Genomic DNA, 72,089 nt, shown 5'->3' with positions numbered 1-72,089 from the left:
CCTCCATATAGTCCAAATTTCAAGATAAGTCATGATGAAGAGTAAAGAAATTTCACCCAATTAAGCGAAGTTGGCCCAAATCTCCACCTTCATTTTCTTTTGGATTTTTTCTTCCTTTGTTGTTTTTGGACTCTTATTCATGGACTTCTCCCATTTTTTTTTAATTGAACCATGCTCATTCTTCCTTTATTGGACCATGTCCATTTTTCCTTTATTGGACCATGTCCATTTTTCTTGCTTGTTGGGCCATGCCCATTTTCCTTTCTTGTTTTTTTCTTTTCTTTTCTTTCTTTCTTTCTTCCACCATCTAGCAGCCCTTGTTATCTTTCTTTTTCTTCTCTTCACATGCTCAACCCGTCCCACTCTCTTCCTCTCTCTCCCTCTCACCACCGTCCACACTTTCTTCCCTTTTGTCCTTCAATTTTTCAGCAGCTGAAGCTGCTTATTTTGGCTCCAAAATCAGCAGCTATGCTGCTTTGTTTTTCCTCAAAAATTCAACAGCTCAGCTGCACTTTTCTCTCCAAAAATTTGCAACCAAAACAACAACAATTAAACACTAAAACAGCACCTTACAACCTTCAATTTTCTACTGCAAAATTTTGCACTTTTTGGCCTCCAAAACCAGCAGCAAGGCTGCACGTTTTGACCTCCAAAATCAACAGAAAAATGGCACTTTTAAGCCTCCAAAACCAGCCTTTAAATGGCTCTCTTTTCCTTCTTGAATGGTAGCAAAAACAGCCCCTCAACTCAGCTTTCTTTTCATTTTGTTTTTCTTTCTCACGCACGGTTTTCTTTTTGTTTTTCTTTCTCTCCGTTTCTTCTTTGTTTCTCTTTTACTCTCCCTCAACCGACCTCTCTTCTTCTTTGTCTTCTTTACTTAGCTTACTCAATTACATATATATATATATATATATATATATTATTCTTTCTTGAATGTTCCACAAACTTCCACATTGTTCCAACATGGCCAGCCACATCACAAATTTTTTTTCTTCCTTCACTTTTTGCTCCACATGGTTGGCCCCCCCTTTTTATTTTACTAAGTAAAGAGTCTTTGACTCTTTTATTGACCACATGGGCGGCTACCCATGTTGGTCTTCTAATATATATATATATTTATACTATCATTACTTTACTATATGTTCATTTTATTTCTCTCATTAATTCCACTACATATCCTTTAATCTTTATACTTCAATTTCGATCCTTTTTGATGCGTCTAAAAATTTTAATTTTCATCTAACTTTCTTTCTCGGTGCGTGTACCACTGAAATATAAAATTTGCATCTCAACGCGGTATTACTACAATATTTAAATATTTACTTATCCATATTGGTTCGACTTAACAAAACACGCGTATTTCACTTTTGTCGCTCATTTCTCTAAAAATTCACTTGTATTTCTTTTCTCCCACTTGGATCAACCATATGATCTTTTTTCATGACTAATTTCGACACCTGGTTAAATATTAATATTTTAATATTATTTTATTAATAAAATATTATTTTACTCTAAAAATTTTATCTTGTCTCCTTGGTTGCCAAAGTTCCTTATTATACCTCAATTGACCTCCGAATTACCCTTTTATCTCTCAAATTCTCCTCCGATAAAATATTATTATTTACTCGCATGTGAAATATTTTATCATAAACTATTCCTTTTATCTTTTATCACTTTTAAACATTTTAATTGACCTCAATTTGTATCCGATCAACTTCATTAATCACTATATCAAAGTATGGGGTATTTCAACTTCAAAGGTCTTGACGACTTAATATTGAACGAACAATTTGAAGACTTTGCTTCATGGGTTTTGACGACTTGATCTTGAATGAACGATGTAGACTTCACTTCAAAGGTCCTACAACTTGATCTTGAACGAATGATTTGGAGACTTCACTTCAAAGGTCTTAACAACTTGATTTTGAACAAACGATTTAGAGACTTCGTTTCAAAGGTCTTATGACTCAATCTTGAATGAATGATTTGAAGACTTCGCTTTAAGGGTCTTGCGACTTGATCTTGAACAAATGATTTAGAGACCTAGACTTGTAGGTTGGAACCTTGGAGAAGCTTTTGTTCTTCAGATCTTCCTTATTGGACTTAGTTGGAAATCTAGAAAAGCTTTGGTGCTTCAATCTTCCTTCTTGGATTTATGGAACTTTGGAGGCTTTGATCTTCAGATCTTGGACTTGGTTGAACTTTTGATGCTTTGATCTTCAAAATGTTCCTTCAAGGCTTTGATTTTCATAATCTTCTTCTTAGATTGGGTTGAACTCTTGAGGCTTTGATCTTCAGAATCTTCCTCTTTCTCCCAGTTGTCTTGTTTTTCCCTTGATTTCCTTTCTCTCTTGTTCTCCTTTCTTTATCGTTCCTTTCCTCCGTGGTTCATCAAATGGCTTGGAGGCACATTGTATTTATAATGCTAGATAAGAGACTTTCATGACAATTTAGTCTTTTTGAATTATCTCTAAATTATTTTCATTTAATTAAAGATAAATCATGATGACTTATAGATAATTTTTTGATTGGCCAAATTTTGAGTCTTTGAGTTTTGATTGGTCGAATTGGAGTATTATCTATAAATTATCTTGATTTATTTAGAGATAAATTGGATGATCAAATTTGGATTTTATCCCTAAATTATCTTGATTTATTTAAAGATAAATTAAATGACCAATAAGTAAATTTTAATTGGTCAAATTTAAATATTATCTCTAAATTATCTTGATTTCTTTATAGATAAATTGGATGACCAATAGTTGAATTTTTATTGGTCCAAAATAGATATTATCTTAAGTGATAAATATATGACTCGTGAATTTTAATTGATTCAAGTATGTGTCTTTGAGATAATTCAACCAATAAATTAATTAGTTTATGATTAATTATATGGCTATCTACATTGATGTCTTCAAGTTCACATGGTAATACATGATTTGTCGTCGACAAATTTCTTCAATTTACTAATTTCGAACATGTGGTATATTTTAATTGGATAACAATTTTTCTCCTTCTACAAATGCCCCTTCAAAACTTGTTCACACATGATTTTGAATGTGACAAGTGGACAAGTCTTGAAATTTAATCTTCGTTATCCAATTACAATGTGACAAGTGGACAAGTGTTCGAAATATAATTTTTTTTGAAACCAACATTTGCTTAAATTCTTCACTTGAGGAGAATTCTTACATGTGTACAAGCCATGTTACCGATATACTTAAAAAGATTCATTACCAGCTAAAAATCTTTTCTTGTTTATGCTTTCATTCTTCAAATTCTTTAGTGCAAGATTGGATCAAAGAAAATTTTCAAAATTGTCTTATTTCTGAACAACTTTTGTCTTGATTTAATTCTCTACCTTATCTTACTCATTTGATTATCATATTTTTCAACAGGATGTATAACCATGTTGGCTAGACATAGTAAAAATTTGAGACTAATTGAAGTTGATTTGATGGGCAAAACATAGAGTCGAAATTGAAGAGGTGAGGTACAAAAAATTATTCTCGACAGTCTAATAGCTTCTATTTTGATTTAATTCACCAACTTATCTTGCTCATTTGATCCTCATAATTTTTATACATGATGTATAACTATGTTGGATAGACTTCGTAAAAATTTGAGACTTGTCAAAGCTAATTTAACTGGCTAAACATGATGCCAAAATTAAGGAGGTGAACTGCAGAAAATCATTCTTAGCATTCTAGCAGCTTATGTTTTGATTTAATTCAACAATTTATCTTTGTCAACTTGATAACTTCATCATTGTAAAAAAGTAGAATCATTATCAATCTAAGAGACATTTTTTTGGGTTGATTAAACTTGGCAATGTGACCAAGTTGCCTAAGTATCTCCCAATATAAAGGATCAAGTCACAACATAGTTCTTTTTTTTTTATGCCCTAGCTTTTGCCTAATTCATCCTCTTAAGGATTTTCAACTTAGCAGGCTTTTTTTTTTTTTGCTTTTTTTAAGGTAGTTTAGGCTCTTGTCAAGGAGCAACTGATCTTTAAGCATAATAGCACTTCAAAAAAGAAATTGTCTTTGCATTGTCTTTTGCATCAGCTTTTTGATGAGTAGCTACGATCCATCTTTCATCGTCTTAACGCTCATTTGTGTAGTCATAGTTATTGCCTCCATTTTCTTGAAAATTGGTTACTTTTTTTTAGATTTAGGATTGATGTTATGGAGTTGAAAGATCCAAATTTTATAGTTGTACTCAACACATTATGTTGAGAAACCATTACTGATGTCAAATTTAATGACATAGTTTCTTCCTCAAATTCACTTTTCCCATCATAGTAAAGCCACATGATTTGCCTTTCAAAATAAAATATTTTTTTATAGGGTGGCCAATCAAGCGATGGTACTTGCAATAGTTGGGGTTAGTCACTCTATTAGCTTCTTGAGGTGGCTTCATACTTGGCAACTAAACGAGCTTAGCCTTCAAGAGGTTTTCCAACGTGTTTAAAATATCTAAATTAAGGAAAGGATATTACTTATCTAGTCTTTCCTTCAAATTGGTTTTATTTTTACCTTTACTTTGAAAAGGACACTTTGTTTTTTGATAATTCTTTGAATTGGTCAACATCTTGAGGGCCTTGGTGTTTACTATCATAGACTGTTCGTTTTCACACATATCGAACGTGTTTTGCCCTTTTTATGAATGTCTTGATTTTCTTTGTCGTCATTTTGGCTCTTGAAAAAGAGGTCTTTGATTTCCAGCAATAAACATGTTTATCTCCATGTCATGTGAACAAGTAGCTAACTCTTCAAAGGTTTTAGGCTTAATGCCTTGAAAAATGTAGCGTAATCCCCAATTCATCTCTTGGATACACATATCGAGGGTTGATGACTCAAATAATCGCTTTTTGCAATTAAGATTTAGATTTCTCCACTTGTGGATGTAATCAATCACAAGCTCACCCTTCCATTAGCGTGAAGTTATGAGTTCAATCATGCTAACAACACGTTGAGTGCTATAAAAGTGATTAAGGAACTCATGCTCTAGTTGTTCCAAACAATCAATTATTTCGAGCTCCAAATTAGTGTACTAGTTGAAGGGATTGCTTTTTATAGAACAAACGAATTGTTTCACCATAACATCTCCATAGGTGTCAACATTGTTACAAGTTTCCACAAAGTGCACAACATGTTGGTGAGGATTCCTTTACCATCGAATTGTTGAAACTTTGGTGGTTGATAATTCTCTAGCATTCTCATGTGATCAATCCTTTGGGAGTATGGTTTTGCATAAGTGTAGGAAGGCTGAGTTGTTGAAACTTTGGTGGTTGATAATTCTCTAGCGTTCTCATGTGATCAATCCTTTAGGAGTATGGTTTTGCATAAGTGTAGGAAGGCTGAGTGACGCTTTCCACTTATTCCTTGATGAATTCTTTCAATTGGTTAGGAGTGACCACTTTACTGGCTTTTCCTAGATATTGTTTTCCACTTCCATAGGGGAATTCTCATAATTTTCTTGAAGATTTTGACACTGATTTTGGCCAAGATTAATTGGATCCTTTCTAGTAAGGCTATTGTCATAGCCCAAATCCCAGGCCATGACCGGCGATGGGCCCAATAGGCATAGCCCACTAGACCTAAACAAGCCTCTCTGTGTAAACCTGTTCAGTAGTCCATCTATCACTTCTCTTTCTTTAAGATCTAAACCTCATAATTTCTACTAATAACTTCTTCAAAGTTAAATCGTGGAAACCAAGTATATATCATTCTCAAAATAGAGTTATCATTGTCAACCCTAAACAGCATTGTTAATCAAACAAAACATACAAAGTTCACAACAAATCTCACAGTTTACATTAAACCGTCATATATAAACATACAACAGACCCTTAACTACCAGCGAAGTGACTGTGGGTGTGGGTACTATCATCGAGTGACATAGTAAACTTATCGAAGGATGAATATAAGAAAGCCCCTCGACCTAGGAATCCAACTACCTTCAGACCTGAAAACTAAAACATGAAGTTGAAAAAAATGAGTATAAACCCAATGAGTGAACATAGGAAGGGAACAAGCAAACGATACGAAAGATTTTTAGGAAACACGATGCACTTGTATTAAAACAATGCAATTTGTATATCATAAACAAACTTGATGCCATGTTGACTTTTAACTTATTTTAAAAATATTTAAGAATATCAACTTTCAATATTCAATTCAATCACATTTCATCTTCCAAACATCTTTACTCTACAATATAGGTCCCCATGTGTATAAGAATTTATGTATATATACATTATGCATATATATATATATATATATATATAGACATTTTCAAACATACATCAAATACATCAAGGTCAATCCCAAACTAGTCAACATGGCTCAACTCACACAACCACCATCCTCGACTCAGCTCATGTGCACTCCCATATCGCACATAGCTAATATCCTCATGTGCACTCCTACACCGCACATGGCAAATATCATCATGTGCACTCCCACACCGCACATGGCATATAACATCATGTGCACTCCCACACCACACATGGCATATATCATCAGCGTGTGCACTCACACACCGCACACCACCATCACCGTCATGTGCACTCCCACACCTTACACGCATGGTTATAGTTATCATTCAATATTACCTTTCAAGGCATAGCACACATAACAATATGCAACAAGAGTCTTTGCATAATAATACATTCCACATAATTCATTATTTTATTAATCATAGACATGGTTGCATAGTCCAGACATTCAAGGAAAATAATATTAATCGTATTGCCACTAGTTTAGAACATCTCAAGATTTCCAATGCATCACACACCACAATTCAATTGACAATTCAACATAATATTTCAAACACGTAATTCATCACATTCTACGTTTAACAACATAGAAGAATCACTTGTGAAAGGCTTGTTCCCGCGCATAATTTTCTTAAAAGAGTTAACCAAGAATTTTCAAAAACTTTATTCAAACGCATGCACATTTGTTCAAAACATTTTAAATGCAAGTTTACTCACTTGTCTTTGTTGATTCTTTTGATCGACTCCAACTTCAACTAATGCTCCAAGTGGAGATGTGGGGTCTCGTTGGAACCTTGGTGGACTCGTAGTTAATTTTCCTTAATGAGAATTAAAATGGGAAGAATTCCTTCAAGAGCTTTCAAGCTAGTTTGAAGAGTTTCTCTCTCCTAGGGTTTGGTTGTGCTGAAAAATGGGGTTGAAAGTTGTGAGTTTGGTGCACAAGGAGATAAGAGAAGGAAGAAGTAAGAAAAGAAAGGAATGGAAAAGAAAATGAAAAATTTTGATTTTCATGGTGAAGAGAGGAGAATGGCTTTGGAGGAAGAAGATGAAGAAGAAAAAGGCCTTTTGGGGAGATAAGGATCAGCCATGGAAAAAGAAGAAAATAGTTAAAGCTTCCTTTGGAAGCTTTGACCAAGTTAATAGAAAAATTACCATTTAGCCCTCCATGTTTCTCCCTTTTTAATTTAGTCCTCCCAACAATCTTTTAATTTTAATTTCTTCTATTTTTCTTCTTTTACACTTGTACAAATAAAATATGAAGTTTGCACTTCAACACGATATCATCATAATATACTTGTGCTAGCTTTATTTAATAAAGAAACGCTGGCCCCACTAACATCGTTTTTCTCTGAATTTCCCTCGTTCTTCTTCTCACCCACTTAGATTGACCATATACTCCTCCTTCATGACTAATTTCGATATCAAATAAAATATTAATATTTTAATATTATTTTATTAACAAAATATTATTTTATTTTAAGATTTTCCACTTGTCTCCTTGGAACCCAAAATGTCTTATTATGTCCCGATTCACTTTCAAATCACTTTTTATCTCGCTAATTCATCCTTAATAAAAATATTATTATTTAATTGTTATTTCCTCTTGTGCAGAATATTTTACTCTAGGATATTCCTTTCACCCATCATTGCTCTTTGACACTTAAATGCACGTCAATTAGTCCTTCGTCTTATCAATACAGTTATGTTGATTACTATATGGGGGTACGGGGTGTTACAGCTATTAATTTTTGCCATCATTGAGGCAATTTGATCATCATTTTCTCTTATGCTTGTTGTCAAAGATTGCACAGTCTTCGCCAAAAGCACAACTTATTCTTCTAAAGATGTCGTGCTAGTCGTCATGACAGCTATCACTTTAGAATTTACGTTTAAAGAGTGAATGTGGCAAGGGGATAAGGGAACAAAGCTACTTCTTGAATAGCCATCTTGTTCATTGAATGAGAGTTGGAGGTTTGTACTTGATTCTTTAAAGGAAGCAACTTTCCATGCAAAAACTTCTTCTAAATTTAGGGAAGAAGGATCATACAAAGGATATAGGTTGAATACTAGAAAAGTCTGCTCATACAATTCATTATAAGCTTTTGTCCTTTGCCTAATGCCATACGGATAAGTTGGAACATTCATGCTTGATGATGAATTTGAAAAGAGTGCAAGATTCACTCCTGTAGGCTTAAAAGTTAATTTGTCAGCGTAGGTCTTAGGTAATATTACAATTTCAAGATTTGCTTGAAGAAAAGATATAAGAGGCAGAAATTGTCCCACTAGATGTGCAAGAAATTTGTACACACAAATTTTGCGTCAAAATTTTAAACTTGAAAAATTTTGTAGATAAATGTAAAATTTATTTATTTATTTATTTATCAAACATGAGTTTACACTTTCTAGTATTCTTTTAAAATAAAGAATGTCTTTTGATTAATTTCTTCAATCTTTGTTTCAAGGGTCACAATGACTTGATCTTGAACTTATTACTTCGCTTCAAGGGCTTTGACTTAATCTTGAATTCGCTTTAAGGGTCTTATGACTTGATCTTGAAGGAACAATTTAGAGACTTTATTTCAGGGTCTTAACGACTTGATCTTGAATGAATGATTTAAAGACTTTGTTTCAAGGGTCTTGACGACTTGATCTTGAAAAAATGATTTGGAGATTTGGCTTCAAGGGTCTTGACGACTTGATCTTGAAGAAAAATTTGGAGACTTCGCATCAAAGGTCTTGACGACTTGATCTTGAATGAACAATTTAAAGACTTCTCTTTAAAGGACTTGACAACTTGATCTTTAACGAACAATTTGGAGACTTTGGTTCAAGAGTCTTGACAACTTGATCTTGATTGAACGATTTGGAGACTTCACTTCAAGGGTCTCGCAACTTGATTTTGAACGAATGATTTGGAAACTTCGCTTCAATGGTCTTCACGACTTGATTTTGAACAAGTGATTTGGAAACTTTGCTTCAAGAGTCTTACGACTTGATCTTGAAAGAATGATTAGGAGACTTTACTTCAAGGGTCTTGCAACTTGACTTTGAACGAATGATTTGGAGACTTCGACTTGTAGGTTGGAACTTTAGAGAAGCTTTGATTCCTCTTCTTTCTTAGACTTATTCGAAAATCTGGAGAGATTTTGATGCTTCAAATCTTCCTTTTTGGATTTATGGAACTTTGGAGGCTTTGATCTTCAAAATCTTCCTTCAAGGCTTTAATCTTCAAAATATACTTTCTTGGATTTTGTTGAACTTTGAAGGCTTTGATCTTTTGAATCTCTCTCTTTCTCCTAATTGTTTTCGTTTTCCCTTGTTCTCCTTTCCCCGTTGTTTCCTTCCTTCGTGGTTCATCAAATGGCTTGGAGGAGTGCTGTATTTATAGCGTTAGATGAGAGACTTTCATGAGAATTTAATCTCTTCGAATTATCTTTAAATTATTTTAATACAATAAAGATAAATCATGATGACTCATAAATGATTTTTTAATTGATCAAATTTTGTGTCTTTAAGTTTTGATTGGTCGAATTTAAGTATTATCTCTAAATTATATTGGTCTATTTAGAGATAAATTGGATGACCAAATTTAAATTTTATCTCTAAATTACTTTGATTTATTTAGAGATAAATTGGGTAACGAATAAGTAAATTTAAATTGGTAAAATTTAAATATTATTTCTAAATTATCTTGATTTATTTAAAGATAAATTGGATGACTAATTGTTAAATTTTTATTGGTCCAAATTAGATATTATCTCAAGAGATAAATATATGATTTTTAATTGGTCCAACTATGTGTCTTTGATATCATTTTGATAATAAGTTAATTATTTTATGATTAATTATATGTCTATCTTCATTGATGTCTTCAAGTCCACATGGTAATACATGCTTCGTCTTTGAAAAATTTCTTCAATTTATTAATTTCGAACATGTTGCATCTTGTAATTGGAAAACAATTTTTCTCCTTCTATAATATATTATAGATCAGCCTCTGCCAATGCACTACTTGTAAGGGTAGATCCTTTGGGGGCTATGGCCCTTCTAGAATTTTTTAAAATTTTTATATATCATATAAAATTTTTAAAATCTTTTATATATTCTCTTAATAGCTCCCTCAAAATAATTTTTTTATTTAATAATTAATATAAATAAAGAATAACAAAATGACTCCACATGCCTCACTTAACTTTACCCTCTTAAGTCTTAAAACTTTATCAATGTATCATTTTTTTATTAATCTTGATTATAAAAGAGAAAATTATCTTGAGTATATCTTTTTTATTTGCTTTACATTTTATATTTGGTTGAAAGGAAATTATCTTAAGTGTATAAAAGGAAATTATCTTCAGTATGTAATCTTTAAAAAATCCTGATTATATAAGAGGAAACTATTAATCTTGTATATTGAATTTAACTATTTATATTTTATGTTTTATAGTTTTATATTTAGTATTATAAGTTTAAATAAAAATAAAATAAGAATATTAGATGTTGATTATATTAATTTTTTTAAGTTTGATTAAAATATGAGTAAGTTGAAAACAATTAATAAATTTTTTAAAAGAAAATATGCAAATTGTCCAAATGATTTTCTTACACTTAAACCACCAAACCTCAATGTTTTAACTAATGAACAAAATCAATGTAAATCAAAACGTCCCAAACTTAATCATGAAAAAATAGATGTTTTTCAATATAGAATTAATAATTGATGAATTTGAATTCAGAAAATATCATCGATCAAAATTTTACTAAAAACCTATCGTAAGTCTTTGCCATACGTTAGATGACATGCGGCATTCCAAAAAAATAATTAATATACTAATTTTTAAAATTTTTAATTTTATTCTTCTGACCCCCAGCAAAAGTTGACAAAATCCACGGAATACTTGCTTTACATAATAAAGTTCTTTATTTGGTGGAAGAAAGAACTCAACCAGCTAGCACCCAGCAGACAGCAAAAGCATGTACCAGAGAAGAGGAGACTCTCGCTAGATATCAATCACACAACGAGAGAAGAAAGAGAGAAGGATTTTCATTTTTTTTTGTTTCGTTTATTCATTGTTTGTGGTTGTACAATGTAAACCGTGCCGATTGACGCTTTCTTCTCCTCTTCATTTGCGGCCTTTTACTGTAGCTCTGGGCTGATTAAAGGAACATTGAAAACACTAAACAGGGCTAGGCAGTACACACAGTACAGCATAGCCCAAATGTTATCGAGAAAGGTCTGAGTCTGATAGAAAAGGAAAAAGAAAGAACTAGCTCAATTGTTTTGGGAAACACGCACATAAAAACGCCCCCAGAAAAAATGAATTGGGAATAAGATTTTCAAAATATAACTCAATGTGACAATAAGTAGATGTTATAACACGAATATACGGATACCCAATATCATACTGCGTGTGGATATCATCAACTTAATTCTTCAATTACATGCTACTCCCTTTTCAACTCAAATAGCAGAGGGAATCTAGTACCTACCTTTGGGTCGTTTTTCTGATTATATATGAACATTATGCTCTCATTTCCTTGTGTTGTACCCCAAAAGCCTCAAAACATGGGATCCCAAATAACTTCCCTGGCAAGGACTCTGCAACCATGACAATATTCGCCAGTCCTTCCCTAGACAATGTGCTACAAGCCGTAGATACCGTGGGGATTGCGCTGGAAAGATCAGAAATAGGTAACAAACAATTGGCAAGTAATGCACTGCGGGTTGCGGTGAAAAAAGCTTCCCAGTAATGGGGAGGGGGGATACTGTTAACTGCCTCAAGATTGATCTCGAAGAGCTCTTCTTCCTCGTCTTCCATCTCTGCTAGACTCTGGGTCTGGCTGCTGCTTCCTCCATGTTTTGAAATTTCTTCTTTGACAGCAGAAGCCATTGCTGTACCTCAGGTTGCTTTTGTTCTGTGGAAGTTTTCACGAGTCTTGATTTGTTTAAATAAGGGGTGGTTTTTGTGCAGTGGAGTGGAGGGAAGGTGGTAAGTAGAACGCTCTTCAACAAATTTACAACAAATTTTGGTCAAAAAGAAACAATCCAAATCAATCGGATTCGGAGGTTGCTTTTCAAATGCCATTATCATACATAATCTTCCTTTAACAATTCCGGAATACAATCTCAACGTATTCATGAACATAACGAACCCTCTTGCTTCTCATTATTATTATCCAAACCTAAATATATAATTTAATCAGCTATACAACAAGAGAGAAGGCCAATAAATGCTTGGCCCATTACTACTAGTATATACAAATCGTGGAAGGTTCAAGTCAACACCAACCATTTGAAAGGTTTTTCTTTTTCAATTAATATTTTTTATTTAGTGAAATTTAATTTCTGAAAAGATCGTAGAAGAAAATCTTAAGGTCAATTAATTGTTATCAAAACTGCTCATCTTGCTGTAATAGATTTTTTTAAAAAATTATAGACAAATAAATTTATATTGATATAATACCTAAAAGAGTTTTTAAATTATTTAAAAAATTTGAAATAAATTCTTATTTTTTTATTATATTCAATCAAATTTATATATTTTTATTTTGAACTAAATAAGTTCTTATAACTAATGAATGATTAATTATTATTAATCAAAATATCTATTGTCATTCTATACCATATGATCACGATGTAACATACTAACATAACAAATAGATGATGATATGACATTTTAATGTAAAATGATAATATGATCATAATCCTCCACGTCAGAATTATGTTAATACAATGTGGATATAAAATAACAAGTGATATTTTGATTAAGGACAAGTAATTGAATCGTTAGTCATCAAGACTTATTTAATCCAAAATAAAAATATAATAACTTAATTGAACGTAATAGAATAATAAGAACTTATTTAAATTTTTTTTAAATAGTTTAAGAGCTTATTTAAGTATTATGTAATTTATATTCTAATAAAAAAATAATTTTGATTTTTTTTACCTTTTACTTTTGAATAAATTACATCTTCACTTATCCTAAGGAAATGAGAGAGCAAAGAGAAGTTTGTCCCATTCCTAAATACTAGGCTAAACATTCCTTGTGCTGAAAGAATGTTGGAATTTAGAAGTTTGAAAAAGTCAATCGTATGATCTTATCGTAGTCGAACGCTATGGATTATGTAACAAAGTACACTAGACTAGACATTCGTTACTTCGCTTTGATGAGAAGCCGTTTCTTAACAGAAACCAAACCTCCAAAACTGTAGTTTACATTGAGAGGAACTGGTACTTAATTCTCAGACGAAATCTTTTCACTGTAAAGTTATTAGAAGTAGAGCTAACCACCCCAACGCAACACAAGATATTGCACGTTTTCTGGAAAAATAAAACAACCAGGGAGCAGCCTTTGAAGAGTCTCATTTTCTCAACAACCATTCCAAAACAATATTTCCATGTATATTTTTTCCATGGTGGTTGTATCTTAGAAGAACATCTTCAAGTATAATTATCGTACAGAAATTAAAAAAAAAAATTCTTTTCGTTGACCAGATTCAGTCATAAAATATTAGACTTAATGGTTCCTGGTCTTATAGGCCAACTAACCAAATGATAGCGGTGAAGATTCGGTGACTCATACTTAATTTTTTGTATCGTTTCTAGCAGCATCGTCCCTGTTTCTTGAAGATTGTTAGTACTAATATACTTGCAATATGGTAAAACAGGGCCAATCCCGGAGCCAGATGTCCAGGGAGAGGCCTTTTCTGTAGGGAATGATTTCAACCAAAGATTAATGTAGATAGTCATAGCTTAACAGCAAAAGGAGTAGGACCTATTAAGGGAACTAGCTTCGAATAGGAAATAGATAAAAACAACCCATTAGAATATTCATGGACTCTTTATCCAAAAAATCTTGAATTGACCAATTGCCTCCAAAAAGAAACCACTTTTGGAGTACAGAGATAACATGACAGGTTGAATTTCTAGAAAAAAATAAATAAAAAAGCATCAAATAAATGGCAATAATTTATGAATGTTAACGGGTACCCTATTATAGGGTACCCATGAGTATCTGACTTGGTTAAATCAAATTAGGGTACTTAATAAATGGGTTCGGATAGAATTTGGATAGTAATTTTACTATCCAAATTGGGTTTGGATAGGGTTCAGGTATTACTTTTAGGATACCCATTACCCGAATCCGATTATGTTATATTCGGGTTTGACGAGTATCCGTCCCGAACTTGTTTACAACTACCCATTTATATATTTTTTATTATTTAAATAAGTGAATAAAATTGATGCTAATTAGATTCAAACCCAGTTAAAGAAGGAAGACAACCAAATTCTATACTATCTTGACCAATAGTTTCTTTTATTAAATGTTGACAAAAATATTAAAAATATAGTTAGTTGAATTATTAATGTGATGACATTAATGTATATAAATAAAAAAATTATTAGATTACCTAGGAAGAAGATTTTAACAATTTTTTAATTTAATCGAGTTTTTAAACGGGTTAGGGTAATTATAAGATAGTAAAAATGTAATAGGGTTAGGATTAGGATAGTAATTTTAAAATTATTCGGATAATTAATAGGATTAGGGTAGTTGAATTTTTATAAGATTAAGATTCAGGTACCTCCAAATTATAAAGTACTCTACCCGTTGACATCCCTACAATAACCTAACATTTCTTTTTTTTTTCTTTTTGGCATTTTAGTACAATTAAATTGCATTTCTGATTCTCCAAAGTTGTGCCGTATGCTATGATATTGATATGTTTATAAGTAGGGTACTTGATAAATTAGACATTTTTATTTGCAGTTTCATTCTTGCATATTGTCTATCTCTATCAATTATGTAAATCATTTTTATTTTCTGAAAAGCATATTGATTTTATTAATCACCTTCCTTAGGATGCCACTTCCAGTCTCTAGCTGAGATGCAGGAGACTGGTTATGGCATGGCAAAAAACCCCGTGGAGGCTCTATTTCTGTTTAGTTGCCATTAACCGCTTCTATGTACGGTTATGGATGTTCACAAGCACTAAACAAAACTCTAATTCATCTATAATCCTACACTAACCGAACTGAGTAGCCTAGACAATCGCAGCATCATCAACAGTCAGCATACCAGCGAATTAGAATTGCAAAAAAAAAAAATCATCTAAAGCCTCCAATGGCTCGGCGCAACACTCAATAAACAAAATCCACCTGGGAACAGTCATCTTTGCCTTTGACAAATGACAATGGTGGCTCTACTATGTAAACCAAATTGATTAACTTAAATTAATAACAGTAGACGAAATAACATGTACCATGTTAAAAATATTTGCATTTGTTTGTATAGTTAAGATGTAATGCATCTCATTTTTAATTAAACAGGGAAGGAAACAGTGTAAGAGCAAAATACAACAGGAACCAACCATATAAAGTACATGAAGGACCAGAACAACTGATATGTTAATCGGATCTTTATCACCTTTAGTCTTGCATTGAATTGTAATATGGATATTCAACACGGTTTCAGATAAAATTTGAATTTGAGGGATAACACACCCATTATTGTTAATATATTGGCCTATTAAAATTTACAAATGTCATATTTTGAACTTATGCAAATCCATTCAATTTATCAACATCTCATTCAAGAAATCCAAGTTATGATTTTATCATAACTTGACAAAATAATATATATGACTTAATGATTGATATTTTAGTTTATATTTAGAACCTATTTGGTTTAGGTTTTTTTTAACTTAAAAGCTGTTATGAAATTTTTATAAAAAATAAATTATATAAATTTTAATTTTCATTAAAATTACAGTAAAAGGATATTCATATCATCTTCAATCACCTAATAAATTAAAGCAAAACAAGTCTGCTTTAAACCTATATACAACTCCAGATGTTAAAATAAAAAAATCATCTAGAATCCAAACAACTCTCAAACTTTGTATAATAATAATAATATTAGATTTCTGTTGGTCTAGCAAGCGATCAAACCATAATACTTCAATTTTTTAAGAAAGAAAAAAAAAAGAAAACGATGTATTTAATATTAAAATCCTTGATAAAAAAGAAAGAAAGCTTTTAAATAATATCTAAATGCAACTTTGAATTTTAAGTCTTCTTTTCTCTTTATCTTTATAAGAACAAAAAATTCTCAGATTTTATCATTCTGTTGCTAAGCTTTCTATTTTTTTTTTAGTAGTCTTTGTAGAGAAAGATAAAAGAGAGAGAGATCATGATTGCGTGAGAAAAAGGTGATTTGAGATCAATTAAGAGAAAGGTATTTCTTGAAAAGCTAGCATGATTTTAAAATAAGAGAAAAGAAAGCTCCATTGTTTTTTGTTTGAATTTAGAAGTAAATTATATGTATTGAATTCATTGAGTAAAATTGATAATTTTTTTACATTTTTTAATATATTTATAATATTATATTATAGGTTATAAAATTAATTTTTTTAATATTAAGTCAAGTCGGGTCAAATTCATATTTTAATTTGAATATTCATCAAATAAACAGTTTTTGTTCGGTTTCTAAATAAAACAATAGACAGCAGAAATGAGGATACAAGTCACAACTCACTTGGATCCACTGGTTGTTTTTCCAGATTTACAACTGTAGACACCTATTTCAAAAAATAAAAAAATAATAAATAAAAAATATATATAATAAAAAAATAAAAAAAGGAAAAAGAACAAGAAAGGATTGAGCGTGTGCTCAGCCCCTTCTCCAGTCCATCATTACAGGGCATTTAATGCCCTTGAAAAAGCCATCGAGGTTGGGGAAGGATAGCCACCTCCGCCATGCAGCGCCAATTGTGCTAGAGCCTAATGAAAGCATCCTCAGAAAAACATGATTTCACCTATGGATTGTCCAAAGTTGGACAATCCAACTCTTAAAAGGGGGCCAAAAATAAACAAAAGGGAGGTAGAAAACGTTTCAAAAAAAAAAATCTCATCTTCTTCAAGCACAGATTTTCAAAAAAAAATCGTAAGTTCTACTAGCCAAAAACACCTAGCCGCAAGCACTAAAAATAACCAAAATCACAACAAAAGAAAGGCAAAAAAAAAAAAAAAAAAACAAAGAGAAAGCCAATGAAGCTGCCTTGGAAACCCCAAATCTGGTCGGTGGAGAAGTAGGCACATCGGCGGGGAAAGAGAGAGAGAGAAGGAAGGAGAGAAGCCGAGAAGGAGAGAGAGAGACGTCGAGAAAGAGAAGAAGAAGAAAAAGAAAAAGAGAGAAGCCGAGAAGGAGAGAGAGAGATGCCGAGAAACAGAGGAAGAAGAAAGAGAAAGAAGCCGAGAAGGAGAGAGAGAGATGTCGAGAAATAGAAGAAAAAAAAGAGAGATAAGTCGAGAAAGAGAGAGAGAGAAGCCGGGAGAGAGAGGGAAAGAATAAGAAAAAGGGAAGGAGAGAGAAGGAATAAGGGGACTCCGGTTGGGAGAGAGGCCGGCGGCAAAAAAAAAAGAATAAGAAGAAGAAGAAAAGGAAAAGGAAAAAGAGCAAAAACGTTTAGAGAGAATAGAGAGAATGGTCGGTTAGAGAGAGAAAAAAATGGAGGTTTATATACCCGGGCTTAAAGTCTAAACGACATCGTTTGAGGGAGGCTTTGGAGCACCAAACGGTGCGTTTGGAAGGGAACTTAACGGGCTGACAAAGCGGGCTTGGGACGCTCTTGTGCGGACTAGATAATTTGGGCTGATTCTAGCCCAAGAAAGGTATAACCTCTTTGACCCATTTGTGAATATGTTTGGGCTAAGATGTAAGGTTGTTTTATTTTGAAATATATTGTCCTAAATACATGATTAATTTAGATGAAATAGAATGCTTAGAAGAATTATTTAACACTAAGGTAGGAATATTAAACCAAAAAGATAAACGTTTGAATTCAAAAAAAAAAATGGTGAGGGTTATAATAGTAGGCAAATAAAATAAACGAAAGGATATAAATAAAGAATATAGTAGTGAAAATAAAATAAAAGATAGTTTCAAACATGTTAGGTGAACTAAAGCTTAAATAAATATTTACTTAAAAAAAAGGGGTATTTAAATGAGTGAGGTTTATATAAATAGGAAACAAGTAGATTTAACTAAGGCTAAATATATATATATATATATATATATATATATATATAAGAATGGTAAAACAGTAAAGAAAAAAATGAATAGTCAATAATAATAAAAATTAATAAAAAATGTATGTGTATTTAACAAAGCAAACAACAAAAATGAAACAAAAATAATGAACAAAAATAGTAATAATGATAATTAAGGAAATCATAATAAATAATAATAACAAAAAAAATTGATATAGAAAAGTATAATAATCGTTTAGGAATCAATACCGATGATGGGATTTTCTTTTGGGATGTGAGGAGTCGCAATTCCGGAAAGAATTCTCCCTAGGTTTGGGAATTAAATTAGGACTCCACTAGTACGATGAGAGAGTCGTAATTCTAAAATCCCAATGTTTCTAATTTTTAGGCAAAAATTATTGTACAATGAGTTAGTCAAAATATAGAAATGAAAATAATAAACATAAAAGAACAAATAGCATATGCTTGTCAAAAGATAAATATAAAATTACAAGATAATACTAATTAAATATTAAGATATTTGATAATGGAAATTCATAATAGTGAGCATTTTTAAAATAAACACTAGGTGAACAAAATATATAATAAAAGGGGTGACATTGAATTAAAATTGTATATAATTATGAAATAAGATGTCTTACTAAGCATACACTTAGATAACACATGAACATATTTATGATATACATATTTATAAAGAAAAATGATATAAAAGGGAGAAGTCTTAAAGAAATAAAAAAGATACATGAGAACTCAAGAATAAAATAATGAATTTCATAAGCATAACATGTGTCATTGCAGCATTGTTAAATGTCATGGCATATAGATATATTCTGTATGCAAGTATAAGTCCGATGATGGGACTTTCCGAGGAAGCTTGCGAAGGTAAATTTCCTCCGGTAAACTTCCTAGGTGAGAAGATACCTCCGAATCCCACCAGTATGATGGGAGGATTCGGAGAAATATCTTTAATAAAAGGCTTTTACTCGTATTAGGGTTTACATTTATGAAAACACTATTTTTTACTCACAAACGACTATCCCGACGATGGGATCTACCAAGTAAATTTGTGAAGGTGCATTGCTAAGGTATTTCCCTAGGTGAGAGAATACTTTTGAATCCCACCAGTATGATGGACGGATTCAGAAAGTACACTTAATAAAATATTTTCGTTTGGCATTATCTCGATTTAATGCCATGCATTTCACAATTGAATCATGTGCATGTTAAACCTGTAAAAATTGAAATTAAATATTCTAATAAAAGATGAAATAAATAAATAATAATTAAGAAAATAGAAGAATAAAATTAATGGGTTAGGATAATATATGATTCAATGGTACCGTTCGTCGAACTGGTGTCACGCGGGTGCTAATCTTTCCCCATGCGTAACCGTACTCCCAAACCCAAATCTAAATGGTACGTAGACCAATTTATCATTCTTTCAATGGACCTAAAATTAATTTAGGATTTCGTTGAGTAGGATAAAATAGGGTGGCCAATCATACCTAGGAAAAAAGATTGGTGGCAACTCCCAAATCACTCCACATAGAGGGGTCGGGTTCCCAGTCCCGCACGTTACGACAACAACTCCACTAATAAACATCTTAAAAATCCACTTACCATGAAGAAGATACTTTGTGTTCACCCCCGTGATGTCCCTAGCTTAATCTACATGTGGTAAGCACTTCCTTTTACATTCTTTTATTTCAATATCCAGCACATTCACATTAGATCTTTAAGAAGAAATGGGTTAGTTAAGTACTTGGTAAATGAAGAAGGGAGTGGATCAACGTTGGGAATGGAGGTTTTTTGTTACGATTAAGGGAGGGTGTTAAAGGCCAACAGCAGGACCAACAACTTAGTGAGCCTTATTCAATCAAAATGGTTCCTCTTAACCAGATTTACAAATGTTTCACACATAAAAAAAAAAAAGATTAGCTATCTATTAATGTATTAATTGTCATTCTAATTTAAATTATTATGGAGTCAATTTTGCATTTTCTATCATTCTAATTTTAAATTATTGTGGAGTCAGTTTTGAATTTACATGTTCCTAAGTAGTTGAAGTGAGTTGCTTTTAATAAGAAGTAGTTACTTTTTAATAAAAGCTAGTTATGATCAGTCATGTTTGTAATCTAGTTTAAAAAAGGAGTTATGAAGAGGAATAAAACAAGCATTATTTCTAGTCAAATTTTCAATTTTGAGATCAAAGAGTTCTCTCTAATAAGCTCTTAATTTTTTATTTCAAAATAGGTTAAAAAAATAGGAAAACTTATAAACATAACTTGCAAGCTAAGTTGCCTTCAGATTTCAAATTGCAAGGTCTCATAACCAAATCATGGTCAAGGGCCTATAACAACCTGATATTATAGCAAAGGGTTATGGGAGACTCTTGTACTCTTTAACAACAATTCGAAGCCTTCTTGGTTATGTATCAAAAGATCAAGCACGAGATAAGGCCGAAAGCAAAAAGGACAAGGCTACTGATGAAGCGAGGCAAATTGATGTTACAGCCCAATTGGAAGAACTTTCTAGTGACCTAGCTACAAACCGATTGGAAGGTAAGGGAACAGGAAATGGGAATAACAATCGTGATCGTAAAAAATAAAAGGTGGGATTGGAAAACCAAGATAGAGGAAACTTTATGCTAAAATACTTGAAACTCGACTTTCCCCATTATAATGGCTTTTATGATCCCCCGTGATGGTTAAGTCGTTGTAAACATTTCTTGCATCACCAACAAACATTAACAAAAAAAAAAGGTGGGGTTAGCATATTTCCACTTGGAAGGACACAGTCAACTGTGGTACTTAAGTTGGAGAAAGAACAACCATAATTGTCTTGGGAAGATTTCAAAGCCAATTGCAACCTGTGTTTTGGGCCGCCAATCAGAAGCAACAAATTAGGAGAGCTATCCAAAGCTTCGTCAAATAAACACAGTAGAGGATTACCAGCAGTGCTTTGAACAACTCATAGCACGTGCTAGCACTCTCACCCAAAAACAAGAAATTGAAATTTTCATCAGTTGGTTGAAATAGGCAATAACAGTAGAGGTCAAGCTACAACATCCTGAAGATTTATCCAATGATATGAGCTTAGCCCAATTGTATGAACGCCAAAGGCATAAATATTGGGAAGAATCAAGTGGTCCACGAAAAAGCACAGCAAATGGTGCACCACGAACACCCTTTGTGAAGCGGCTAAGTAAGGTAGAGATGGAGGAAAAGAGGGTGAAAGGGCTTTGTTACAATTGTGATAAACCTTACACGATAGGCATCAGTGTAGAAGATTTATTTGGTTAAAGGGAATTAATGACTTGCAACTTGAACTAGATATTCTGGTAGTAGAAATAGAGAAGCTCGAAATATCAATTCATGTTATAACAAGAATGCAAAAATCACAAATGATGCAAGTGAAGGGATTTGTAGACGAAAAGGCCCTACTGATCTTGATTGATTTTGGAAGCACACACAGCTTCATGGATGAGGGCTTGGTGGATCGGATGAAATACCAACTGAATCAAAGGTTGAATTGCAAGTAACAGTAGCAAATGGGGAAAGGTTGCATACCTCAGGAGTATGTTGATCATTTCTAATACAACTAGGTCCTCAAACCTTTGCTTTAATTTATCTTTACTACCTCTCTATGGGTTTGGTGCAGTGTTAAGTGTCATGAGCCGAACTTGTATAAAACTTTGATAGCGTAGAATTACATATGAGATTAAATCTTTTGTATTTGTAAAGAAGATATCCCTTTTTCAAACATTGTAATGGCATTTAGTAATAGTTCTAAAAATACTTGTTAAGTTTTTAGGGGGAAGACCTTTTAAGAAGGGAATGTCCCCATCTCACACATTGTAATGGCTATTGGTGAAAAAGTTATAAATTCTTGTAAATTCTTTAAAGAGAGTGAGCAGTCAACGAATTGTTAGGCTGCCTCACTGGTAAAAGTTTATTTGTAGCGAATCATCTAGGACTGCCCCTTTGGGTCGACGATAACGTGTCTTGGCCCTTTTGTACTTATTTTCATATTAATAAAACATTTTTCTTTATACGACTTTCATGGTTGCATATATGACATTCAGTATGCCCTATAATTTCGATGTGCATTGCCTTAATATAATTTGTGGCTATTGTTAATATTTGTTAAAATATAAACGAGTTATTGGCTAGCTAGCATGGAAGCGCCCGTTCAAGCGTCATGCAGACTATCGTATATTTAAGCAAAAGAGTGTAGTTTGTGACAATTTGTATCAAAGCTTAGACAAGACATGCTGAGCTAAAGAGTAGACATGGTGACCATGCAGAGTTCACTAGAAGACCATCAAAGGATTTATAAGTTAGAGGCCACGATGGTCACAGTAAAAGCTCAAATAATCCTATGCGAGTGAATATATGAAATTGAGACAGTCCAACGAAATTAGTCTAAGATGATTAATACCTAAAGTGATAAGACATGGATGCGTTAAGCACTTCTCAAGGCGAGATTGGATAATTGAATGTTTAGGTAAATCTTTTGTTTATTGTTGCAAGTAATACCAATGCAAACTTAAGAGATCAAGGTAAAAAGGCCAAAACAATGCTTGACACAAGGTCCTCCGATACCTTCATCGCCCCGGGAGAGGCAAGAAGATGCAATCTCAAAGTTAAGAAAGCCTTCGAGTAGATAAAAGCAATCAACTCGCCCGTTTCAACTATTATGGGGAATTATAAAGATGTAAAGATTAAGATTGGTTCTTGAAAGAGGAAGATGAACATGGTTGTAGCTACTATAAATGACTTTGATTTTGTCCTAGGCCTGAATTTTATGACGAAAGCACAAGTCATCCCATTTCCTGGTGCAAGTTGTCTAATGTTCTCTAGGGAACAACCATATATGGTACCGACTACAATTGTACCCAAAAGTGAAAAGAGGATTATATTAGCTATCCAATTAAGGAAAGCCCTCCTTCGTGGCCAAGCCCATCTACAAAGGCGGAGATAGAATAAATCCAACACCCATGGGAGTGAAGTTAATTTTGGAAGAATTTCACGATATGATGCTAAAACAGCTACCTAAGGTCTTACCACCTCAATGAGCTATTGATCATGAGATAAAATTACTCTCAAGAGCCAAACCGCTTGCAAATAAACCATACAAGATGGCTTCCTCAGAGTTAGCAAAGCAAAGGAAGCAATTAAAAAAGTCGATTTAAGTCGGATTCATCCAACCATCAAACGCACCTTTTGGGACCCCGATACTTTCAAAAAAAGGACAAGATAAGAGTTTACGATTGTGCGTGAATTATTGAGCTCTAAATAAAGTCACAGTTAGAAATAAATATCCAATTTCCTTTATAACAAATCTCTTTGACCGAGTCGTGCAAAGTTCTTCTCCAAATTAGGTTTAAGATCAGGTTACCATTAAGTAAGAGTTATCGAGGGAGATGAACCGCAAATCACCTACATGACGTAGAATGGTGCATTCGAATTTCTTGTTATGCCTTTTGGACTAACCCATGCTCCTACAACCTTTTGTACATTGATAAATCAAGTTTTTCATGATTATCTGGACAAATTCGTGGTAATCTACTTGGATGATATTGTGGTATACAGTTCAACTTTAGAGAAGCATCAAAAGCACTTGTCACAAGTCTTTCAAAGGTTACGCGATAACCAATTGTATGTGAAAAGAGAGAAATATGCATTCGCGCAAACTCTAATTCAGTTCCTTGACCACATAATCGAACAAGAGCACATCTAGATGGATTTGTAAAAAGTAAAGGCTATCAAAGAGTAAGCCACCCTTAAGAATACAACTAAGCTTCATTCATTCTTAGGACTAGCAAATTATTATAAGAGATTCATGAAAAGATATTCAACAAAAGCAATAATACTTGAAAAATTACTGAAGAAGGGAAAAAAGTGGAGTTGTACACTTGCAATGCAAAGAAACTTCTGAAGGCTTGAAAAACTCAATGATGACGAATCTTGTTTTAACACTCATTGATATTGAAAAGCCCTTCGAGGTACAGATAGATGCATCAGACTTTACCTTTAAAAGAGTGTTGTTACAAGAAGGACACCTATTTACGTTTGAAAGTTGTAAATTAAATGAAACTAAGAGAAAATACACAACATAAAAGAAAGAACTACTAGCAATGATTCATTGTTTACAGGCCTGACAACCGAGCAAGCGAGATGGCAAGAGTTCTTGGCCGAGTTTGATTTCTCCTTCGAGCACAAAATAAAAAAAACGAACCGTGTGACAGACGCCCTTAACGGAGTTCACAATTTTTAGGGTGATCGCACCAATTATAGCTAGTAAAGTGACCACAGGTATCGTAATCTTATTGAAAAAAACTTGCATCAAGATCACCAAACAATCATCATTATGAAATTAGTAAAGTGGGAAGTCCAAATACAATTGGTTGGAAATGGACTTCTACTAACAAAAGGACCTCAGATCTTTGTTCCAAGAGCAAGAGAGCTAAGGCAAAAGTTGATGCAAGAATGCCACAATACTCCGTTGGCTAGACATCCAAGTTGGCAACGAACCATTACATTATTGAAACAAGGGTAATATTGACCTCATATGCCAAAATATGTTATGGATTAGACTAAGACGTGTTTTATTTTCCAACAAGACAAAGTGGAAAGACAAAAACAGACATAGATGCTCAAACTGCTATCAATACCAAGCAAGTCGTGGGAAAGTATTTCTCTTGACTTCATAGTAAGGTTTCCTAAAGTAGAAGATATAGCAGTAATTCTAGTGATAGTGGATCGTTTTTCAAAATATGCTACATTTATCCCAATACAAAAGTTTAGCTTTGCAAAAGAAACAGCTCGCACAATTTTTAAACATGTAAAATACTAAGGCATACCTAAAAGCATTATCAGTCATAGAGACCCTCGATTTACCAACTTCTTTTGGAAGGAGCTCTTCAAGTTATAGAAGTCAAAACTCAACATTTCCTCTAGTTATCATCCACAAACTAGTGGTCAGACATAACATTTCAACAGACTACTAGAAGAATATCTACAACTCTTCGCGCAGGCAAACCAAAAGAATTGGCCTAATTTATTAAATGTGGCTTAGTTATGTTTCAATTCATAGAAGAATTCTGCCACAAACAAAATCCCTTTCGAGGTTTGTCATAAGGCAACAACCTAAACTTCCCCACACCTCAGTGGAATCTTATAGTGAGAAGAGTCCTCAAGCATTGAACTTTGCTAAGGAGCGGATACAAAACACAAAAATCCTCGAACTTATCTAGAGAAAGCCTCCAATCACATGAAGAAATAGGTAGACAAAGGTTGTAGAGGGCAACACTTTAAGGTGAGGGACCTTATGCTAGTAAAGTTGGTATCCGAACAACTTCGATTCTTAAAAAAGAGGGATAGACGACTTATGCTAAAATATGAAGGACTCGTGCAAATTACTACCAAGATAAGGAAATCCTCTTACAAGATTGATCCACCCAAGTGGATGAAAGTACATCCAGTGTTTCTCATCAACAACCTAAAGCCATTCCATGCAAATTTAGCATATGCAAGCAGAAGTCAAGCCACATGAGCTACCATCACCACCAAGCCACCATCACAACATCGAGTAAAGGAGATTCTTGCAGAGAGGATGACAATAATCAATTGACGACCAACACAAAAGTATTTGGTTAAATGAAAAGGTCTAAAGACAATCAAAATCACTTGGGAGAAAGAAGTCAATCTCCACACCATCAAGTAGAAGATTGAAGAATTCCAAACCAACCAATCAACGAGTACGTTCGACAGATTGAGTGGGAGAAAGTGTCATGAGCCAATCTCGTATAAGACTATAATATAGTAAAATTACATAAAAAATTAAGTATTTTGTTCCCGTAAGGGAGATGTCTCCCCTTTCAAACATTATAATAGCATTTGGTGACAATTCTGGAAATACTTGTTAAGTCTTTAAAGGGAAGACCTTTTAGAAAAGGACTGTCCCCATCTCACACATTGTAATAGTTATTAGTGAAATATTTGTTAGTCCTCGTAAACTCCTTATAGGGGTGAACAATAGATAGATTGTTAGGTGCCTCACCGGTAAATGTATGTTTGTAGCAAATCCTCTAAGATTGTCCCTATTGCCCAACGATGGCGTGTCTTAGTCCCTTTGTACTCATTTTCATATTAATAAAACTTTTTTCTTTATATGACTCCAATGGTTACATATATGACATTCGATATACCCTATGATTTCGTTGTACGTTGCTTTAATCTAATTTGTTACTATTGTTGATGTTTGTTAAGATATAAATGAGTTATTAACTTACTTATGTGGAAATGTCCACTCAAGCGCAGTACAGACTATCGCATACTTCAACAAAAGAACGTAATTCGTGACACTAAAGCTGATTCAGCTAAGGACGCTTAGTCCTATTAATTGGGACTTTGCGACTATGAAAATGCAGTTTTGGTGGCAAAACCGAAGGGTAGAGTTGTATGGGATTAAGAACTCCAATTCATTTACAACTTTTTCAACCATACTAATTGAGGTGGACAGGGAATTGGATTTTAAAAAATCCTTATAGAATTCCAACTTATTTAAAGCACTAGAAAGGCTGCCTCCTTCTCGTCAATGTGATCATCGAATTATTCTAAAACCAAAAGTAGGGCCCGTAACAATCGGCCTTTACCGTTATCCTTATGGGCAAAAGGATGAGATCAAAAAATAGTGTGAAGATATGCTAAAAAGAAGAATTATCCACCCTAGTCAATCCCTCTTCTCTTCTTCAGTTTTCTTGGTTAAAAAGGCAAATAATTCTTGGAGGTTCCCTGTCGATTATCATGCCTTGAATGCCCAGGCTATCAAAGATAAATTTTGAATTCCAATAATCGACGAACTATTGGAAGAATTACATGAGGCTCACTATTTCACAAAATTAGATTTATGCTCTGGGTATCTCTAAGTTAAGATGCGTGAGACAGATGTAAAGAAGATAAATTTTCGCACTCACCATGGTCACTTCAAATTTCTCACCGATGCTCTTTCCACCTTCCAAACCTTTATGAATGATGTATTCAAACAATTCCTGCACAAGTTCGCCTTGATATTCTTCAACGACTTACTAATTTATAATCGTACCTGGGCAAAACATATCCTGCATCTTCAAATTGTGTTCACCTTATTGAGACAACATTGCTTGTTCTTAAAACACTCTAAATATTTGTTTGCACAAACTCCAATCTCTTACTTAAGGCACGTGATTTCGTCTCGTGGAGTGGAAACAAACCTCAAAAGGTGGCAGCAATGCTTCAATGGCCACAACCAAATACCATTCGACCATTACGAGGCTTCTTTGGTCTCACAGGGTATTACAGAAAATTCGTGAAAAATTATGGAGAAATTGTTGGCCCGTTGACAACTATGTTTCGAAAGAATTCCTTTGTTTAAACTCAAGACTCGTTGGTTGTTATTAAAGCATTAAAACTGGCCATGACCAAAATGCTAGTTTTAACCCTTCCGAATTTTGAAAAGATTTTTGTAGTAGAGTGCGATGCCTCAAATTATGGAATAGGAGCTGTCCTACAGCAAGAAGGTCGACCAATTGCTTTCTTTAGTCATACACTAGCCAAACGTCACCAACATCTACCTGTTGATTGACTTAGCTAAAGCCATACTCCATTGGAGGTCCTATGTGTGGGGGCGACCCTTCCTAATACAAATAGACCATTACAGCTTCAAGTTCTTCTTGGAGCAACACATTATTACCTCCACAACAACACTGGGTTAGCAAGGTAATAAGTTTTGACTCCAAAGTAGAATATTGAGCTGGTCGAGAACATGTGGTCGCTGATGCACTATCCTGTAGAGATAAAGATGTAAGAACCCTAACATCAATCTCAATACCTCAATTGGTATTATTTGATGCAATCCGAGCAAAATTTCCAACTCACAAGAGTTACAATTTGTGGGACATATCACCACAGGTAAAGAGGGCAATCATTGGACATATCATGACAAGCAAATCTTTTTCAAGAACAAGGTTTATCTGCCAACGTCGTCTTCCCTTCTTCAAGCAATTATTTCAATAATTCATGCTCAATGCCATGAATGGTGCCAAAAAACTCTCCAACGGGTTTCAACAGATTTTTACTGGACAGGAATGAAGCGCCAAGTTGAAGACATGGTCAAAACTTGTGAAATTTGCCAAAGGAATAAGTCAGACCACTTACAACCTACAGGGATATTGCAACCTCTCCCAATTCCTACACAAGTATGGTCAGATATATCCATGGATTTCATAAATGGACTTCCCCCTTCAAATGGAAAAACTGTCTTATTGGTAGTGGTAGATCATTCCTCAAAAAACTCACACTTCTTGCCTCTAGCACACCCCCATTCAACTGTCACAGTGGCTTAATTGTCAGTGACCAAGATATCACATTCACAAGTTCCTTCTAGTCTAAGCTATTTAGGTTGAGTGGTTTGAAATTATCATTCAATTCAACCTATCACTCTCAAAATGACAAGCAAACAGAAGCAATTAATCGTGTTATCGAGATGTATCTTCGATGTTTTACAAGAAACCGTCCATATTAATGGACAGATTAGGTATCTTGGGCTGAATATTGCTAAAACACTTGTTACCATTCTTCTTTGAAAACCACTCCCTTTGAAGTAGTTTATGGCCATTCCCCACCTCACTTACTCTTTTATTCTCTCGGTCTCGCACAAGTGGCGACTGTTGATATTGAATTACAGAACAGAAACCTACTTTTGCACGATTTGTAGAACGTCTCTTACAAGCTCAAACAGTCATGAAGAATGCATACGACTCTCGGCATCGAGAAATCCTCTTTGAAGAAGGTGATATGATCCTTTTAAAACTTCAACCTTATCTCCTTGTTACCATGGCCCCTTTCCCATCTCAGCTAAAATTGGTTCAATGGCTTATCGCCTCTCCCTTCTACCAAAAACTAAAATACACGCAGTATTTCATGTATCCTATTTAAAGAAATTCCATGGCCCCAACACTAGTACACTACAGTTGCTTGTAATTCACAAAAGTGAAATACAACCACACCTAAAGCCATCTTAGACTCACGCACTCTTACACGCACTTTACAAGTCCTCATTCACTAGGAGGGCCTTTCACCGACCGAGGCATCATGGGAGCCTGTTTCTACTATACTGAGTTGCTATCCATCTTTTACACTAAAGGTCAAACGCATTCTTGACAAGGAAAGTAACGTTAAGGGTCAACAATAGGACTAGCCACTAAGTGAGCCTAACTCTATCAAACTGGTTCCTATAACCAAGTTTACAAACGTTTCACAAATGAGAAAAAAAGATTAGCTGCCAATTAATATATTAACTGTTACTCTAATTTAAATTATTGTGAAGTCAATTTTACATTATCTATCATTCTATTTTTAAATTATTGTGAAACTAGTTTTTCATTATCTCTATGTTCCTAAATAGCTTAAGTCAATTGCTTTTTAATAAAAAGTAGTTACTTTTTAATAAAAGGTAGTTGCTTTTTAATGAAAGTCGGTTATGATCAATTATACTTGTAATCAAATTTAAAAAAAAAATTATGTGGAGAAATATAGCAAGCATTATTTCAAATCAAATTTTCAATTATGAGATCGAAAAGTTCTCTCTAACGAGCTCTTAATTTCTTATTATCAAAATAGGTCAAAAAAATAAGAAAACTCATAAACATAACTTGCAAGCTAAATTGCTTTCATATTTCAGATTGCAAGGTCCCATAACCAAATCACAGTCAAAGGCCTATAACAGAGAGGATATAAGTTTGGGGCAAAGGAGGAGAAAGGAAAAATATGCCATAAAAGGAATGCAGAAGCTGGTGCAAAAAGCTAGAGACAAGGAGAACATTGGGTAATGATAAAAAGCTCTAGAAGCAAAATGATTCAACTCAGAGATAGCACTAACTTACCAAGATAAAACCTCACTAACACTACCATGAAGTGCTTTATGAAGTTTCAAATATGACTTCTAAAGACTCTAGGACCCTTTGTTGCTGAAAAAGTGTGGAATAAAAACCTACATCACCTGACTTTTAACATAGTGAACTAAACCACAAAGCATACAAAATTTTAACTTAAAAAGAAAAGGAAAGTAAGGATTTTCCTCTTGCAAGATAAAGTGCAAATTAAAATAGCAATCAAATATTTACACATCTCACCTCTAGTAAGAATGCGGCTTTAAAAAAAATTGCAAGTCTAAACCATTGGGCAGAGAGCATATACCGAATAAGAGGGACTGTCCTTCGAAAAATGGAAAAGATGAATAAGAGCATAGAGCAGTTTTGAAAGGAACCTTTAAAATTTAAAAGTTACGCTACTCCACCCATTGCCTACGATAGAAACCTAGTTTACAACCTTCTGTCTTAAATACTATAGAAAATCAAATAGAGCATCATCCTGTCCAACATCTTTTTTCCAATTTGAAATGTTTACAGGCTTACAGCCTCCAACAAAGTTAATTGATATTTTATATAATTATATAGCATTTCCATAACTCATTCACAATTATCGTCTTGCAATATCATTAATCAAAGATTCAAAACCTGTAAAAGTACTATGACAACATCTTGCAGATAGACATGAACAAGAGGTAAAATCAAGCACTAGTTTACAGACTGCAAATGTCAAAGTGCACCTATACCTTAAATTGTCAGTGGCTTCAAGTTGAGCAGCCAACTAACCTTGTCACCAACCAAATAAGCGAAAAACAACATTTAGCATTTTATAAAAGAGAAAGTTTTACTACATGAACAAGGCATAGAGCTCTTAAATCTTCCAAGCCTCTCCAAAACTAAGCTCATCTAGCCTCTAAAACTGTAAAAAGAGATAATAAAAGCATCACTCTCAAGACAATCAAGGTGTGCAGCGAAAAACACTCTTTTCCTAAGGCCCAAATAGAAAGTTTTCTTCTGGCTTCCCTAATGCTTTGCCTTCATGAATAAATTGTTGTCTTGAAGAGTGCCAATAACCCCAACAGCCGCACCACCTCCAACAAGATAGTATCCAATTAAACAGAATCATAAAAGAAAGCATAGCGAGGATTGGGTTTGATCATGAATTAAAAGTAATATTCATGAGAACAAATCACAAAGAAGGTAAAGCCTATTTCAGTTCATGGAAAATTGCAAACAAGTTCATATTCCAATCAAAAAATAATTAAAGAGTTTTACTAGATCATAAAAAGCAACTATAAGCAAAAAAAAAAAAAAAAAAAAAAAAAGGAAAGCACAATTCTGTTAAATTTTAGTTCAATTTTACATTGTAGCTATCAAAATTCAACAAAAAAAAAAAACCCCTTTTACATTCATATCATCCACTGAGAAACTAACTCTAAAGAGAAAAGAAAAGAAAAGAAAAGAAACTGGACTTCAATTAAAATATAACAAGAAGCGAAAACAAAGTGTAGATCAAGAAACAAGCGTACGCAATAAGGCCACGATGTTCTTCACCTCCATCAGCAAGCGTCACCATTAAATTGGTGCAAGCCCTAGTGGCCCACACAACAAAAACTCCCGCCAATGCATACCTAGGGACGCTGCTCCCTTGCGGAATAAAAAGCGACGCGGCTGATAAGATCACCACCGGCAACATACAATAACCAACCACGCTCGTACACGTGTGCAGATCCAGGTTGCCGTTGCGTCCGGCTAACATATTGAAAACTATATAGAGGAAAATCGAGGAGACGACGATCCAGCCGAGGATTACGCCGAATTGGATCTTGCCGGCGAGGAGTTGGAATAAGCAGAGGGATAAGTAGAGGAAGATTGGGCCGGATAGGTCCGAGTCTTTGTGGGCCGTCGGGTTGACCCGGAAGGGGTTGAGGATGGATTTTGTTTTGTGCCAGATTTGGCCAGGATGGATGCCGAGTTCGTCGAGGAGGGGTTCTTCGTCGTCGAACGAGGCGGATCCGGATGCTCCTGAGGTAGAGATTGTGCCGCCGAAGGACCCGGACGATGACGCGGCAGAGCCGATGTCGAAGGACATGAAAGGTATGGCGGAAGAGGAGGAGGATGGAGGGCGTGAGGGTTGGAACGGAGCCGTTGGTACGCGGCGTTGGTTAACGTTTCCGGCAGGAGGGTTGACTCCACCGCCGGAGCGGAAGACCACCGGTGGCACCGAGAATTCTTTGGTCATTTTTGTTGAAGCCACCGCGAATCGATTGCGGGGACTAAGCAAGAGGGCAGGGAGGAATTTTTCTTGTATTCTTTTTCATTTTCTGTGCTTCAGTTTGCATCTTATAGTGGTTTTTTTGGGGCGGTGAAATGAAGGGTATTTTTGACTTTTCGTGCTTATTTTCGAGATTGTTTATCAAGGGAACGGCGGGGACTTGGTAGGGTGATGTGTTTTGGACCAGCGAAATCACATTATTTCAATCTTGTAGAATTTGATTGTTACGATTTATGAAAGATTTTTTCTTTCTCTAAATTTGATGAAGTTGTAATAAAAGGTAATGATTGCTATTCTAACCTATTTAAAGGAGTAACAATTACTTAAATAATATTAAAATGAAATTAAAAAGAAAAAAAATACTGTAACCAAAGTAAGAAATTTTATGATTTAATATCTTTAAAAACTTATGAATTATAAATTAATATTTAAACAAATTTTTAATTTTTATTATATTTAAATAAATTTTTATATTTTATTTTAAATCAAATAAATTACTAAAGATCTTACTTACCAAGTGTGGTATGCCAAGCAAGAAATCACCTAAGTAAAAAATGGAAATTATTATTTGGATTAAGGATGCTTGTATTTTCGTTTGTTCTAAAAACATATATAACTTGAAATAAAAATTTTAAAATTCATTTAAATACAATAAAATGTTAAAGACTTATTTGAAAAATCATGTATACTTCAAGAAAATTTGTATGCATTAAGTCAAGATTTATACATATAAAGCTTTATTAGGTTTGAAAGAGAGGTTGTGTTTTCTCATTACATAAATTGCATCCCTCTTGTTTTAAAACTTCCAATTAAAAATTTTGAAATACAAATATCAAACCCCATGCTTCTAAATTCGTAAACATTACTTCTTTTTTGATTTCATTTAAATATTATTTCGTGTTAAAATTTTTAAACAAAACTATAATGGAAGGCAAAATGTCGTTAATCCGAGCCCGCGAGCTTCGCTGCAAAGTTATCCAGACAAAAAGGTCCAAAATCCAAAAACCACCCAAGCAAGAATCGTCAGATTCCGACCCACCCGTCCTCCCAAGGTCAAAACCCGAAACCATCGAACCGGAAGCAGTTGACATCTCCCATTCTCTCTTCCTCTCTCCCGCGCCCCAGGCCGCCGCCCCCGGTAATCCAATCATGGAAGAGAACCAAGGGAGCTTATCGAAGCCAGTGGCGGTGATGGCCTGCATCACCATGACATTGTTTTACGTTGCTATCCTTTATGCTCCTACTTTGATCCTCCGCCTTCCGCCACCCCAGTCCTTTAAGAATTTCATGATCCGACGATTCGTTTGTGCCGCCGTTTCCTCCGTCGCGTCCGTTATCTTCGTTCCTCTTATCCTCCCAGTAAGCCTCTGCTCTTCCCTTGTTTCCCATTTTCACTTCACTCATTTATATTTTAATCTATTGCCCCAAGTTGAAAATTCTTTCATTCTATGAACTATAATCCACTTTATTTATTAACTTAACACTTCCAATTTTTTTATTTGCGCTTAGATTGTAGTTTTTGTTCCTTATTCTTTTGCAGTTTGCTCAAAAAATGCTAAAAAGGTAAAAAAAACTAAATAAACTCATAAATGATTAGAGATTAGCAAATGGTTAAATTCTAGCACCCATCTAACAAAATTGCTTCAAATAGAAGTAAAATCACGCATTTTGCATTTTTAAAATAATATTAGTATTTTTTTGTATCCAAATTTATTTATTACTTTTCCCTCTAACCTGAATTTTAACCTGTTTGATTATGCTAGATAAGGAGTCTGGAGGCATCTTTTTTATTTGGGGTTTATGGCATTCGATCGGATCATCTTGTAAGTGTGTGTGTATGTATATATATATACCTGTTTCATTCTTTCCTCCACTTTATTAATTACTGTCTAGGAGCAAATTTTTGCACACTGCAGTTATCAGGTTTATTATTTAAATTCTTGAATGATCTGCAGATTCGAAATGGTGACTGAAATGCAATTTTATGTATGAAACAGTGGCAAGCGGTGGTCTTTCCTCTTTTCTTGACTTCTCTTATGTATGTTGGATCTTTGACACTCAAGTCTATCTTATTGGTGAATAAATGGAAGCAGCATAGGAATCAAGATGGAAGGCCATTGTTCGATTGTATCAAAAGTACCGTCCTAAGCTTCCCCAGCCAGATGTCATCAGTTGCTTCCAATGTTTTATTCTGGCGAAATTTTGTTGTGGTTAGTATGCTCACTATTTGAATTTCTTCATCTTTGGGGTGAATGCAAATAATTGCAAGGTTTATAATTAGGTAAATAGGGTATGTTTATGCAATACTTTTTCAATTGTTGAAGTTTGCCTTTTCTATTCTGTGAAATAGTTTTTGTGATGGAGAGTTTTTTATGTTATGTGTTCTATTCATTGTTGAATGTTTCACAATTCTTCTTTGGAGAATAACAATAAAAAAAATTAGAAGGAAAAAATTGAAATAGTTTTCTGTTGCTTAAGTCTTCAGTCCTTAATAGTACTTTAATGAACAGGCGCCATTAACAGAGGAGTTGGTGTTTAGAGCATGTATGATTCCTTTACTTCTTTGTGGGGGATTTAAAGCGTACAATGTCATTTTTGTCTGCCCTACTTTCTTCAGTATAGGTGAGTCCTTTTCTTTTAAACATGGTTTGATCATTTATGTAGAGAGGCTTTTATTATCATTTTTCTTCTGGTGTTAAGTACTTATAATGTGTCTTAAAACTCTTTTTTACTTCTACTAAGCTTGGACACATCATGACTTCCTTTGTAACGGTGTCATAACTGTGTCACTATCTATATTTAACTTTTTTGCCACAGTTCGAATTAGTTAAAGGGATAAGGTTGGCACAAAGTAGATCCACTGCCAAAATCTTATCATTCAATTGTTCATACTTCATGCTTGCAGATGCTGGTGCATTTATCGGATTTGTCAAGCATCATGCTACCCATCGTGCCCCATTGCATTGTGAGATGAATGGCATGTAAACTGTTTTAATCTGTTTTGTCAATGTCTTGCAGCTCATTTGAACCATATGATGGAGATCTATAGCCAGCAAAACTATAGCTTGCTTAAAGCCTCCATGGTTGTAGGTACAAAATTAGATTTTCCTCCTTCAATTAATAGCTTCAAACTTTGTTGTAAAGGAAAAATATATATATAAATGTAGAGTGGATTGCTTGTTTTTCTTCTTCTAGTGGAAACTTTGTAGGGCTTGAAATTTTTAATAACTTTCTTTGAGGAACAAGAATCATATTTGATGTTTTCTAGATGCTAATATGTTTTTGCTTATTGGAATATTCTGAGTTTCTCAGGTCTCCAGCTGGGCTACACTGTGATCTTCGGTTCCTATGCTTCGTTTCTCTTCATTCGAACAGGTTGGTGATTACTTGTTGATAAATGTTATCATCTTTTTGATAAATTCTTCATTAAAGTACTTTGTAGTCCTGCTTCATTTCTGGTTTTCTAGTGGGTTTGCTTGAGGCTTTCTTTTTCATTTCTTGGCTAATTCACCTTTTTGTATATTGGAATGGTTAAAAATGGTGTACTGTGGATGCAAATGCTTAGTATTGACTGTAGGTACAATCTAACATGGCATTAACCTGGAAGCACATGTACGGAAAAGTCAGTTGTTATTGTTTTTCATTTCCTTGTGATATTTGCCTTTTTGCTTACATAGATCTAAAACAAGATATGTGTTCTCTGGCATGGGCTAGTTTGTTGTTTCATTACAATGTATTTTTTTGCCTCATTGATTCATCTTATATTAATTCTTGGCAGGGAACCTTGTTGCTCCTTTAGTTGCCCATATATTTTGCAATTATATGGGATTGCCAGTTCTGTTTGTACAGAGGAAAGGTATGTGATTAGAGTTTCTATTCAGATTTCGGACCCCCTAGCATTTGTTTTTTTGTTCATTTTCATAGTATAATAGTATTCCTAGACAATTTGCTGACCCATTTTGTCCATTATATTTTTTAGGGCTAGTTAGCATGGCATTTGTAGCTGGAATGATATCCTTTGCATGGCTTCTGTTTCCTATAACAAGGCCTGATTTGTACAACAACAGAACAAATAATTGCAGATGTTGGCAAGGATATTGTTCATGGAGTTAAACAAATGACAGAAATATTGTTGTTACATTGACCAGATGGAATATTATAAGCAAATGAGGAAAGGAATGAATAGCAACTGATGCTTCATTTCCCATGCCTTATACTCTGTTTCTTCACCTTTCTTGAGTTGCTGATACCTGCTGACTTTGATGCTTAAGTTGTCCATTAGAAGCATATGCATTTCCTCTATATAGCCATTTCATATTCAAACCTTGTCTAGTCATTTGGCCCGGCTTTTTTGACTTTGGCCATTTAAATTTGATTATAAAACGAGGATGAAATTGATTGATCCGGGTCTCCAGTTCCCTATTGGAAATATTAGTATATTGCTATGTTATTTCATTTATTTTCGACTTTTCATTACACATACTAATTTCGAGAGCTTTTTCTTTCGACCATTTTGTAATCCTTCGTTCAAAAACAATGTCATTTTTCATTTTTAGAATCTCAGATTCATACATCCTTTTATACACAATTGAACTATTTCTTTTTTCACATTTTTAATTAAGTTCTAATATTAAAAAAATTAAAACTTCGATTTAAAAGGGAGTAGAGTGAGGTGTTTATTTTTTGGTAAAATGCATGTCCAACAATGTTTTCTTGGTGCCTACATGTCAACAAAATTTGAACATTCAATTCGGGGTAGTATCTACCTATTTCTAAATTGCAATTTGCTTACCCTAAATTAGTATAGATTTTCTATTGATTTAGTGAATTTTTTTATAAAATTAATTATACCCTCTCAAATATACAAGTATTTATGATATTTTCATATGATAATTCTATATACTTTTATATCTTCACCATTTGTATAAAGAAAATAACTCCATTAAAAATTCACAATCTCAAATAGTGATCATTGGTTTAATTTGAAGCATATTGGAAAACTTTGAAAAATATGTGGGCAAAGATTTGAATGTTGTGTGGCCATTAACTAATAACTTTCTTGCAGATTCTCCCATAAAGCTTTGTATCCCTCTTCTCTCCTGCTTGGCCTCCCGCCCCGTTGCATTCAACCACTTTACCTAGTCCTTCTCTCGTATACACGTTCATTTCAACCTAGCTAGCTTTGCCTGCAAAGACAAAATAATAATAAAAATGGCTCAATATCTATTACCATTGAGGTTCTCGAGTACAGTGTCCCTAATTTTTTTTTTAAAATTTGATTAAATATAATAAAAATAAAAACTTTTTAAATTTTTTTAAATAATTGAGAGATTTTTTTGGAATATTTTGACTTCTTTAAAATCTATAGACAAATTACAATAATAACTATTTTTGACAAGAATTAATTGCAAACAGTACATTTTTTCAAACATGGATAAAAAAATATTAAAGCTTGTTTTTTTTTTTTATTTTTGCATATAGAATCTAATTAACATATTCTACTAACTTCTTAATTTTGGTTTTCATTTTAGATTACATTCCATCCCTTTTTTTTTAAGGGAAAGAAAGAATTTTTATTAGCTTGATAAGTGGAAATCAGCTACATCATGTAATAGAAAAGAATTAATTTCTGGAGGAGGAACATCGAATAACATAAAGCCACCCTCTTGTGTTATCCCCATGTTCGCCATGCGATCTGCAACTATGTTTTCTTCACGAAAGACGTGTCTAATTTTTACAACCCACTGTTTCATAAGCAATCTCTTAATCACCTGGATTAAATCATAATTATGGCTGATGACTGTCGATGTTGGATTTATAACTTTCACAGCTGTGCTATTGTCAATTTGCAACTCAATCCTTCTATGTCCAGTTTCCCAAGCCACTGTTAGACCCTTTAAAATACTCCATAGCTCAGCCCTATAGGCTGAGCATAATTCCAACTGAAGAGAGAAACTTGTGAACAATTACCATGGGCGTCTCTTAACACCCCTCTTACAGCTGCTTTGTTGAGAGATGGCCGTGAAGCACCATCAACATTCAAAGCAACGAAATTTGTCGCAGGGGGTTGCCAACCTTTCATACAATTTGTCGAGCCAAGTGGTAGTTCTCTACTGGCTAGAATGGCGGTTGTGTTAGCAGACATAACATCAAGTACTAAACCTCGAATTGTGCACAAACGGCTTTCTATGGTCTTTTGTATATGCTCAAACACAAATGAATTTCTCCATTTCCATATTAGCCAACATGCGCTTCCAAAAACCAGATTCCAAGGTGCATCATAAATTAATTTGCTACTGTTATTGAGGTTATTAAACAAGCAATCATTCAAGGAGTTAGTATTAAAGGTACCTTGATGATTCTGTGGGAGAAGTCTAAACCAGACAGCGGTTGCAATGGGACAATCTCTAGGGTAGTGCAAGATAGATTCTTCATCGACTTGGAATATTGGACATCTTGGATCAACGACAAAGTTTCTACGTACTCTTTCTTGATTTGTTACAATTTTTTTGTGAGAGCAAAGAAAAAGAAATGTCCTTACATGTTCTGGCCCACACTAGCTCCAAATTAGTTTTCATATCTTATTGACTAGACTTGTATTTGAAAGGGACATGCCTCGTAACACCTTGTAGGCAGATGACAAAGTAAATATGCCAGATGGAGTATGTGCCCAAAAAGGTCTATCTTGCTGCATATTGTTGGTCGGGTGAATCGTTTCAAGCAAGCGATTACATACTTCAATTGGGATTAAATTTACCACCTTATCCAAATCCAACTCTCCCTCGGCCGTGACATACTCTTTGACACTACTTTCATCAACAATTTCAATGCCAATAGATTTTGCTGCATCAACAAGTAGAATATCATCGAGCCACTGATCAGTCCAAAAGCGTGTTGAAATTCCGTTGCCCAATGCCCATTTGATGTTTAGTTTAAACTGTGGCCAGCTTTGGCTAATAGCAGTCCAAAAAGTGGAAGCACCAGGTTTATGAATATTATCTGGCAAGCATGAGCTTCCCATGCCATATTTGGAACGCAAGATTTTGGCCTGTAAAGCATCTGGATTCGTGACCAGTTTCCAGCATGCCTTCCATATGAAGGCTTGATTCATTAACTTTAATTTCTTATGCCTAGACCATCTTTTTCTTTTGTTCAACAAAGGTTGTTCGAATTTATCAAGTGAATCTTTCTGGCATTTATTGATCCACCCCATAGGAAGGCCTTACAATGAGCTTCAATTTTCTTACAAGTCTTAGATGGAATTACCACTATCTGCATGACGTAATATGGTGTAGACATTAACACTGACTTAACTAGCGTTAGTCTACCTGCAAAAGAGAGGGAGGCCATTTTCCACCGACTAAGCTTGCTTGTGATTTTCTCTTCCAAATAAGTAAAGAGGTTCACATTCTTTCGACTGTGTATAAGTGGGACGCCCAGATATTTGCCCATATTTTCTGTATGAGAGAAACCTAACTATTCACCAATATCCATAATGATAGGAGCTAGTACATTGCTGGAGCAATAGAAGGAAGATTTTTCAACATTGACTTTTTCTCCTGAACAGATGCAGAAGTCATCCAAGACTCCCTTAATAACCTCCATTTGCTGGATTGAGGCTTCTGTAAAGAGTACAAGGTCGTCAGCAAAGAATAAATGAAAGAGTGGTGGGCTATTTCTACTTAGCTTTACTAGTCGCCATAAGCCATTAGAAACTGCAGCATTAATTCCATGTGATAGACGTTCCATGCAAAGTACGAAGAGATATGGGGATAAAGGATCTCCTTGGCGGACTCCCCTAGATGGAGTAAATGCTTTAGAAATTTCCCCATTCCACAGATTGAGATGTACTGTTGACCCAACTCCGAACCAACAGATCTATTATTTGAGATGGAATATTAGCATCAACTAGAGTGTCATAAATGAACTCCCAACGTAGTCTATCATAAGCTTTTTCCAAGTCTATTTTGATCATCATCCATCCTACACGTCCCTACTTTCTCCTAAAGGAGTGAGTTACCTCTTGTGTTATGATGATGTTGTTAATAATTTACCTCCCAAGGATAAAACTGGATTGGTTCTTTGAGATGAGGGAGTTCATGAGAGGTTTAAGTCTATTAGTAACAACTTTCATCAACACTTTAAAAACCGCAAGAAAAAGACTGATAGGTCTAAATTGATTTATGAGCTCCGAATCCTTAATCTTGGGAATCAGGACTATTAGAGATTCACATAGTTCTGGACTAATTTCTGCTCCCTCAAAGACATCTTTCACAAACAGTACTATATCCTTGCCCACCAATTGCCATTAAGACTGAAAGGACAGGGCTAAAAAAACCATCTATACTTGGTGCTTTTAAAGGTTTCATTTCAAATAAAGCCTCTTTAAATCCATTCTTCTCCACTAATTTTGTAAGGTTGTTCAATGCTGAATCATCTAACCTAGGAAAAGCTCCTTTTATAGGAAAAAGAGGAAGGGTGTTGTTTTCTATAGAATACAAAACCTTGAAACAATTAATAGCTTGGTGCTGCAGAAGTTTTTGATCAACGCACCACTCTCCAGTAGGTAGTCGAAGTCTGCTTATCTTGAGCTTATTTCTCCTTTTGGTAGCCCTAATGTGAAAGTAGCTGGTATTTCTATCACCAAAATTAATCCAATTTGATTTGGCTTGCTGCATCCAAAATAGGTCTTCCTATTGTAGGATAGTTTCATATTCTAGTCTCAACTCTTCCTCCAATTAAATAAGGAAAGTGGATCGTTTGGTTTCAAGAGATTTTTCGATCTCACTCAAACGCACCAAAAGCCGCTTTTTATGAAAAAATATGTTTCCAAAAACTATTTTGTTCCACTCTTTGGCTTTAGTTGCAACCATAATCATTGCTCGTTGTACTCCTGATGAACCATCCCAATTCCTTTCAACAAAGCTCTTGAAGTCTCTGTGAGTTAACCAAGCAACTTGAAACCGAAAAGGATAATTTGAAATCAAGGAATGAATGTCATGAAGTTTGACTAATAGTGGCCTGTGGTCAGAGCTGATCCTTGGCAAATGGTGGATGGATGCTTATGGGAATTTGAGTCTCCATTCCCAATTACATAAGCCTCTATCCAGCCTTTCAAAGACTAACCTCCGTGTCCAGGTAAATTTAGGGCCCTTATAACCAAGGTCGAGCAGGCCAACCTTATTAAGAAAATGTTGACAAGACATACAAGGTTTGCTACCTCGTGGAGAACCCCCAGCTTTCTCATTGCTGTATAAGAAAGCATTGAAATCACTTGCAAGGAGCCAAGGTCCAGTCACTGTGTTTTCGAATGAACTCAACTCTTCCCATAGTTGGCATCTGATGTTGGGTGAGGGATTACCATATACTGCAGTGAAAAACCAAAATTCATTGGGTTTGTCTTCAATAGTCATATGAACACATTGGTTATGATTTTTAATAATATGCAGTTTCACATTTTCCTTCCACAAACACCATATTCCCCCTGAGAAACCCCACAAACTCGACACGGTGTGAGTAATCAAATCCTAACTGCTTAATAGTTCCATCAGCTGATATCCCACTTATGCGAGGCTCTAATAAAATTAGCATGTTTATTGCATAAGATTTCACCAAGTGCTTCACCACCCTGATGAATTTTTTTATCACTTGCCCCATGGCAATTCCAAGTGCATAATCTGACTATCATGATTAAAAGTGAATTAATAAGCATAAGAATATGAAAAACAAGTTTGTTATACTGACCTATTCTCACTATTTGGCATGGGCGCCGCATTCGTACCATCCATTGGTTCCTCAGAAACTAACACTAGGCTAGTGTTAACCTCAGGCTTCATGAGTTGAGTGGCCTCCTCTTCCAATAATGCTGCAACTTGACGGCTTAGCTCAAAAGAGCTGGATGTTTTCCTTCTCACCTTTTTTTTTAATGAGATATGACCAAGTTTTACAATAATTTTTCCCATCAAAGGGTTTTTCCTCTCGTCTCTGTAAATGCACACCACCCCGTCGTTCAGCTATTTGTATTGCTTGCCTTTGTTGTACTATACTACTCGGCTTCAATTGATTAGTTGGGATGCTAACCACTGAATTTCTTAAAGGGTCTAATGTTGTAGTTAACTGAATAACACTAGAAGGGTCCACTTCCATTGTACTATCAGGCTCTTGGTTGACTTTGTCATTTGTTTTGGCCTTTCCAATTGCATTCCCCCTGATGTTGGCAACCATACAGTCAATTGTAGTAGTCGCTTTATTGGTAGGAGAGTTTCCTTGGGTTGCGTTGTTGCTAGTATTAATCGGGGTTTTTTTACTAGCAATGACATTGGTAATTGGTTCCATTGACTACTCATCACTTAGCTTTTCCCCAGTATGTGAGCCATTTTGGTCCTCATTGGTTGGGTCGTGAGGTACATCATCCAAAATGCTAAATCTGGATCCCTTGTGTTCAACCCGGTTTATGGTGGTCGTCACCCTTTGGTTGCTTCGCGACTCATTTCTTCTCTGTTTTCTCTTAGAAGCGATCATCCAAGGTCCATAAATAGACTCCTCAGCCTCAATCCCCTGAGTGGATTTTTGGGAATACTCCTTTGAAGCCAGACTTACGGTTTGTTTAGTGCAAACCTCTTTAGTATGCCTGTACATTACACAGTTGAAGCAGATATGAGGTAATCCTTCATATTCTATCTACTGCAGTTTGTCATTTAGGTAAAAGCTCAATAGTAAAGTCTTTGAAAGGTCCAACTCAACAGCCACACGAGCAAATTTGCCTCGTTTACCAGCAGTGGTGTTGTAATCAATTTTGATCAATCTCCCGATTACAGAAACAACTTTTCAAAGGATAGTTTTGTGATACATGTGTAGTGGCATAACTAGGAAATGAACCCAAGCCACCATTGTTGAAATGTTATGCAAATCACTAGAATATGTTTGTGACCAAGGATGCATTGTTAAATAATGTCTTAAAACCACCCACGACCCATCTAATAATGCTCTTAGAAAGTAATCCCTTTTTTGGAAGCAAATCAGGTAGCTGTTCTCCTCTAGATCTACGATATTGTAGTTACCCTTGGGTTTCCACAGTAAACGGATCTTCTCACATAAGGTCTTGTAAGACAATAGCCATCCCAACAATCGCACTATGACAGATTGTCGCCACTTCTTTGCCAAAACTTCTTGTATTTGGTCAGAAACGGTAATGGAAAGGACGCCACCGACCAAACCAACTTGTACTTCGTCATCTGATTCAAAATCTGCATCCTCTTTTGCCAGGACCGTGTCATCTTCATCCATTGACTCATTCTCATCATCAAAGTTGGCTTCAAGATCTGTTTTCTCTCCTTCAGAGCTAAGTAAAATCTCTTTAAATGAAGGGTTACTATGAATAACCATCTGATCACCCAACAATGAAGCCTCATCATTCAGGGGACAAAATCTACCTTTTTTCCTTGATCTATCGTCAAGGATGGCAGGATTAGGGTTTTCTGCAAAAGCGCCGTTGGTGCAGACGCCATACTGCCATCGGTTCTTAAAAGTCAAATGTATTATATAGATTACATTCCATCCTTTTAAGAATTTCATCAAAAAGATTATAATCAAATCTTGTCATTAGTTCTATAATTAAATGGAATTTCAACTAAGTATTTCTAAAATCTTGCTTACATTTGGCATCATATCAATCAATTATTACACCAACTCATCAAGATCATACCATATATCTAATGAAATTCATTCTTTAATTTTTTTAGGAGATGAATCGCATAATTTAAACATTAAAATGAAAACATAATCACTTACAAAATTGAATATCAACGAAATTGAATACATTAGGTATAATGTAATTTTTAAATTTCACAAGTAAATTTATATAATTTATATTTTATAATTATAAATTTTCTTAATTTTCTTAATTATAACGTAATGAATAAGTCATAATATGTATAGACTTGGTTTTTTTACCTTTTTTCAGTTAAAAATTTTCATTTACAAGATTATTTTTTCCAATGCCTTGTTTATTAATATCGTGTTAATCATATAATTTCTTCATTTGGTGGCCATAGCTAAGGCCAATGGTTTTGCAACAACGTGATATCCCCCACCTCACCCCTTTAATTCCTTTGGTGCTCAAAAATCTACCACACAAAACCTTAAATAACGAGTAGCTAGGGCTAGGACAGAGCCTCGGTTAGAATCGACTATAATTGCAACCGCTGGTTCGGTTATTCGGTGGCAGTTGCTAAAATCAGTTGTGATCAACGATCTTAGGCCATTGCGGTTCGATTGCTAGGGGCACTCCTCCCCCCAACCGAACCAACCAAAAAACTAGAGGGAAGAATTTCAATAATAGGCTTCATTAATCCCTTACCCTTCTTTTTTTTCCCCTACTGGCTTTTCCCTAATTCTTCATTTATCCCCTTTGTATAAAATCTAAATCCCTAAAAATTAGAACAACCTCCCAATCCTCCCACCCCCGGCTCCCCCCTTATTTCTTCCTTCTTTCTTCTTCTACTTGATGCTCTCTATCGTCTCCTCCTACCGTCATGTCTATTGAGTAATGAGTACTTTCTTTGTTTTTTTTTTTCTCTGCCAGACTACCATTGTGATTATCACGTTCAAGGCTGCTTTCATGGGGCTTTTTGGGTTTTGGCTATAGTGTTTAATGGTTTGTCATTAAGCAAGTCATTACTCTACCTTATTTCCTGAATGCTTTAGTTTTTTTTTTTCGATTAGAACAAAAAATTCTACAAAATCCATTACTTGAAGTATTTGGTAGTTATACTTGTGCTACTTGGAGAACAAAGTGTGATATTGGAATTCACTTGTTGTATTTATGCTTTCATAGCTATCAAATGCAACTTGGTGTTTTGCAGGTTGTGTAACATGAAATATTAGGGGGAGTTTGGTATTTCTAAGCTAGGTGTTGTTGGACGTTTAAGCTTTTGTATAAAGCTATGGCGTTGACTGTCAATTTTGGTCATTAATAAAATGAATTAGCTTATCAATTTTGGTCATTAATAAAAAGCTATGACCATCACTTTTTAAATTGCATGTTTACATTTGTTTAATAGTACCAAGTCACTCATAACATTGTCTTCAACATTTTTTTGCTTGTTTTGTTTTGTTTATGCTTGGTACTATTATTCTTTTTCACTTTGGCATACCAAATTTACCTATATGATGATTAATTAATTATTTATTTAGTTTTTATAGATGTCAAATGAAATTGAAGAGGATATAAATTTGGCAACTAATGACTAAACATCTACACTTCACATTGATGCAAGTGCTACTAAAAGTAACGTAAGAAGTGAAGCGGTAAGCTCTAAACCGCAGAAGCAAAAGGAACCATCTAAGACGTCATCACTTGTGTGGGATTACTTCACAAAAATTGTTGATGACAAAGGTTAGATGTAGTCATTGTGATAAGGATTTATGTGCTGATACAAAAAAATGGAACATCTTCTCTAAATAATCATATTAAGGTTTGTCCGAAGTTAAAAATGCTTCGAGTTAGTGAGAAAAGTAATCAAATGGAATTAGTTTTTTCATCAGGAGGAGATGGGTTTTTGGGTAGTTAGAAGTTTGATCAAGATGCAATTAGGAGAAGTTTAGTTGAGATGATCATTATAGATGAGTTACCTTTTAGATTTGTGGAAGCTAAAGGGTATAGGAAACACATGAAAGAAGCATGTCTTAGATTTCGTATACCTTCACGATGGACCACTGCTAGGGATTGTTATAAGGTTTATGTTGATGAAAAAAATCGCATTAAAAAATTTTTGAGATCATGTCCGAGTAGAATATGTCTCATCACATACACATGGACTTCAGTAAAAATATTAATTATTTGTGTCTGGCTGCTCATTTTAATAATAAAGATTGAAAATTACAAAAAAGATTTTAAACTTTTGTCCCATTACTAGTCACAAAGATCAAGCTATTAGAAAGGCAATTGATGAATATTTGGTTGATTAGGGGATTCAAAAGATTTTTTCTATTACTATTGATAATTTTAGTTCTAATGATGCAATAATAAGACATGTAAAGAAAAAAATTAATTTTACTGAAATTAGTATTTTAAGAGGTAAATTTTAGGGTTTAGGGTTTAAGGATATTAAGGCATGCTTGGTTGGAGGGAATGGAATAGTCATTCCTCCTCTATTCTCATTTTTTAGATAAAGCTTCATTTGGTTTAATAAAATAGCTATTCTTCAGAATACCTATTCCAAGAGAAGCCTGAATAGTCATTACCAATGGGGGTCTAGGTAATGGCTATTCCAAATTGTTGTGAATAAGAAAAAAATTTGATTAGACAAATATGCCCTTTTACAATTTAAAAAATTACCTTTAAAAAAAATACTAATCTTATTTTTTCTCTCTCTTCTTACTCCTCTTTCTAAAGCACAGAAGACACAAAATTGTTTACTTCATTTTCAAAAAAAAGGAAATAAAAATATTTAAATATTATTTAACTATAATAAATATTATAAAGAATATTATTTAATATTATTATTTGAATATAATAAATGTAATAAAGAATATTATTTAGTATTATTTAAATTTAATGAAGAATAAATTTTGTCTTTTAATATTAAATATTATTTAATTATAATAAAAGATTTAATTATCTTCTAATACAAAATATTATTAAATTATAACAAAAATATATTTTTATTTTGATGAAAAATATTATTTAATTATAGTAAAAGTTATTTTGATTTTATTACTTAGAATATTTTTATTTTTTGATAAAATAAATTCTTTAATTTTAATAAAAAGTATTTTTATCTCATCATAGTATTTTTGTTTTTTAATTAAAAAATTTTTAAATTTTAATAAAATGTATTTTTATCATTTACCCATTATTCCTTAACTATTTTTAAAATTATTCATGTCAACCAAACAATGGAATAAGTAATAATAACAATTCCTATCCTATTCTATTCCTATAAACCAATCTACATAATGGTCCCCTATTCTATTCCCATTCTATTCATTCTAGTGAACCAAGCATGCTATCAATGAATCAATTACTTGTGTTAGAGTTGCAGTGTGATATATTAAACAATATTTTTCTAGATTAACCAAGTTTAAGGAGTGTGCTACTAGTGCAGGAGTTAATAGTAAATGTTTATTGTGTTTGGATGTGTGCACCAAATGGAATTCTACTTATTAGATATTAGATACAGTTGTCAAATTTGAAAAGGCTTTTGCATCATTTGAGTTTTGTGATAGTAGTTATAGAGGTGAACTAGTAAGGAATGGAGATGGGTGCCCGATGATAACAATTGGGTAACTATTAGAAGGATTTCTCTTTTCTTGAAAGAGTTTTATGTTATGACTGTGAATGTTTCAGGTACATCTTATGTCACTGTCAATTATTTTCTTGATTCTAATTATGATGTGTATGGCACTCTAATTGAATGGCAACAAAGTGATGATGTTGATTTGATGTCTATGGTAAAGCGAATGAAAGCTGAATTTGAAAAGTGTTGAGGGAATGTGGAAAAATGAACTTGGTGTTGTACATTGCATTGATTCTTGATCCGAGGGAAAAGCTTGCTTATGTTGAATTTAGTTTTGAAGATATGTATTCTCCTTAGCAAGCTTTGTTAATGTTTTCTTTGGTGAAAAGAACAATATATGAGTTTTTTCAATGTTATAAAAATATATTGCAACTTTAAATCTCATGTTGGTAAAAATGGTCAAGAGTCTCAAATGTCAATAACAATATAACAAGTCACAAGTGGTGAACGTAGGCATGGCAGTGCTATTATTTTCAGTGGCAAAGACCCAATAACTACTAAGAAAAGATTGGGTGCATTTAAGAGGCATCATTTAAACGATGGTTTAGAGGAGCAGATATCAGAATTGGATAAATATTTATCTGAGCCGATAAATGATGATGCTAGTGAGGATATTGACTTTGATATTCTCATGTGGTGAAAACTCAAGCAGTATAGGTTTCCTATACTTGCTACTATTGCTCATGATGTATTAGCGGTTGTTATATCAATAGTTGCTTCGGAATTCGCTTTTAGTACTAGTGGACGTGTGCTTGATGCATATAGGAGTTCTTTAACTCCTAAGGTTATGCAAGCACTTATTTGTGCTAAAGATTTGCTATATGGAAAAGCACATGGTGATCCGAAGCAGATTGAGGATGATTTGAATGAGATCGATAAATTTGATTTCGATAATTATTTCTTTGTTTCTTTAGTTTTTGTTTAATTTACCATAATATAGTATCATTTCGTTTTTTGAATTTATTTCTTTGTTTCTTTAGTTCTATGTTTAGAGATTTTATCATATTTGTTATTTCATTTTTTAGATTTGTCAAAGATTACATTGGAGCCCAAAATGTGAGACTGAAGCTGTCACGACCCGGAACCTCCCTCAAGCCCATGACAATCGTCGCGACGTCTCGATTGACACTCATTATCCGGAATGCCAACCGAAACCCCACAAGGCTTACATATCAGTTTCTTTCCTTTCTTGTAAGCAATCGTTGTTAAATATCGAGTTTTTAGAGAATATACACTATTTTAGATAAAAAACAATCAAAATAAAATTTTCGCCACACGGGTATTTTGGTCATTTTTTCTCAAAAATTTCCAAATTGGGTAAAACGTAATATACAAGTACAAAACACATAATTCATATTCAAAATGAGTTTAAAAGTCTAAAATCTTCATTTAAAACGAAATTACGGTTATTTGAATATAATAAGAAAATAAAAGAAATATTAAGGGAAATATTCTATTTTCTTATAAAACAATATTTATAGAGTTATACGTGAATAATTTTTATAGTGTAAAAGCTAAATAAATTTATACATGCTGAAATACAGTAAGCCAAAATATTTAATTTAATTTACAATAACAAGAGGGCCCCCGAATGAACAAAAGTAAAGAGGACTGTGAACCTACGGTTTGAAAAATGCAGATCCAATGGTAGTCCTCGATGAGATCAGCTATCTACAGTCTATACTGAACCTGAAATGGGTGGAAAGGAGTGTGGTGAGATTATAAAATCCCAATGAGTAAACAGACATTATCATAAATATCTAAAGGCGAGTAAAATGGAGGCAAGTTTAAATAACAAATTTCAACCCATTTCATAATGTTTCCAATTTATTTCTTAAACCATAAAATATTTGTAATTTACCAAAACAGTTGTTAAGGCTTATGTCTTTTATTAAAATAAGGCTCAAGCCAAAACTAATCCTCGGGGATACCTTGGCCTAGGCATCTAACCGAGTCCGCCAAGGGTGTCAAAATATTCACACGTGAAACACATTTTTATTTTTAAAACAAGTCGTTCCTTGGCGTTGGCCAAGTTACACATTCACGTGGGAGTTCGACGTGAAGTGAGCTCTAATACTACCCCGAGAGTTACCCTCCTCGCCTCTACAACCGGAGTAACTATATAACTGGGTTTACCGTGCCCCTCTAATAGGTAGTCCACGAAAACCCGTCACTGCAGTGACTAACCCACCAATTTTAATAAAATTTCGACAGTATAACGTGACTTTTATTTATTTATCCAGCCTGCATAGTAAAAACAACCTACATAAATTTCCCAATGCACTCACAAAATATAGTCACATATACTCATTTCTCATAAGTCATTCCTAGGAAAATATATATTTTTCAAGTCAATTTGCAGCCTCCAATTACTCAATTTCATAATCAATACAATATATTTTTATTTGTCACATTATTTCCTAAAACATCAAAAATCCCGTTTTAATCTCGTTCTCATTTCATAAAATACATAAAGGGCATTTAAAAATAAACTCTAGATAATTTACAATAATAATAAATTTACTCACCGTTTGTACAAACTAAAAGCTTTCTAAGCGCCACGATCACTACTCGTCGGGTACAACTTCTTTGCCTTTTCCGGAAGGCTCTCCTCTTAGACACATTGCAAAAATTTACACAATTCATCACATTAATGCTAAATCACTATATATTTGACTTAAATCCTATACTAATGCATGGTATGAAATGCAATAGCCAAAAATGGCTTAAACGCGGCATTAACCTATTTTTGACACTTTACCCGATAAATTGGTAACGCGCTCCATTTTAGCTCTAAATTGTCCCATTCTCTCTCCAACATTTCTAACCATTAATTATCAGCCAATATTCCTCTAAAATCACCAAAATCAGCTCACTCTCTTCCTTCGAAAATTTGGCCAAAAATGGGACATTAACTCGGTTAATTTTCTACTTTGTTTTTCTATCACATTTAACCATTTTTCATCATTTTCTCTTCATTTCTCTTAGAATAAAAATCAGATCATCATCATTGTACCTCATTGTAGATTCAGCCAAGGGTGGGTATTGTGAAAATTTAATGCTTTCTTGCTCAATTTAATTTCTAAACACATTTAACTAACTAAAACTATCAATTTAACTAAAAATCAAAACCTAAAAATTTCAATTTTTCTCCCCTAGAATTTCATCCAGCCCTTGATATCACTTTTTGATCTCTCTCCTCAAGCATGCTAAATGGAAATAAAGGCATAGGAAAGGTAGAAATCAAGCTAAAATCGAAAAATCTTACCGTTAGACGCCTAAACGGGCGAAAAACGCGAATTCCCCGTTGAATTTTCTTGTTTCTCTTTGGTTTTTCTTTTTTTCTTCCTTTCCTCTCTATTTTCTCTCTTGTTCTCCCTTATGGCTGGCCAGCACTTAAAATGGGGTTTAAATGGGCTGACTTTTCATTAAAATAATATTATTTCATTAAAAAATTTGCCACATGTCACTTTCCCATTGGCCCATTTTTAAAATTTCATCCATTTGTTTCCAAATTTTTACCATACACTTGTCCCACATATCCATAGCTTAGATAAAATTCTCAGACTTATCCAAAGTCTCGGTGGAGTAATTTTAAAATTTACACTATTACCCCCGTAAAAGTGAAATTACATTTTTGCCCAAAAAACTGAAAAATTGCCCATAGACATATTTTTCATCCCTTATACTAATACTCCAATTTGTCAAATTTGATCTAAATTCTCTCAAAATCTCAAATTTTATCCGCGAGTGGTAAAATTACAATTTTACCCCTACACTCTAGAAATCACCAGAATTAAACTTTTTCACTTCCTATCATTAAATTATACTCCAAATAGTTAATCTTGGTCAAAAATTTCACTCCATTATCAAATTATTATCATAAGTGGCAAAATGACGATTTTACCCCTAAACATTAAAATTTTCAATTTTACCCCTAATGAACCCTCGAACTCCGAACAATCATTTTTAGTCATTCCTGAACTGTAAAATATTAAATTTCATCCTACGATTCCTATTTGAACTAGTTCGAGGTTAAATCAACTCAAGTGTATTGTTAGGTACAATACCGAGTTTCGTCTTTTCTTATGTGCTTTCCTAACATAATAACATGCTACTCAGTGCATGTATGTCATGACATGTATTTATAGGGTCGGGTTTTACAGAAGCTGAGTCTGAGTCTGAGTAACGTGTTTTTTTTATTAGCTATTTCCATTTTTCAAGTAATATTATCATTAAGTGTTAAGCATATTTACATTTATAATTTATTTAGATTATCTTAACATAATTATTTATAGTAATTATTTTATTTTTTACATTTTTAGGAACATGTTGTGGAAAATTGCTGAATTGGAGTTGGAGATCCGAAATTCGTTAAATCTATGTTTTAAATTTAGTAATTTATATTGTGTAACTCCTAACTTTGATAGATTTGTAGTATGTACAATTTATTAATTTATATTGTACTTCTTGCATTTACATTAATTACATTGCATAAATTACTAAATTGCATTATGTACAATTTATGAAAACCTTTTTCCCTTATCTTTTTCATTTTATTTAATTTTTTGTTAGCCAAGTTAATATATAGTGTTTATTGCTTCTTTAAAAAAATAAATTATTGGTTTTGCATTCTTATAAATAATTAAAAAGTGTTTATTATTTTTTTATTAAAAAAATTATATAGTGGTTACTTATATAATTAAAAATAAATTATTTGGGTTGGACTAATTATTTAAACATGGTTACATGGGCTTGATTTTAATTAAAAATATGAGTTTCGCACAATTTTAAGTCCAAGCCCAACACAAAATTTTCAACTTTTATTAGTTTTGGGCCATTTAAGTCTAAGCCCACTTAAATTTCAACAGATCGAATTGAGGTCAGCTTCGTTGATCGATTTTTCATTGTAACTTATCGGCTTCGGTCAGTTGAAATTTTCCATCGGCTTCATCAGTTTTGGTTTCACTTGAAACCGAAACTGACCGATGCACTTCCTTAGCTGAGGCTATAAAACATTAAACTCTCATTTCTCCTTTCATCACACAATATTTCTTTAGAGTTATAGTATTTCTCATAACCCTAGTGTTATTTTTTTTATTATTACAAATTAATTTATCAATGATGTAGATTTGCAAATTTTGATTTGATTTGTTTTTATCAGACTGAATTATGTATTAGCTATTCATATTTAATAAAATCTTCATTTGATCAAGAAAAAAAATTACCGATGATCTTTCATCAAATAGTCTTAAAATTTAGTTTTAATTCTTGTAGAATACATATATATTAAAATTATTTGTTACCTTTCAGGCTTTGACTGCTGATCATGAAGAACTTAGCAAGGATCTTGTTCACCCTCATACTACTTAGGGGTGACTTAAAACCTTTAAAAACTTAAAACCTTAAATATTCAAATAAGGCATCTTTTATGGAAATTAGAAATAATTTATTTAGTTGGAAATCATTAAATACATATTATTTTAATTGAAAATAAGAGAAATAATTGAGAATTAATAACATTGTGTGAATTGAGAAGTGATAAAAAATAGAGACTTATTAGGAATATAATTAAGGAAAGTGAGAAAATATGTCATTCTATTAATTATCTTTACTTTTACATAATTAGGAAAGTGAGATAAATAGTTGAGAATTAATAAGATGCGAGAAGTGAGAAAAAATAGATATTTAATTGACAACTAATTTAAAAAATATTTTATTTAGAGTTGTCAACGGGTAGGATACTCGTTAATTTTGAGGTATCCGAACCTTAACTTTATAAAAAATTAAATAGCAGAACCCTATTAATTACCCAAATAATTTTAAAAATTACTACCCTAACATTAACCCTAATACATCCTCACTACCCTATTATTACCCTAACCCGTTTAAAAAGCCTATTAGATAAAAAAATATTCAAATATTCTTCATGGGTACCCAATTACCCGAACCCGAACCCATATTCATGTACAATAATATTTCTCCTATATATTTCATATAATTAACTACTTTTTTTTTAAAGTAGAAAGAGATTTTATTAATAATCAGGAAAAAGACTTCCCTTTTACAAAAGCCATGGCGGACAGCTATAGCAAAACAACAAGAATATTGGTAAGTATGCCCTTATCCCATAAAGGTATACTCTCCTAATACTCTTGTACAAAAGAAGATAACCTCTCATCACAACACTAAAAATCTTTGTTGAGCTTACAAAAAGAAGCAGCAAAAAAACTTGACTTTCCAACCAAACATTCAGAACAAAAAAGACAGAAACATGAGACAAATTAAAAAAAAAAATAGATGCCACGTTATACGGTCAACATAGCTTCCTCCACTCTTTCCAGATAAACAATCAGCAAAGTCAAAATCGAAATCCTCCATCATCAAGTTTCCAACAACAAATCTTTCTGGAAACTGAACTCTCAGAATTGCCTACATGGTAATGCAGTTATGAAGGGACACCAAGATCAACTAGGAATCCTAATCTTCCGTCATAAACAATAACCAAAAGACATCCCAAAACAAGAAGACAAAAAATCAACCCATCCAATAGAAGAAAACACACAGGATATCATCAGCTCAATTATCCAATGGGCCCTTGATAGAAGGATGGAGATTTCATCATCAGAAAAAATCAGAGTACTTCACCTTGACATACAATCTCACCAGGCAAAACGGCTAATAAATTCAGAAAATGAGACAGTCGCAGCCCCTTAAAGGCTAGGAGCAACTTACATCTGGTGATAGAATTCAATCAGGTCAACTTCTCTGTCCACTCCCTTCTTAGCCAGAAGATCAGCTTCCCGATTCCTTTCCCTCAGCATGTGTCTAATCTTCCAATCGACCACTCTTTTCTTTAAGACTTCAATGTGCAGCATCCATTTCCTCAGCCTTCAAGGGGTTTTGGAAGGATCGTTAATCCACCTAATGGCATTCTGTGAATCACTCTCAATAATAAGAGAGTGGTTATTTGCCCATATGGAATTGGAGAACAAAATGAAAGCTTCCCTGATGCCCAAGTATTCTGCCAGATTTGAATCTCCTCTGCCAATAGCTTTAGAAAATTTAATCAGGACCTCCCCTTTTTCATTCCTAAGTAAACCACCGATGCCCGCTTCACCCTAACATCCATTCGTTGCACCATCCGCATTGAATTTAACCACTCCCGCTCTAGGTTTCTCCCATACTATTAAAGGTCTTATGTCCCTATCTCTTTGCTGATTGAAACCCACTGTAGTGTCAAGCCCAGCTCTATAATATATTTTCCATATTGTATAGGTACTTGATAGAATGTCTGCATACTTGAATATCTCAGAAATAGTTAAAAGACGATATTGTACCTAATGGTACAATTAAGTTGAATTAAAACCTCAAACTAGTCCAAATAGAGATTTTAAGATGAAATTGAGAATTTTAAAACCCCAGAATAACTTAATATGGCGATTCAGAGTTCGAGGATTGATTTGGAGTTAAATTGGAATTTTTATGATGTAGGGGCAAAATGGTCATTTTGCCATCAAAGGGCAAAATTGGAAATTTACACCACCCAACACTTGTCATGCCTAAGGATTTCATCCATTAACATTTTATATTATGGATAATTCAGATATTTTATGTGGTGGAGAAAGAATGCTTAATTATTAAGTTGAAAAAATGGACCAATGGGATGGTGACAAGTGGCAAGTTTTCATTTTTTTATAATTTACATTAAAAAACCAGCACACACCTTTCTTATTCATTCTTCATGTTCGACCTCACCAAGGAAAAGAGGAAAGAAAGAAAGAACAAAACCCTAGTTAGAAAATTCAAGAGAAAATTGGTGGATTTCAAGGAATTAAGCAAGTAAAGGTAAAATTTCTTGATTTTAGCTTGTGATCTACCGTTCCTATGCATTTTTTTTTCATTTTTCATGATTGAGAATCAAGTTTGCATGAGGATACCTTTGCTGGCTGGACATGGGGGGAGGAGTTTTGATCTTGGATTTAGCTAGGTTTCATGTTATTCTAGTGTTTTTAGTTGGTTGGAATGTGTAGCATAAAAAGCAAACAAGAAAAATTAATGTTCTTACATCACCCTCATTGGCCGAATCTTCCTTATGGTATGTTGATGGTGGATTTGATTTTATTTCAAGTGATTTGGTTAGGAATTAATGATTTATGGTGTAAAAATCAAGTGTGAAAAACCATAGTGTTTATGCACCCATCATGGCCGAATTTTCCAAGAGAAAATGTTGAGGATGATTTTGCTATAATTCATGTTATCTAGCTTATATTTGATGATTTGGAGTATTGAAAGTGAAATGAATTTATTTGGAGTAAATTTGGATGTTGTGGTTAAATCAAAAGTGAAGAGTTTGAATTAGGTCGAAAACTGATCCATTCCGATCACCCTTGACAAAATGTGAATTCCATTTTAAGTGACTATCCAAACAACCTCATGCATTCATATAGAGAGCCTGAAATAGATTTATAATGATATGATACAATATATTGAATTATTTATCGTGTATTGTGTATAGGTGGTGAGTCCTCTAACAAGGGTAAAGACATTGTGCCAGAGGACCAAGAATAAGAGTATTTTGAACTCTCGATACAGTGGGTAACCTTATTATCGTCTTAATTATCTAAAGTAGTTTTTATTTGTTTTTTTGATTTTATAAAAAAATGAGTTTAAATGGTAAATCTTTATGTTTTATAAGTAAAATGTGATTAAACGAGATGATTTTATAAATTGTCTTGAAATTGAATGATGGCTTGGAAAATGGAGTAATTGGAGACTATTTGCTGTGTTATAAATCATGTTTTAAATTGAATGACTTATGATAATATGGGCATGAGTGGCTAGATTGGTAATTGTGCTAAACATATATGAACTGTTGTTTTGCCTTGACATGTTGTGTTGTAAAATAATTGCCACGTTATGTTGTTGGAATTTTATTGATTTGGTGAGATATTAATTAGCTTATTGCAGTGGGTGGGTTTCTGTGGACTAGCCTATTAGAGGGGCACGATAAACCCCGTTACATTTTATTTTACCTCGGTACAAAAGGCGCGAAGGGTAACTCTTGAGGTAAAGTTTAGAGTTCACTTTACGCCGAACCACCACGTGAGAGTGAATTCAGCCAACGCCATGGAACGACTGTACTTTTAAACGTAAAAATGTGTTTTGTGCGTATATGACTTTTTAAACAACCTTGGCAGTCTCGATTGGATGCCTCTGATCAAGGTATCCTGAGAATGAGTTTTGGCACGAGCCAAGTTTTTAAGATATTCATGAGCCTCGTTGTATATTTTGGATGAAATGTAACTGGTTTAGATGACTTGAAATGTGTTTTGATGTTATGAACCATCTTATGATGATCTATTTTAATCGTCTCCATTTACTCGGCATTAGATATTTTAGATGATGTTTGTTTACTCACTGAGTTTATAAAACCTCACCACCTTCCTTTCCACCCATTTCAGGCTCAAGATAGTCAGTAGATAGTTGATTTCATCGAGAGCTAGAGTTGGATTTACATCCTCAAAACTCGTAGGTTCACAGCCTTCGTTACTTTCGGTCATTCGGGGGTCCACACGTCATTGTAAATTAAAGTACATACTCTGGTTATTTGTGTTACTGTATGTACGAATTTATTTTGCTTTTACGCTATAAAAATTATTTACGGATAACTCTATAAAAATTGTTTTATAAGAAAATGGAATATTTTATTTCATATTTTTATTTTATTCTAATAGCTATCATTTCACTTTAAATGAATGTTTTAGGCATCTAAACTTATTTTTGGTTATGAAATATGTATCTTTCACTCATATACTACATTTTTATATGGTTTTGAAATTTTTAGGGAAAAATGACCAAAATACCCCTGTGAGACGAAAATTATTTTCTTTATTGTTTTGATTTGAAAATAGCTTATAATCTTTTAAAATATGATATTATCAACTGTTGCTTACAGGCGAGGTGAGAAAACTGATATAAAGCCTTGTAGGGTTTCGATTGACATTCCAAGTAACGAATGTCTATCGAAACATCGCGGCGGTTGTCACGGGCTTGAGGAGAGTACCGGGTTGTGACACTGCAGGGTATCTGTAAATATCAATGATAGAAGTAGTGGTATCATGCCATCTAACGTTAACCCACATAGCCACTCTGAGTTTAATGAGCTCCCAAATAAGCTCTTTGTCCCAAACTTTGTTGTTAAAAACCACCTCATTCTTACCAATCCATACGGTCCAAGTAATAGCAAACATCGTTGTTTTCCAGATTTTGTCATAGTTTGGTGCCATCTTAATGCTATTCCACATAACCATCAGCTCTTTGTACCTTGTTGGCATTACCCAAGCTAATCCCCACTCTTTACACCAATCATACCACAAACTTGTCACACTTTTACACCCCACAAATAAGTGATCCACAATTTCGATAAAGTCATTACACAGAGGGCAAAACGCATCAGCACTATTAATGATCCCCCTCTTCACTAATTCACGTTTGACTACAGCCTTTCCATGCAAAAATTGCTAGACCAGCACTTCCATTTTGTACGGTGCAATGCCCCCCATACCCATTTCCATTCCCTTTGAATAATCCCTCTCTAATCGCCATACTCTTGACAGAAAGATTTGATCGAGAATTTACCACTAGCTGTTTTCTTCCACACTAGCTCATCTTTCATATTTTCACATAGAAAGAACTCACTAATTGTATTAATAAAGGAGTTGTACTACTTCTGTTCCCAACAAAAGATATTCCTTCTGAGCTTCACTTTCCACTCCCAAATCCCATTTTCCCACTCTTTAAACTCCTTAACCGTACCACATTTGTTTTAGCCAAGGTGTAAATTCTTGGGAACATCTCTTTTAAGCAACCATTTTCGATCCACTCATCAATCCAAAAACGAATATTCTCTCCATCACCGAGAGCAAAGCCAAAATAAGGTTGTACTTGTATAAAAAAGGAGTTAGTGGGGGAGAGGGGTTTTGTGATGTTTTTCCACACTGATGATACTCTTTTTCTTATCAGCACTTGGGGCAATAGACACTTTGCATTCTCATCATTTTTTTCACTCACCACTCTTCTCCACAAACTCTCTCTTTCTTTTCCATACCTCAAGATCCATTTGCTTAACAAAGCCTTGTTTTTTGTTTGAAGGTCAATGTGCTAAGTCCCCCTTCATCTTTTGGTTTGCACACCTTATCCTACCATATATAATGAATCCTCTTTTTGTTTTCACTCCCACCCCAAAGGAATCTACATTGAAGTTTTTCAATTTCATTATTCACTCCTATAAGCATGGGAAAAATGGACATGTGATAAATGAGTAAGTTAGAGAGCACTGACCTCATCAGCGTGATCCTTCCTCCCATAGACAGCAGCTTTGATTGCTAACTAGTAAGTCTATTTTGAAATTTTTGAATAACCGACCTTCATACTTGCTTTGATCTATGATTGGCACCAAGAGGAAGCCTCAAATAAGAACTAGGCAGTGATTCATTTTTACATCCAATCAGGTTTGCCCACTCTTCCATGATATCAAGCTCCATATCAATCCCCATAAGGCTATTCTTAGCAAAGTTTTTCTTCAGTCCAGACATCGATTGGAAAATTCTAAGCACCTTTTTAACGTTCCTTATCTGGTCTAAGTTAAGATAGTAGAAAATCATGGTGTCATCTGCGAATTGAAGATGGGATACCGTGAGTCTGTTCTTACCAACAAGTATACCATTGTAAAAACCCTTTCTTTTAGCTTTTTTCATTAGACAGCTGAATCCTTCTGCCACCAAGTTGAAAAGGAAAGGGGACATCTGACACTCTTGACGAAGGCCTTGTTGCCAGCAAAAATTTTTTGAGGGTGATCCATTCACAAGCACAGACATTCGAGCAGTAGATATGCAGTCATGAATCCATCTTCGCCATTTTTCATGAAAGCCCATTTTAGACATTATGAAATCAAGGAAACCTCAATCAATGCAGTCATATGCCTTTTTGAAATCAACTTTCAGAATCAGCCCACTGGTTTTTTCTTTCTTGATCAGGTCAATAAGTTCGTTGGCAACGAGAACTGCATTCGTCAGTTGCCTCCCTTCCATAAAAGCAAACTGATTGTTTCCTACCATTCCATCTATCACCACTTTGATTTTATTAGCCAAGATTTTTGCCATAATTTTGTAGAGACTCCCAACAAGGTTGATGGGCCGATAATCTTTCATTTCCACAGGGTTTCTGACCTTAGGAATCAATGTGATAAAGGAATTGTTGATACCAGGTTCAAGCTTACCCATCGTGAAAAAATGATTGACAAACTCCATCACTTTCCCTTTGACAATCCTCCATTGTTTTTTGAAAAAATTCATATTATACCCATCCGGACCTGGGGCTTTTCTTCCATCGCAATTGTTAACTGTTTGCCAAACTTCCTCATCCGTTACTATTCTTATCATCTCTTTCGAGTCCCTCTAATTGATCTGCCTCACTCTACAATTTAATTCATCTACTTCAAGCACCCTACCGAACGTGAATAACAATTCAAAATGAGTTGTAATAGCGTTCTTTGCTCCATCAGGATTCTCAATGAACCCCTCACCGACTTTGACTTTGTCAATATAGTTACTCTTTTTTGTATATGAGGCCATACCATGAAAAATTTGTGTTCCTGTCACCTTCATTGACCCATTTTACTCTAGATTTCTGCTTCCATTCCCTTTCCTGAATCCTATAAAGGTTCCACAATTCGGCTTTCTTGGTCACCAAATTAGATCAAAAATTTTGTTCGTTATGACTACTCAAGAAGCCTTGGTTCAGATTGGTTAACTCTCTTTCAAGTTGACCGATCCTTTTAGAGGTGTTCCCAAATTCCTGCTTCTGCCATTCCTTGATTTTGGGCTTAAGGTCTCATAGTTTCTGCCACACACCTACCCTTCTGCCCACACCATTTTCAGGTTGATCCTAGTGGTATTTAACAAGCTTCTGAGAGCTTTTTCTTCCAACTAATAATCGAAACACCTAAAAGGTTTGAGGCCCTAGTTTAAATCCTTTGCACCAATTTTCACTGGGCAATGGTCAGAAATTGAGCACTATAGACAAGTTTGCAGCACGTTATCAAAACGCTCCAAAAAATTTACATCAATAAGAACTCGATCTAACTTGCTAAAAGCCACTGCTTGCCAATTATTACACCACGTGTACTTTAGCCCCTTCAGCAGTAGATCGACAAGCCTAGTGTAGTTGATGAACTCGTCAAATTGAGCTGATGACCGGCCAACGTTCCTTGTCCCAATTTGTTCATCCTCGAATCTCACCATATTAAAATCACCTCCTATTATCCACCAAACCTCCATACTGCTCATTAGTTCATTCAATTCATCCCATAGTTCCTTTCTTTTTCCTTCATCATTGAAGGCGTAGATATTGATGAATCCACATCTATAGTCAATTCCATTGACTCTCCCAATTAGCATTATGAAATTTCTTTCTGTTTTGCATTCTTTCAGCTTGAAGAACTTTTTCTGCCACAGACTTAAGATGTCACTCGATCTGCCCTCAACCTCAACTACTTTCCCTTCTACCTCATCCCATTTCCACAATTTATCAAATAGGCTCCTAGTGATTGACTCCATCTTAGTTTCTTGGATGAACACCATGCTTGGTTTCTCAGCTTTTATAAGCTTCCATAGAGCTCTCTTTTTTTCATCTTTCCTTAATCCTCTAATATTCCATGTTAAGAGATTCATAAAGATGACAACGCCCACACGTACCTCAATTTTGCATTCTTCTTTCACTGCTTGCTTTAAACTTCTTTACACTTCTGCCCATTAACTTCCCTTTTCTATCTCGTGAAAGAAATTGATCACCTCCGCTCTGCTCGCTTTGTATTGAACTCCCAATTCTCTACTTAAATTTCAGGTTGCTAAAGCTTCCTCCAACGGCTGATTGGTCCCTCTAACTCTGCCACTTGTATTCTCTGATTTGCTTTCTCTTCTATTTTTTTCCTCATTCTCCTTTGTACTTATCATTCCCCCGATTTCTTCTCTTATTACTCTCCTCTGATCCCCAGAGGTGCAACTTGTGGTCTAGTTGTTCCCTCTTGATCGACTCATACACACTCTCACCTCTTTATTAAGTTCAGCTATATCTTTCCAATTGTACTGAAGCCTCTTTGAGCATTCTTCTATTTCACATTCAGTTAAATCCACCCCTCTTTCAATGATTTCAAAAGCTATATGACTTTTACCTTTGTCTTTTTTGAGAATGAGCTATCTCGGCTGCACCACTTCCTCCGTGGCATCGTCAAACTTAACCCTTTTTTCCTCTACTGGCCTCTTTTTTCCTGAGCTCTGTTTCTCGACTGACTTTAACACACTATCTTTCACCGTTGCTCCACCTTCCTTACCGTTACGACCGTCCTCATCTTTGTGCTTCACCTCCCCCCCTCAACACCGTGAATCTATTGTCTGAGTTAAGCCCTACCCCATTAGTCTGATCCCTACTTTCTATTATGAATAAAGCTTTCACACACCTTGGGTCTAGTAGATGAAATAATCTAGGCTTGACCCATACTTCTTGCCTCAGATCCTACTACTGTGTTTGTTCGAGCTTTAAGCATTGTGTTCATCTTACTCCCCTCAACTTCACATGAATTGGGCTTCATCTCGCCTAGGCCCTGCTTAGCTCTAACTTTTTTGATCATTTTCCTTTTATCCTCCGCATTGAGCTTGTTGATTTTGCATGGTCCACTTCCAATGCTGAGCCCAACACCTTTATTTTCCTTTAGGACCTCTTTGTTTTCCCTCTTTTTTTCTAAATTCAAAAACTTCTCCACTCCCCCATGCTCTTTCGACTTGTCAACATCTCACCTCAAGGTCAAGTCTGGTCAGACTTCTCGTTGAAATTTGTCCCCCTCGCTTTGTTGAAGTGAATTAGCCATCACCACGTGTCATCTTTGTTGTTTCCCAGTAAACCAATTTTCCTTGATTTTTGCTTTCTCTCTAACTGCCCTTAACACTATCGGAATCTGCCTCTTCCTCCTCCGCTGGTGACAGAACCATATGTTTAGCGATTTCATTTTTCCTTTTCTCCGTTGTGCTTTTGTTATTTGCACTATCAGCATTGATGAACGCGGCTATGCCAATGGTGAATGCTCTAATCCAGTAGTTAACCCCCTCGACACTAACTCTGTTCAACAATGTTATCTTAAGCTTGCTAGTGATCTTCACTAGAATTGTAGCAAAGTCAAGTCTACCCTTTTCCTTAGTTTCCTTATCCATTTTAACAAACCTTCCTCAACTATTACCGATCGCTTGAAAAAAGGATTTCTGCCATAAATGAAGCAGAATGTCTTCAAGTCTGACCCATACAAGAACTTTCCTCTCCTCTATCCACTCATGGTAGGGTCTGATATCTTCGAACCAAGTATCAAAGATTTCTCTGTATAAGCTTAAGAAACATTGTATATCTTTCGCGTCATCAAAAGATATTACATAGCATTCGCTCCCTATGGTTTTGACTTTAACCCATGCGCCTTCTATTTAGAGAGACCTTTGAATCTCTTCAGGACTAAAGCCAGCTCTTGGTCTTCCCACTGCACTGCTTTTCAACCAGTCGTTCTCTGCTTCCGCTATTTGCACTGAACATTCAGTCTAGGACTTAAAAGAGGCGGCCTGGTTTCCATCCTTTTGCTCTCTCATTTTCCAAGCTAGTTCCTTAAGCCGTTCAGAAACCTTTTTACTTTCTTTGCAAGCCACAACGAATTCTGTTGTCACGTCAGCCTTATCTTCCTCTCTGTTAGGTCTTTGTTCAACACTATAATTGTCGTTGACTCTTGCTCTCAAGACGTCTCTGTAGGATCTGGGTCCTACTTTCTCTTTAATACCTTCTACTCTGTTTCGTGCTATATCAGCCACCTTGACCACCAATGACCTTCCTTTGATTGTAACCCCTTTCCCTGCATTTATAGCTCTCCATAACTCCCATTCATTCCTATATCTGACAAAGGCACATTTTGCAGTGCCTCTGTTCTTAGTTTTAGGGAGATAAACATCCACTACAACCCCAAATCTGTCAAACCAGTCCTTTATGTCCTGTCAAGCTATAGACGGACATAAGTTGCCAACAAAAACCGTGAAAAGTCTGTTTCTCCATCTTTCCATCTCCTCTCTACTCCATCTCCATTGGTTGGTTCTATCATTGAATCGAGCTGCCCTAGTGAACTTCCCTCCGATCTTATCTCTTCCGGTTCTAACAAAGTGTCTACTGTTCTCGTGCCTGTGTCGGTGATCTCTCATCTCTTTTGTCCTCTGTATTTATATATATATATATATATATATATATATATATAATTAGCTACTAATTAAATTAATAAAGCACAAATAATAAAATTTAAATTTAAATAATCAAAAACTATAAAGTGTGTTTATAAATGAATATAATTTATAATATAAATCAATATTATTTTATTGTTTAGTAATTATTAACTTATATAATATTAATTATATTCTTTATAAATGAACATAATATATAATATAAAGTGCATGCATTAAAAGACATTACAAGTTATATACTATGATGTGTGTATATGTACATATAAATATATTATAATTAATAATTTTATAAGTTATAATTTGTATAATGTTAACACAAAATAAAAAGCAAATATATTTATATTTAAAGTATATATATTAAAAGTATTTTAGTGTATATATATAATAGTAATTATATTCCTTATAAATGAACCCAATATATATAAAGTATAGATATTAAAAGACATTACAAGTTAATTTATAATCATAATTTCATTAATTAATTTAATTAATCATATGGTTTTGTCCTTTATTACATGAAATTAAAAAATAATAGATAAGTTTCAAAACTATTCTAATCTCACAACTTCTTTTTACATAACTAAGTTTATATACTGTAAGTTTCTATAAATAAAGTTATATATTATAATTAATAATTTTATAAGTTATAATTTTTGTAATGTTAACACAAAATAGAAAGTAAATATTTTTATATTTAAAGTGTATATATACACACACACACACACTAAGAGTATTTTACTATAAGTATAATAGTAATTATATTATTTATTAATGAACCTAATCTATATAAAGTAAATATATTAAAAGGCATCACAAGGTAATTAATAATCACAGTTTTATGAATTAATTTAATTAATTATATGAGTTTGTCCTTAATTACATAAAATTACAAAAAATAACAAGGACTCAAAACTATTCTTACCTCACAACTTCTTTTAAGGTTTGTATATTACAAGTTTATATAAATAAAGGTATATATATTATAATTAATAATTTCACAAGTTATAATTTTTGTAATGTTAATATAAAATAGAAAGTAAATATATTTATATTTAAAGTATATATATACTAAAAGTATTAGTATATATAATATAGTAATTATATTTTTTTAAAATGAACCTAATATATATAATGTATATTTTAAAAAACATTCCAAGTTAATTAATAATCATAGTTTAATGAATTAATTTAATTAATTATATTAGTTTATCTTTAATTACATGAAATTAAAAAAATAGTTAGATTCCAAAACTATTCTAATATCAAAGACTCTCTTTTAAGTATATATATTATAAGTTATAATTTTTGTAATGCTAAGTTGTTAACACAAAATAAAAAGTAAATATATTTATATTTAAAGTATATATATAATAATAATTATATTCCTTTATAATATGATATGATATTCATATTGTTTAAACATAATTAATAATCTAATAATTTTTTAATTTACATATATTAATATCGATCACATTAATAATTTGAGTAACCATACTTATTAATATATTTGTCCACTTTTAATAAATATATTAATATTGATTATTTTTAATTTAATCATTTAAATAATAATAAAATATATATAAACATATATTGGGATTAGGTTCGGCATGGGTACCCTCTAATCCGGATATTAACATAATCAAATTCGAGTAACGGGTACCCAAGGGATAATATCCGAACCTGATACGGATAGTATCCAAACCCGATACGGATAGTGAAATCACTACCCGAAGTCGTCCCAAATCCTATTGTAAAGTATCCATTGTCATCCCTAATGTTATTAATTATCTTAATTTTATATATTTTTAATATAATTAATTATATTATATAAAATTATGAGTGCTATAAAAATGGTGGGCCTAAAGGAAGGGCTTAGCTAAAGCTAGCCCTGGAGAACAGCAAGCGTAAGCTCGTTAGTGATCAGGTGAGTGCTTTAGGTCGAAAGCCCAACGTCGGAGCTAAAGATGCCAAAGATCCAGCTGCAAACAAGAAGGTTGCAGCTACTGCTAGAACCGCAGAAAATAATATTGGTGTGGTAGGCCATGACGATGCCCTGAAGGAAGATGATTTGTCTGGTACTCTCTGTCTCCAGTACTTTAACAACTCATATAACCCTTACGCTTCCTCCAAGTCCAAAGGATAGGAACAAGTGTAAGCAATGAAACTGAGCTAGCTACACAGCTTATTTGAAAGCTTAGAAAGTGATGGAGCTTTTCTAAATATGGTGTGCTTGGAATAAACGAGGGAAGTAACATGTTGGAATCAGACAAAAGCATGTATTTTATATAGAATATGCATGCGCATGTTAAGTTTCCTCCCAAAGAAATAAGTTCTAAACATGAGTGTGTTAGGTTATGAACTATCATGTTTGTAATGCAAATCAACGTCTCTATGTGTATTTACTATATTGTTTGCATGGAATAAAAGACCAAGCTAGCCTTTCATACACTCTCAAAATTTTTAAAAATTTCTATATATTACATATATTTTTTTAAAGAGCTCAAAAATAATTTTGTATTAAATTATTAATATAAATAAAAAATAATAAAATGATCTTATAAATCCATTTAACTTTACCCTAATTCTTAAATTTTTCCCTTTTAGGTTTCTTCACACCTTTTTCTATCTCTTTCTTTCTCTTTCTCTTCTCTTTTGTCCTTTCATTGTGAATTACAAAAAGGTAAAGTTTTTTTATCTTTCCTTTTCTATTATTGTTATTTATTTTTTCAGTTCTATTCTATTTAATTATATGTTTTAAGCTTCTATAGATTTTCTTCTTCAAATTTCTACTAATCATCAACTATATTCTTCTTTTTCTTTTTTGTTATATAATTTTATCTTCTACTTGCTATGTTTTTTCTTTTTTTGTTATGTGTTCTCAATGATTTTAATCTTTAAAAATTACAAAATTATTATGTAATTCTTAAATATGCATTGTAGTGTTGCATTATTGATTGTTGCTTAAAATTTCACTAATATATCATTTTTTTATTAATCTTAATTATATAAGATATTTTTTATGTGCTTTATGTTTATATTTAGTTGAAAGGAAATTATTTTTGAGTATTTATTCTTTAAACAATACTAATTATATAAAAAAAAGTATTAATTTTATATATCATATTTAATTATTTATATTTTATGCATTATTCTTCTTCATTTTTGACCTTCCAATAAAAATTGGCTAACTCCTTCTATATATATATATATATGCTTGTTTGTACTTTATCATTATATTATTGGTTAGCCTTTGTTTTCAATGAAGTTGTTGAATCGTTCGAGATTTTACTTTGTAGGTTAAATCGTTTTATTTTGATATTGTGAGAAAGATACTTCTCTTCTATGTTAAAATAATTTTGGCTTGCTGAAATGGAGTTTTCTAGAGGACAGACCTTTTTCTTCGCCATGAAAAAACAGTAGACACAACTTTAATTAAAGGTTGATTTTCTAATGCATTTGTAATAGATTGTCAATTTCTTTGTAAATAGTTTGAAAATTTAAAAGTATATATATTGCAGTATGAACGTAATTAGATTGTCAGAAAATCAAACTCAATCAAGGGTGCAGGTGTTGCTGTTGGATTCGCAGGTTGCAAGCCTTGTCGATGCCCTGTGTAAAGGGGGTTCTTGTGATAGGGAGAGGAAGTGTTGCAAACAAGTAAAAGGATGTGCCAGAGGAGGCAGAGAGGAAGATTGAAGCAGTTCCTGAAGTACTAAGTGTTGTGACAGGTGGAAGACAATAAGAAAAGAATTAAAGAGACTTAGAGAGTATAAGATAATTAGAGAGAGAATTTAGAGAGAGAAGCTCTCAAGTTGAGAATGTGTTAGGTTTGAGAGGAAAAAAGAGTCCCTTCAAATGAATTGTGAGGCTCTATATATAGTGTTAAAAGTAACGGTTACATAAGAATAGGCTTTAATGCGCCTAATGAATGACATTATTATGAAGAATATTAATGTAAGTAACCGTTACTGTAATTGAATGTAGTAAGACTTGTTCTCAAGTAAAGGTAATAGAAAAGAGGTGTACAAGAATAGGTACGATAGAAGAAGCTGTATGAGAATAGGTACAAGAGAATAAGCTGTACATGAATAAGTATACGAGAACAAGATAAGAGGGTGAAACACTTGTACTTCAGGAAAGGGTTAAGAGGAAGACCTCTTAACTACCTCCATATCTCAGCCACCAAGCCAAACTCTCTGAAACATCCCAAGATGAAAGTAACCCCTGAACCCTGTCACTTATTCTGAGTTACTTTCACTGTCGTCCAAGTGAAACAGTTATTCTATTCAAGGTGGTTGTTCTACTTGTATTAGTTATTCTATATGGAGTAATACTTTACTTTTTCTAATTGTTCTGCTTTAAGTAATACTTGAAGTAGCGCTTCACTTGTTCTGCGTGAAGTAGCGCTTCACTTGTTCTGCGTGAAGTAGCGCTTCACTTGTTCTCTATATAATATTATGTTGTAACATAATTCTTTAGAGTAACGGTATTAACCAAAATCTAGTATCTACATTTTGCCCCCTGCATAAGAATTCATTGTTAAAAAAAATAATTCTTATGTATTAATTTAAAGTATAATTTTTTTTTTTTTTGTACTATAACATATTGTATCGTATTACTTTGAACAGTAATGCCTTGGGCAGTACTACTTTAGACAGTAACACCTTAGCCAGTAATGCTTTAGGTAGTAACACGTTATTGCCTTGTGTAAAGTGTAATATCGATTTTTTTTTTTTTTTGTAATGTTAAAATCTTTTGTAATATTTGATTGATTATGCAATAATATTTAATATCTTTCGTAATATTTGATTGCATTTTTTTTTTATGTCAATATCTTTTGTAATATTTTATTGATTATGTAATAATATTGAATATCTTTTTCATTAAAACTTTGATTCTATGTGACTTATAAATATCAAATTATTATGAATAATTTTCTTCATTCATATTCAGAGTAAAGCAAAAAAAATTCAGAGCAAAGTCAATTCTTTTGCAAATCTTTTCAAATAAGTAAGTTTTTCTTCTTCTTGTAATCTTCTATTTATTTATTTATTTATTTTTTTAATTTTGTGTTCAATTAATTAAATTTAATCGAATTTCTCTTACTTGTTGCCCCCTGCATGAATTTTTATTTTTATTTATTTTTTTTTTATTTTTTGTTTTTGAAAATGAGAAAAAGAAATTTTTCATGCATAAGATGAGATTATATATGTATATATATATATATATATAGAGGGGGTTTACTTTGGAGGAGTTTGTAGTGGCAAAGCTGCAAGTTGCAGCAGTTTTTTTTTTTTTTTTTTTTTTTTTATAAAAAAAATGACTTTATTTTGGAGCCGCGAGCTCTTTTAATTAGAGCTCGCGGTATGTGCCGCGAGCTGCTTCCATTAGAGCTCGCGGTACATGCCGCGAGCTCTTTTAATTAGAGCTCGCGGCATGTGCCGCGAGCTGCTTCTATTAGAGCTCGCGGTACATGCCGCGAGCTACTCCAAAATTTTTTTTTTTTTTTTTTTAATTTTATAATAATATTTTTTTTTTTTAGTTGACTTTTTTTTTTCTCCTCTTATTTATTAGCAGCACAAGCTGCGGGTTTTTTTTTTTTTTTTTTTTTTTTAATTAATTTTTTTTTTAAATTTTTTTTTTTATATATTATTTTTTTTTAATTATTTTTTTTTTAAATTTTTTTTTATATATTATTTTTTTTTAATTTTTTTTTTAATTTTTTTTATTTTATATATATATATATATATATATATATATTTTTTTTTTTTTTTTGGTTTTGGTGCTAAAGCTTGTGGCTTGTGCGGCACTTTTGTTTTGAAGCTTTTTTTTTTTTTTTTTTTTTTACCGCAAGTTATTTCTATTGGAGCTTGCGGCATATACTGCGAGCTATTTCTTTTAAAGCTCGCGGTTTATGCCGTAAGTTATTATTGTTGTTTTATTTTTTTATAATTTTTTAATTATTATTTTATTTTTATTTAAAGTTATAATTTATTGTTTTTTTTTTTTTTTATTTTGACATATAGTGTTTAATAGAAAAGAGAAATATTAGAATAAAGATATCAAGAAAAAGATTAAAGTGAACGGCATGTTAGGAGGGAGAAATTCTAGAATAAAAAAAAAAAAACTAGTAAATGCATAAAATGTTGGTAAAAGCTGCATGTCTTTCTTTTGTCTTTTGTTTGACTATTTTACTTTGTGGTTGTGATTTTTTTTTTTTTTTTATATACATAACAAATAAGTAAAAAAAAAAAAAATTATTATGTATGTATACTTATCTCTTTTTTTCATGATCATGTTTGTAGGCAGCTTTTTCCATCATCCTCTATGCCTAGGACGCATGTCCCTCCGAAAATCAATTATGGTGAGCCTGGAAGAGTTGCAACAAGGAAGAAAACCACTGCACATAAAAGGAAGAATAGTGATTCCAAATTAGTTGCTCCCAAGAAAATTAGAGTAGGAAAGAGTGGTGAAGTTCCTCCTGTTCCTGAAAATTGGGAAGATGAAATTATTAGAGAAAGAGGAGAAGATCGTTTTTGGGAAGAAGTTCGTGCTAGACAGGTTGACGAACATCCCTCTGAGTCTGTTGGATATGATTGGAATCGTTTATGCTCAGAAACTCCTCCTCATAGAAGAAGTGGTATTCCAGGACCATCTATTCTGAAATTCAGGTTTGAACGCGGTGAGTTTCCCCTTTCTGCTACTAAGTTAGGCTCCAATTCTCAATTTGTTCATGGTTGGGATGAATGGGTAACTAAGGTATTGAAGAACCCTTCTTATGTTAAACTTCTCTCTTCTGCTGGGATACTTGATGCTATACGTATCACTTCTAAGCTCAATATTCGTAGAGAAAAAAGGATAGATGTGTGGCGTGCTATTCTTGCAAGGTGGAGCACGTTTTCTCATACTATGATTACTGCATGGGGGGAATTTACCTTCACTTTAGAAGATGTATGTGTTCTCTTGGAACTTCCTTGTATAGGAAAGGATGATTTTCACTCTATTAAGCTTTCTGAAGAAGAGGTATGTACTCGAGACTTTTTCTTTGATCTACTTAAGAGTCTGAGTAAAACTTCGAAGGTTGCACGATTTTCCAATTGGATAGGGATTTTTTATAAAAAGTTCAATGCTAAAGGAATTGAGATTGATTCTCCTGAGTACCCAGACCATAAGTATGAGCTAGTAGCTTTAATAATTTTTTGGTTGGCACGGCACGTACTCCCAGGGTGTCCAGATGATGGTATCTCTTCAGCAGTTGTTCCTTTAGCAATAAAAATTGTTAAGGGAATACGTTTTCCTCTTGCTCCACTGTATTTAGGATCCCTATATAAGAGATTAGACTTATACCAACTCAAAATTATTGAGTCAGCCGGGCGTTACAAGGTTTTGACTTATGTGGATGTTTCCTTTATTCAGATGTGCTTGTGGGAAAGGTTTGGTACTTGCGCTCCCATGCCCAATGCATATCCTTTTGCATCTTTTTCTGTGAATAACCTTTTATCCAGAAACAACTATAGAGCTTGGGCATGGCATGATCGATTACAAAGGGGTAATGTTCTTGAAGTGATGGATGTTACAAAAGAATTCAATCCCAGACCTTATGTGCAGCCTATAAATGGATTTGGTGATCCTGCAATTTATTATGACCTTCATCCTCTACAGTCTGGAAGAATAAGCTCACGAGGTATTAACTTTTGTATATGGGTTCATAGTTCCCATTTGCCTTCTATGATTGAGAGTTCTCGTTCTGGTGGAGATAGAAACTTTCGTTCTGTTGAAGTGTATTCTCCTTATAGAGTGGCACGTCAATTTGGATTTGATCAACCAGCTCCACCTGACTCTTCTTCGCCTATCAGCTTTTCTTCTTGCGTTTCTTCATTTCTCATGACAAGACTTTCACTTCATTCAGATAAACTTAAGAGTTGTACTATCCCAGCTTTTGATAGAGTT

General features: G+C 33.6%; 2 protein-coding genes across 2 annotated transcripts; one reads left to right on the top strand and one right to left on the bottom strand.

Moving 5' to 3' along the window:
• Positions 1 to 31,048: 31,048 nt before the first annotated feature.
• Positions 31,049 to 32,585, bottom strand: LOC18598217 (Integral membrane Yip1 family protein). The gene has a single exon (XM_018120605.2). It carries the CDS (start codon positions 32,486 to 32,488, stop codon positions 31,724 to 31,726), a length of 765 nt encoding a protein of 254 aa, XP_017976094.2. The 5' UTR covers positions 32,489 to 32,585; the 3' UTR covers positions 31,049 to 31,723.
• A 799-nt stretch (positions 32,586 to 33,384) lies between these two features.
• Positions 33,385 to 36,784, top strand: FACE2 (farnesylated protein-converting enzyme 2). Its single transcript, XM_007027647.3, has 8 exons — positions 33,385 to 33,880; positions 34,285 to 34,344; positions 34,519 to 34,731; positions 35,032 to 35,143; positions 35,540 to 35,611; positions 35,834 to 35,896; positions 36,300 to 36,377; positions 36,501 to 36,784. Exons 1-8 carry the CDS (start codon positions 33,446 to 33,448, stop codon positions 36,632 to 36,634), a joined length of 1,167 nt encoding a protein of 388 aa, XP_007027709.3. The 5' UTR covers positions 33,385 to 33,445; the 3' UTR covers positions 36,635 to 36,784.
• The last annotated feature ends 35,305 nt before the right edge of the window (positions 36,785 to 72,089 follow it).

This window comes from Theobroma cacao, chromosome 5 (genome assembly GCF_053813885.1).
Source record: "Theobroma cacao isolate CCN51 chromosome 5, ASM5381388v1, whole genome shotgun sequence".
NCBI lineage: Eukaryota > Viridiplantae > Streptophyta > Magnoliopsida > Malvales > Malvaceae > Theobroma > Theobroma cacao.
This window is presented reverse-complemented; position numbering and strand designations above follow the sequence as displayed.

Bases quoted from the DNA above. Each gene is read 5' to 3' on its own strand.
- LOC18598217 (XM_018120605.2), bottom strand. From the start codon at position 32,488: ATGACCAAAGAATTCTCGGTGCCACCGGTGGTCTTCCGCTCCGGCGGT.
- FACE2 (XM_007027647.3), top strand. From the start codon at position 33,446: ATGGAAGGCAAAATGTCGTTAATCCGAGCCCGCGAGCTTCGCTGCAAA. The intron at 34,345-34,518 runs GTAAGTGTGTGT...TGTATGAAACAG, and splicing joins GCATTCGATCGGATCATCTT to TGGCAAGCGGTGGTCTTTCC. The intron at 35,144-35,539 runs GTGAGTCCTTTT...AATGTCTTGCAG, and splicing joins CCCTACTTTCTTCAGTATAG to CTCATTTGAACCATATGATG.